We start from the raw sequence: 71,504 nt of genomic DNA, 5'->3' as shown, positions 1-71,504 counted from the left end.
CTATCATCACATCTCCACTTATGTGTCTCCTTCAAAGTGAAGCATAGGATCCTCTCTATGCTTCCTATTCTGCCTCAGCTTCTCAGGAATCTCATCTTCTGCCTCGACAACTTTGTCATGATCTTTCTATCTGTACTCAGACCACTTCAAATAAAAAAAACTCCATCATCAAAGGGTCCATACTAATATTCCTCTACTTTCTCTTTGTCCCTTGCCTTTTGCAAATTCATGCTCTCCTGTGTGTTAATATAAGTAACATCTTCACCTAGTTGTGCACTAGCAATAGGCACATCATATAACTCCTCATTACTAGGTTAGACAAAGGGGAACAATACTCTAGCTTGATCTATAGTAATAATGTTGGATTCCCCAACCTAGCCTATTGTTACTTGTTCCTCCACAATGTTTGCCCTATTAAAATATCTAGGATTAGGCTCGGTAGACTTAATTATAGTTGTGTTCAACACCTTCTACTCAACATACTGGTCAAACATTTCCTCTACCCTCTCTTCACTATCAATAACTGAAAGTGCGTTATATCGACTAGAGGGGGTGAATAGGAGATTTTTAGAATTTCATCACTGAGGAAATTCCTCACTGATGACTAACTTACTGCGGAAACAGTAAAGGATCGGAAGTGCAAAGTTTCACAACAGCAGTTTTTCAGAGTGAAGAATGTGAAAACAGATTGCACTGTGAGCAGGCACGCAGAATACATATGAGGATTAACTGACGTGAAGAATTTGGGGTTGAGGAAATTCAGAGAAAGTCTTCAGCAAATTCTTCAAACAGTCGCAGTGAAAGTCATCAACACATAATACGAGGAAAGTAAGGAGTTGAGGAATTAGAACCCGTTTCTCAGTGAAGACAGTCGTTGATGACCCAGTTCCAACTGTTGTGACAGTTGTACATCTGGTTTGGAGCGGCTTGGTATTGAAACCGAAGGACACACAGTCCCGGGACACACAGTCCCTACCGTATTCTCCTTGAGCTAAGGACACACAGTCCTTGCCCAACACTCGTGGTAAGTCTTCGGGGTAGACTTCCAAACCCTCACAAACTTGGTCACCCGGTGATCCACAATTGACTACTGGAAAGCTCTAGACCATGACGCCTAACCGTCTGGAGGATGCACAGTCCTCAAAGGTAAAAGGCTTCGGTCCCACACAGGAACAACTTCTTGAGTGATGCTCAATCACTAGGTTTGGTTTGTGGTTTCGGTGTATGGGGTATTTCCTCACTGATGAATTACTCTCGAAGACTCTGAGGAATTGGGTTGCTCTTATGACAAGTGTCAGTTTCTAACGGAGCAGCCAACCAGCTAATGGTTGTGGGGTTGCTATTTATAGCCTGGGAGCATCCCGACATGATTTGACACTAATGCCCTTAAATAATATGACCGTTGGAGTGGATAAGACCAATGACTTGGCGTGGCTATCGAAACGGTCGGAACCTTCAACTGTGAGAGTCCTCATGTCACTCGTATTCCTCACTTGAGGCTTTTGATAGGATTAGGCTTGGGTTGAGCATCATGAGGAAATTCATTCCAAAGTGTAACTTCGACCCCCTTTAACAGTACGGTGTTCCTATTACTCAAATGCGAAGAAAATAAAACAGAAAGTGTAAATCTTCATGCTTCAAATTCTTCAGAGTGATTTTCTTCACGACACACCGGATTCCTCAATATCAGTATCTTCATGAGGAATATCAATTTCATCGCAGATTCCTCGCGATTCATTTCTTTAGCTTCAGACCAATTTCTCCAACTGAAGACATATATTTTTAGGGGTCGATATTCTTCAAATATCTCAAACTCCTCAATGACTTATAGACCATGTGTACACTCACAAACACATTAGATACTTAACCTATAAGTCTTCAAACCACCAAAATCACTAAGGGGCACTAGATGCACTTACAATCTCCCCCTTTTTGGTGGTTGATGACAATTAGGTTAAGTCTTCAACAGGGATCAAAAATATGAAGTGTAAATACTCATTTGAGGAATTTGAAATCAAGATTCAGAGAGACTCCCCCTGAAGATGTGCATATCTTGAGGATTTTGCTTTTCACAGCAAATGCACATTGATGATTTATATCATGGAGATCTCCCCCTGAGTCTTGTAAATCATGCATACATGTAACATATCATGTGAACAAAATGAAAATGCATGATGACAAATGGTATCTGACGAATTCCAGCATGCGTGCATTAAAACTTGAGGAATAAGCATGCGAAGAAAAACGTTCAAAAGCGTTAGAGTACCATCGGGCTTAAGTTACAACTCATTACATAAAAACTTGAGAAGAGCCAGGAGTTTGTACCTTAAATATAGTTCATAAGCCCCAAAAATATCCCGCTTGAAGACTAACTCTCAAGTTTCTCCCCCTTTGTCATCAAGTGACAAAAAGGGACAAACTGAGGACTAACGTCCGTGAAGACTTCACTTCGTGGCAGTTGAGGAAGAGCCGTGATGCTTCTTGGGAGTAGTCTTCTTCCGTGGACCGATAGCAGTGTCGAGCTGTTCTTCATCAGTTTCAGCAGTGCGGAATGAAGAAAAGGAGCTGTCTTCAAGGTCTGGCACTAGAAGAGGCCTGAACTTCTTCTTGGGAGGCCACGACCATTCAAAGTCTCGCTCAAAGTCCATTTCTTCAAGCTCAGTCTGAGTCTTCAGATCTGCAAGTGTAGCCCAGGTGCGATCAAAAACCTCATGTAGATAATGATGGTTGAGCTTCACAGAGTTCTGTGTGTCAGTGAGGGTTTTCACAATGGCGCCAAACTGGCGTTTGACCCACTTGTGATTGCGATCCACCTTCTGGTGAAGACTGAGGAGGAGCTCTCTTGTATTCATCACGCGAGGAGGAACAGGGCTTTCCGGACGAGTCTCAGTATCATCCCATGAAGAATAAGCTTCTGTCTCTCTGAACTGGCCATCAAGGGGCCTACTGCCTTCTTCAATCACAGATTTGCCTTTTCCTTCAATCGACTCGAAAGTCTTCTTGTTGACCCGGATGGGAGGCATATAATCAACATGGTTTTGGAAATCAGCGTGGAAGTTGATGCCTGTCCTTGTCCTGATGAATCTCATGATCCATGGGGCATATATCTTGTGATCAAAAGGATACATAGCATTGTCGGCCAAAGTCCTCAAGAAGAAATCATGGATGTTGATAGGAATACCATGAATGATGTTGAAGAGGATATTCTTCATGAGGCCTACAACATCTTCTTCATCATCATGGCCTTTGATCGGCGCGAGCACACTGTAGAGGATTCTGTAAACAGGTCTGGGTGTGTACTTGAGCTCGTGGAGGAGGAAGGTTGTTCTCGGAGGTTTTCCTTCAGCCAAAGGCTTCATGAGGACTTCCATCATCCCATTTGGCAGCTCACGCTCACCATAAAGCTTCACAGCCTCATCTGAGGGAATTGGTACATGCAGTTCTCGGAGGAGTTCAGTAGCAGGAGCCTTGTAGTGAGTGTTTTGTGACATCCAGTCAAACACCCAAGTGTTAATGTCTTCAGGGTTGCCGGATATGTGAAGAGTGGCATAGAACTGAAGAATTAGCTCGCTGTTCCAGTCAGAGATGTTGGAGCACATAGGTAGTAAACCAGCATCATGGAGTACACTGAGGACTGGCTCCAGGCACGGTATTGCTTCAAGTTCAACATGAGGAATACGCCTGTGCTGGAATATCTTGTTTCGTCCACATAGCACAGAGGCATAGTAATTCATCTGAGTCCTAGTCCAAAACTTCAGATGCCTCATTTGAGGCTTGTCATAGGGGTTCTCTCCAATGAAGTACATGCGTTCTTCAAAGAAATTTTCCTTTTGAAACTTAGGACGCTTGGAGAATGGCTGGCGCTGAACTGGCTTAAGATTTTGCTGAGGAACAGGAGGGGAGACAACAATGGCAGTCTCTGGGTTGAGCACGACGAATGCATTGTCTTGGTCAAGTGCATTCTCCTCAGCATTTTCCTCAGGGTGAGGAATTTCAGCAGCTGGTACTTCAGGCTGAGGGGATGGAGTTGGCTGGGCTTCAGGCTGAGGGCTTGCTCTGGCTGTGCATCAGGCTGAGGAATAGCTTCTTCTTGCTCAGTTGGAGGAGTTGGGTCAGCCTGTTCCTCATCTTGAGGATTTTGCTCAGAGCGTTCAATATCATCAGTTTGAGGATTTTTAGTTTGTTCTTCCTCAGCTGGCTTGGTGGCAGATGCAGTTTCATTAGCTGGCGCAGCTGATTCTTGAGTAGTGTCTTTCTGAGGAATGAAAGGCTGAGGACTGTCGTCTATATGAATTTCCTCGTCAGTGTGTTCCTCAGAGGCGTCATCCTTCATTTCAACATCTGCCTTTTTCGCTGGATCATCAATGATGACCATTTCATAAGAAGGAGCGACATTCAGGGGCACAGGGTCCAGAGGAGCAGTTTCTTCAAGTGCTTTGAGGCGCTTGGCCTCTGTTTCTTCTTCTGCTGAGGAGGCCTTTCTCTTTTTGGCTTCCTTCTCAGCAGCCCTGGTTTTCTTCACGTTTGATGCAGACGGAGTCATCTTCTTCACCGTTGAAGCTTTTGGTGAAGGGGTTCTCTTGACAGATTCTTCAGCTGGTATTGAGGAACCAGCTGGAACAGAGTCATCAGCTTGCCTTGGCGAAGCAGCTGGGTCAGGGGCAGTCTCATCAGCTGCAGCAAATTCATCAGCTGGAGTTTCCATGATGATTTCTTCAATAGCCGGTTCATCCACACGGCGTTCTTGGTGTACTTCCTCAGCTTGAGGAGTTTCCTCATCATGAGGAGATTCATCTGATGGCTCCTCAATCAAGGACTGAGAAGTTGGTGATGTGGTTGCAGCCTTCTTATTGTAGTCATCAACAGCACTAGTGGCCAGCTTGATGAAATTGCTCTTGAGACTCTTACAATCTGACAGCTTGGAGTACTTGTCAGTCAATTTCTTCAGCTCTGCCTGTGTTGATACCAGTGCATCAGGAGTCAATTTGAGAAGATTCTGCTTGAGGAATTTCTCCTTTTTAAGCTTTGCAACTTTGGCCTGCTTGGCCTGCTATTCTTTCCACTTGGCTTCATTGATGAAAGTAGTCACCATGTGGCTGATGCCAGGGGGAAGTTTCAAATCATCAAGCGGAATGTTTGGGTCCTCATACCAGATGTTGATGTAGTCAAGGAGGACCTTGGGGTCCATTGCCAGAGGAATAGTACTGTCTGATGCTTGAGCTACTCTTTCCTACTTGTTTCTGATGATTGCTTGCAGGGTTTGATCATCAAATTCATCACTGCCCTCTGATGCAGACGGGACGGTGATGATTTTGCTGGGGCTTGGCAGAGTTGCACGTTCAGAAGATACCTGAGTCTTCGCAGGAGTTGTTGAAGACTTTGTCTCCGAGCTGGTTGCGGCTGGGAGTGAGGAGCTGGAGCTGGCGGTCATAGGCTTCATGACTTGCTTCTGTACTGGTTTCTCTTGAGGCTTTGGTGGTGGTGCTGAGGATTTTGGAGCTGAGGAGATTGGTACTGAGGGCTTTGGCGCTGATGGTTTTGGTGTTGAAGGTTTTGGTGCTGAGGGTTTTGTGACTGAAGCCTGAGCAGACTTCTCTTGAGGCTTTGGAGCCCTTGGTTTTGATGATACAGACTGCATTTGAGGAATTTCTGAGCCAGAGGTCTCAGCGGCAGAGGAAGTAGCAGCAGCTGAGGCAGCAGCTGAGGATTCATTCAATTTCCTCACTGCAGTTTCCGCCTGCTTCTTGAGCTTAGCCAAATGCTTTTCCTTCTCATCTGGATAGTCATCAATGGTCATGAGGCTTGAGGGATGTGCTACTTGATGATCCTCAAGTGGGGCCCATCTGCCAGGGGGCTTTAGAGCAAATTTCTTCGCATACTTGGGAGTCACAAATCTGTATTCCTTCCATTCCTTCGCCCATCGGCATTCTATCTTCTGCAGCCGTATCTTTCTCTTGGCCATTGTCTCATTTTCATCAGGCGTGCAATAGTCCATGTAAATATCCTCAGGGATATCCACAGCTGTGTTTTGCTCAAGTTTCTTTCCTCCCTTCTTTTTTCTGTCATCCTCCTTTCTTCAGCTGAGGATTTTGCTGATGAGATTGAACTCTTGAGGATTCTGATGAGACTTGAAGATTTTCTTCCAGAAATGCTGCAAATGAGTTAATGTGATGAGAACCGAGAGATTCATCAACTGACATGTGTGTACCTGTGAACAGAGTATAGTTGCAAGGAATTTGGAGAGGTCATATGCGTTCTCAGATTTGAAGAAAATGAAAAAGTTTGACAGTTTGAGGAATATAACCAGTGGTTGAGGAATTTGCCTAAGCATAGTGTTCTTGGGTTCCAGAGTTGTACAGATCCGAAAATTCGCACAATTGAGGAATCTCGTGAAAATCTTAGATGCTTAGCATAGTTCATCAATGATGTGGTGATAGGTAGTGTTTGAGGAATCAAGTGCTTATCGATTCTTGAGGAAAAACAGATTTCACATAGAAGATGTAAAATTTTAGATCTAACTTACTGTAAAAATGGGATTTATTTACCCTGGAAGGTGCGCACGAAGAACATGGAAAGGTGTGTAGAGAAGCTCTTCGGTCGTGTGTCCAATGCACCCTAACCCGGCGACAGAGGACGTCTACGGCGGCGGCGTACGAAGATGGTCCGACTCCGGCGTGGTTCCGGCGACGGAGAAGTCGAGGCAGTGAAGCTCTTCCTCACCGGCGACGAGACTACCAGCGATGGCGCTAGGGTTCGGTGGTGTTTGCTGTGGCAGAAGAGCGATGGAGCGAAGAAGAGTATGCCGAGGGGGATAAGGACATATTTATAGCCAAAAGTTACTGTTGGCGCGAAAATTTCGGACCAAACAGCCCCTGCCTCTACGTCTCCGCAGGACACATGTAGCTCCCGAACAGTGCGGTGGAGATAGTGGAGATCGTGGTTATCCGATCGTGGTAAGTGGGGTTCAGTTACTGTGTATTAAAGAAGCAATTTTTGAAGATTTGAGGATTTTCGTTACAAAATCATCAGCTGACAAGGACGCAGTGAGGATTTTGAACAAAGTTTCAAGTAGAACGCATATGAAGAATTGAATAGACTGGATGAGTATAGCATAGAGGGAAAGTAGGGTCCGATCACATTCACTTAGCAGAAATAGCAATTTGAAGAAATAGCAATAAGTGAATGATGTTGAGGACTTGAAATCACAGTCTATCTAGTCAAATGAAAGTCATCAAGTGTTTTGAAAATTTGTGATAAATCGTCACACTGAAGAACAGCTGTTTTGAAGAAAAACACATTTTGAGGAAATAGAACATTTTAAGAAAATCAACTTGAGGAATTTCACATTGGGCGGTGGCGTGTCCCACCATATAAGAATGTTGACTACAGACGCCACGTACAATTGTCGTAGGGCCCTGAGAATCAATTTCTTCGTTGATTTCTTCACATTCAGAGTGACATTCTTCATTAGTTGAAGAAAATTGATTCATCATGTGTTGCACATCTAAGTCATCAATTTTGCATAAGTGTTAGGATATGTGCATGTTTTTACAAAACATTTGAAGATTCTAAGATATTTAGCTCACACCGCAACTTGCAAAACCTTTTCTCATCCAAGGGATTAGTGAAGATATCTACCCGTTGATCATCAGTCTTCACATGGTCGATGAGGATATTGCCCTTGAGGACATGGTCCCGAAGAAAAGGATGATGAATCTGGATGTGCTTGGTCTTCGACTGCTATACTGGGTTGTATGCAATCTTGATAGCACTCTCATTGTCACAGTAGAGAGGCACATTCTTCATGTTGATGTCGTAGTCCTTGAGGGTTTGCTTCATCCATAGTAATTGAGCACACCATGAACCAGCAGCAATGTACTCAGCTTCGGCAGTGGAGAGTGATATGCAGTTCTGCTTCTTTCAGGACCAGCAAACTAGTGATCTTCCGAGGAAATGGCATGTGCCAGAGGTTGACTTGCGATCCACACGGTCACCAGCATAGTCAGAATCAGAATACCCTACCAGATGAAGGTTTGAGCCCTTGGTATACCATAATCCTAGTGTTGGTGTCTGAGCTAAGTATCGAAGAATATGTTTCACAGCCTTATGGTGTGATTCCTTCAGTTTTGCTTGAAAACGTGCACACATGCAAACACTAAACATTATATCTGGCCTAGATGCACATAGATACAATAAAGAACCAATCATAGAATGATATACCTGCTGATCGAAATCTTTACCATTTTCATCAGTGCCGAGGTGGCCGTTGGTAGGCATTGGAGTCTTGGCTCCTTTGCATTCATGCATGTCGAATTTCCTCAGAACATCCTTGAGGTATTTCTCCTGTGATATGAATATTCCATTGCTTTGTTGACGAATTTGAAGACCTAAGAAGAATTTCAGCTCCCCCATCATGGACATCTGATATTCTTCACTCATCATGTAGGAAAATTCATCACTGTATCGTTTGTCAGTATAGCCAAATATGATATCATCGACATATATTTGACACACAAATAGCTCATTATCATAGGATTTAGTGAAAAGAGTTGGATCAAGTGAACCAGGTTTGAAGCCTTTCTTCATGAGGAATTCCTTCAATGTATCATACCATGCCCGAGGGGCTTGCTTGAGACCATAAAGAGCCTTTTTGAGTCTGAAGACTTTGTCTGGATTCTTTGGATCCTCAAAACCTGGGGGTTGAGCAACATATACTTCTTCCTCAAGCTTACCATTGAGGAATGGACTTTTCACATCCATTTGATATAAGATGATGTTATGATGATTAGCATAAGCAAGTAGTATTCGAATAGCTTCAAGTCTAGCAACAGGTGCAAAAGTTTCATCGAAATCTATTCCTTCAACCTGGGTGTAGCCTTGGGCTACAAGTCGTGCCTTGTTCCTCACCACTTGACCGACCTCATCTTGCTTGTTTCGGAAAATCCACTTGGTGTCGATGATGTTGTGCTTGCGAGGATCTGGTCGTTTGACGAGCTCCCATACGTCATTCAGCTTGAATTGAAGAAGTTCTTCCTGCATAGCTTGGATCCACTCCGGTTCCAGAAAAGCCTCAGCAACTTTTGAGGGCTCTGTGATGGATACAAAAGAAAAATGCCCACAAAAGTTAACTAAGTGTGAAGCTTTTGAGCGAGTGAGAGGACCTGGCGCGTTGATGTCGTTGAGGATTTTGTCAAGTTCTACTTCATTTGCAATCCTCGGATGAGCTGGTTGAGGATTTTGTCTGGGCTGAGGAAGTGGTTCTGGTGCAATTTCCTCAGGAGCATCTTCTTGATTTTCATCAGTGATGGGGATCGTTTCTTCACCAATTTCCTCAGTGGGGACAATGTCTTCAGTAGGCTTGAGCTTTATTGCTTCCTCAGGAGACAGCTTATCTGGATCAGAAGGCAATTGCTCTCTTTGCGAGCCATTAGTTTCATCAAACCGCACATCTACAGTCTCAACAACTTTGTTGTGATAGTTGTTGAAGACTCTGTAAGTGTGCGAGTCCTTTCCATAACCAAGCATAAAACCTTCATGTGCCTTAGGTGCAAATTTTGAGCTATGGTGAGGATCTCTAATCCAGCATTTTGCACCGAAGACTTTGAAATAACTTACATTGGGTTTCTTGTCAGTGAGAAGTTCATATGAGGTTTTCTTGAGGAATTTGTGAAGATATACCCTGTTGATGATATGGCATGCAGTGTTGATTCCTTCAGGCCAAAAGCTACGAGGAGTCTGATATTCTTCAAGCATAGTTCTTGCCATTTCAACCAGAGTCATGTTCTTCCTTTCGACGACACCATTCTGCTGAGGAGTATAAGGAGCAGATAATTCGTGAGTAATACCAAGTTCATCAAGATAATCATCAAGACCAGTGTTTTTCAACTCGGTTCCATTATCACTCCTGATATGTTTGATCTTGATGCCAAAGTTCGTCGAGGCCCTTGAAGAAAATCGTTTGAAGATTTCCTGCACTTCAGTTTTATACACTATGATATGCACCCAAGTATATCTGGAATAATCATCAACTATGACGAAGCCATATAAAGATGCTGCATTGGTTAGTGTGGCATAGTGAGTAGGTCCAAATAGATCCATATGAAGCAATTCAAATGGACGTGTAGTGGTCATGATAGTCTTCGAGTGATGCTTGGATCTGGTCATTTTCCTAGATTCACAAGCACCGCAGAGATGATCCTTGAGGAATTTGACTGATTCGATGCCGATGACATGCTTCTTCTTCGCGAGCGTGTGCAAATTCCTCATGCCTGCATGACCTAGTCTTCGGTGCCACAACCATCCTTCTGAGGTTTTTGCTAGTAAGCAAGTGGCTGGTCGAGGTCCTGTAGAGAAATCAACAATGTACAAATCCCCTCTTCTTACACCTTCGAAGACTTTGGATCTGTCAGATTCCATGATGACTACACATCTATATCAATCATATCAAGATCACAAAGCATCGAGACAGACATTAGGTTAAAACCAAGGGATTCAACAAGCATCACTTTGTCCATATGCCTATCCTTGGAAATAGCCACTTTGCCAAGTCCCAATACCTTGCTTTTACCTTTGTCAGCATATGTGATTTGCTTTAGAGGTGATGGAGTTAGTGGCATATTCATCAGTAAGCTTTTATCACTAGTCATGTGATGTGTGCAGCCACTATCGAGAACCCACTCAGTATTCTTGGGTTTGTCATCCTGCAGATGAATTAGTACAGCTTACCATCTCATATGCTTCAGATTTGAAGAATATGATATTGATTTCGTCAGATAATAATTTCATCATAGCAAAAATATAAGGATGTGTGAAATATTTCTATTTCATCAATCATTAGCTTGTGTCCTATCAAGCATTTCCTCAGGTCTCCAGCAAATTCTTCAGATGATGATTTTCATCTGGAGACCTGACTTGCAGTAGTGATTAGTTCGATTTCTTCACCACCCACATCTGAAGGGGTGGCAAAGCATTCATCATCCTGTGAGCACCATATGAGAAAGGTGGCATTGAAGCCAATGCACTTCTCTTAACAGTAGGGGGGGGTTAAAGTACTCATATGAATATGCAGAGAACTAGTTTGAGGATTTATGAACATAATGATTTGAGGAGTAACACTCATATTCATATTCCTTGTAGTTTCCCTGCATGTTAGATGCATTAGCACGGGTACGAGCATAGTTTTGACCAGTTGAGGACTTTGATCCTCTTGAAGACTTTGGTCCTCCTGAGGAATTTGATCTGGGGTTCAGATTCTTCAGTGGTGGTGTCATGAGGACATTCACCTGAAGATTTTCAAGACAGCTTTTGGGAACCCAGATTTACCTCAGGGGAGGGCCATTCCTGCAGTTAGTTCCAACATATCGAGCAAATACTTCACCAGATTGATTTTTGAACAGTTTATAGTTGGAGTCAAATGACTCATCTGAGGAATAGGATAATTCACATGAAAAGCCATTTAGATTAGATGGATCAAAAGGAGGCCCAGTAGCAGCAACCCATGAGGTTTTGGGATACTTCTTAGGTTTCCAATAAGATCCATCAGCATTTAATTTCCTCTCAAAGGCAATTCCTTCTTTCCTCGGGTTCCTGTTCAAGATCTGCTTTTTGAGCACATCACAAAGGGTTTGATGTCCTTTGAGGCTTTTGTATATGCCTGTCGCGTACAACTCCTTCAACCCTGCATTTTCATCAGTAACATTTGTGTTTTCCTCAAGTGAGGAAATAGACACAACAGGTGCAGTTGAAGAATTTGTAGCAATAGTAGCATTTGATGATTCAGGTGAGGAATTAGCAGTTTCGCGTTCAATGCATTTAAGACATGGAGGAATGATTTCAACTTGACCAGCGCTGATCTGTTGAGCTAGTAATGAATCATTTTCCATATTAAGATCATCATGAGACATCCTCAGCTTCTCAAGATCAAGCTTCCTTTGAAGAAATTCATAGGAAAGCTTCTCATGATCAGTGAGGAGTGTATCATAACGATCCTGAAGATTATCAAATCTAGACTGAAGACTTTTCACATCTTTAGTGAGGATTTGGGTAAGGTTCATTTCATCATTCAACAGATCATCACTTTTATCTAGAAGTTTCTGAAGCTTTTCCAGAGCAGTTTGTTGTTTAGTGGCAATGATAGCAAGTTTACTGTAACTGGGTTTCTTATAATCATCAGGTTCATAGTCACTCGAATCAGAGGAGGAGGCATTATTTGGTACCTTTGAACCTTTTGCCATGAAGCAATAGGTTGGAGCGAAGTCATCAGCATAGTCATCAGTATGGATGGTGCAATCATTTTCTTCAAGATTGAAGATTGACTTGCTGACGAAAGTGGTTGCCAGTGCAAGACTAGCATGTCCGGATTTTGAGTCTTCATCAGAACCTTCTTCTTCATCACATTCCTCTGATTCTGCCTCGGAGTCCATTTCCTTGCCAATAAGTGCCCGAGCCTTTCTGAAACTAGTCTTCTTGTGTGATGAGGGCTTTGAAGATGAGGATTTTGAAGATTTCTTCTTCTTCGAGTCATCAGAACTGTCATCCTTGTATTTCTTCTTCTTTGATTCCTTTCCCCAACGGGGACAATCAGCAATGTAATGACCTGATTTCTTGCACTTGTGGCAGGTTCGTTTCTTGTAGTCCTCAGATGAAGATTCTGATTTCCTCATGTCTCTTCTTGAAGATTTACCGAAACGGCCACGTCGTGTAAATCTCTGGAATTTCCACAAGAGCATTGCAAGCTCCTGTCCAAATTCTTCAGGGTCACCAATGATGTCATCTGTGTCTTCTTCTTCAGATGAGGAAATTGCTCTAGCCTTCAGTGCACGTGGTCTGGAATAGCTTGGTCCATATAGATCTTTCTTTTCTTCTAGCTGGAATTCATGAGTATTTAGCCTTTCAAGTATATCAGCTGGATCAAGAATCTTGTAGTCTAGTCTTTCTTGAATCATCAGAACTAAAGTATCAAATGACGAATCCAAAGATCTGAGCAGTTTCTTCACGACTTCGTGATCAGTGATGTCTCGAGCTCCCAGTGCTTGCAGTTCATTTGATATGTCAGTGAGGCGATCAAAGGTGTCTTGGCAGCTTTCATTGTCATGTCTCTTGAAGCGATTGAAGAGATTGCGAAGAATATCAACACGAGAGTCACGCTGGGTTGATACTCCTTCATTTACTTTGCAAAGTCTCTCCCAGATCAGTGTTGTAGAGCCCAAAGCACTTACTCTTCCAAACTGGCCTGGGCTCAGATGGCCACAGATGATATTCTTTGCTTGAGAATCGAGTTGCTTGAATTTCTTCACATCAGCAGCAGAGACACTAGCAGAGATGATGGGGACGCCATGTTCCACAATATACCAGAGATCATTATCAATAGCTTGTAGATGCATTTGCATTTTGTTCTTCCAGAAGGGAAAGTTCTTTCCTTCGAAGGTAGGACATGATGTAGTCACCTTAAACATGCATGCAGTCGACATAACTAAAACTCCAGGTGGTTAAACCAAAATCACACAGAACAAGGGAGTACCTTGCTCTAATACCAATTGAAAGTGCGTTATATCGACTAGAGGGGGTGAATAGGAGATTTTTAGAATTTCATCACTGAGGAAATTCCTCACTGATGACTAACTTACAGCGGAAACAGTAAAGGATCAGAAGTGCAAAGTTTCACAACAGCAGTTTTTTAGAGTGAAGAATGTGAAAACAGATTGCACTGTGAGCAGGCATGCAGAATACAGATGAGGATTAACTGACGTGAACAATTTGGGGTTGAGGAAATTCAGAGAAAGTCTTCAGCAAATTCTTCAAACAGTCGCAGTGAAAGTCATCAACACATAATACGAGAAAAGTAAGGAGTTGAGGAATTAGAACCCGTTTCTCAGTGAAGACAGTCGTTGATGACCCAGTTCCAACTGCTGTGACAGTCGTACATCTGGTTTGGAGCGGCTTGGTATTGAAACCGAAGGACACACAGTCCCTACCGTATTCTCCTTGAGCTAAGGACACGCAGTCCTCGCCCAACACTCATGGTAATTCTTCAGGGCAGACTTCCAAACCCTCACAAACTTGGTCACCCCGCGATCCACAATTGACTGTTGGAAAGCTCTAGACCATGACGCCTAAACGTCTGGAGGATGCACAGTCCTCAAAGGTAAAAGGCTTCAGTCCCACACAAGAACAACTTCTTCAGTGATGCTCAATCACTAGGTTTGGTTTGTGGTTTCGGTGTATGGGGTATTTCCTCACTGATGAATTACTCTCGGAGATTCTGAGGAATTGGGTTGCTCTTATGACAAGTGTCAGTTTCTAACGGAGCAGCCAACCAGCTAATGGTTGTGGGGGTGGCTATTTTTAGCCTGGGAGCATCCCGACATGATTTGACACTAATGCCCTTAAATAATATGACTGTTGGAGTGGATAAGACCAATGACCTGGCGTGGCTATCGAAACGGTCGGAACCCTCAACTGTGAGAGTCCTCATGTCACTCGTATTCCTCACTTCAGGCTTTTGGTAGGATTAGGCTTGGGTTGAGCATCATGAGGAAATTCATTCCAAAGTGTAACTTCGACCCCCTTTAACAGTACGGTGTTCCTATTACTCAAATGCGAAGAAAATAAAACAGAAAGTGTAAATCTTCATGCTTCAAATTCTTCAGAGTGATTTTCTTCACGACACACCGGATTCCTCAATATCAGTATCTTCATGAGGAATATCAATTTCATCGCAGATTCCTCGCGATTCATTTCTTTAGCTTCAGACCAATTTCTCCAACTGAAGACATATATTTTTAGGGGTCGATATTCTTCAAATATCTCAAACTCCTCAATGACTTATAGACCATGTGTACACTCACAAACACATTAGATACTTAACCTATAAGTCTTCAAACCACCAAAATCACTAAGGGGCACTAGATGCACTTACAATAACCTGCATAATTGATGTCCTCTTTCCCTCTTCTTTCACAAAGAACATGTAGTCAGCTTTAGTATATCCCTCTTTAGTCTCCATCAGTGCTAACATGTTAATGGAAGTGATTTCTGAGAGTGAAATTGTCCTTTCCAAGATGTCTTTCCCTTGAAAATGGTATCTTATTTCCCATATCTCATCATCCAAACTACAAAACATTTAGGAGATTTAATGTTTGATTGATTCAATTTTAAATTATGTTATAGATGTTAACTATTTCACATAGAATACAAGAGTCAACAAACACTCATATGCACGATGAAAGCAAGCACACAGCTAATTTATATGCTAATAGTGTAGTGGAACAAACGAGGAGTAAACAAGCAATCATTGATATTCACCAAGTGCAAGGAATCATCATAGAACTTTCCAAAGACGGAAGTGGTAAATATGGAGTGTCGAACCCACGAGGAGCTAAAGGTAAGGTCAATATTCTCCCAAGTCATATCTGCCACCGATACGACTCTACGTACACCAAGTGTTTGCTTCTATCCAGTAACGAGAAATAAAATTGCGTTGTGGGTATATAGAGGATAGCTTTGCATGATATTGGAGAACTAAAATATGAAAATAGTTGCTGCATTAAATAGAGTTAGAATATATTACAATATATTACAAATAGCGAGTGTGGAATAATGATGGTATGGTGTGCGGAATCATCCTCGGCAATTGATGACGAGATCGGTAATCATTCTTGCAATTTTATATGAGGGAGAGGCATGAGCTAACATATGTTCCATACTTGGATCATATGAACTTATGATTTTACCTCTAGCAAGCACCCGCAACTACTAGAAATCATTAAGGTAAAACCCAACCATAGCCTTAAGTATCAAGTCCTCTTTACTCCCATACGCGCACAACTCTCTTACTCGGGTGTAAGTTTCTGTCACTCTCGCCACCCACTATAAGAGATTCATGAACATATTGCAACACCATCTAGTGTGTATTTTTCACGTGTGCGCCTCACATAAAGCACCTTAGGACAACACCAAAATAAAACATACACTCAAACCGATCAAGATCATCAATCAACCCAAAGGACAACATTGTTCTACTCAAACATCATAGGATAGCAATCAATCTTTGATTAATACTATGTGGCATGAAACACCATGTTCAAGTAGGGGATTACAATGGGGTGCGGGAGAGTGGACTGCTGAAAGTACATGAGGAAGGCGATGAAGACGGTGATGTTGGTGAAGACGATCACTGCGACGATGGTTCCCCCGGTGGCACTTCGGCGCCACCGGAACAGAGGGGAGAGAGTCTCCCCTCTTTATGACTCCTCCTTCATGGCCTCTCCCAAGATGGGGAGAGGTTCTCCCCTCTAGTCCTTGGCCTCCATGGCTCCCGGAGGGGCGAGAGATTTCTATATTTATAGGATTTTTGAGCGTTGGAATCAAGCCAAGATGGGCCACGAGGTGCCCACTAGACATCAGCCCGCTAGAGGGGGGCTCGTGCAGCCTGGTGTCTAGTGGGCACCAGGACCCCCCTCTGGTGGTTGTTTGCTCTAGCATTTCTCTTTTCCTCCAAAAAAATCATCAAAAAGTTTCATCCAATTCCGAGAACTTCTATTTTTGCACAAAAAACAACACCACGGTAGTTCTGCTGAAAACAACGTCAGTCCAGGTTAGTTCTAAATAAATCATATAAAATGCAGAAAAATCATATAAAAGTATTGTAAACATATGCAAACATGGCATGAACACTTCGTAAATTATCGATACGTTGGAGATGTATCAGCATCCCCAAGCTTAATTCCCACTCATCCTCGAGTAGGTAAATGGTAAAAGAAATAATTTATGAAGTGTGAATGCTAGCATAGTGCATAAGTTTGATCAATGATAATTTCAATCACTTTTCCTAGCATCATAACAGCAACTTTCTCGAAAAACTCATCATGATAATGTAGCAACCAATTCACATGTTATGGTTCAAACAATGAACTCTCTTGAAACTTAACAACCCATGTTCTTAGTCACCAAACAATTGCAATTCAACTTATTCGCAACAAAGTCTAAGTAAGAGTTCTACATACTCAATCATCATATAGTCTTCTATGATTTATAGTACTCAAAGCATATTTTTAGAACAAATGACATCCATCAAACACAGATAAAGATAGGGGCTTAATGTTTCGCCTCCCAACTCATTTATCATAGAGATAATTGTCAACAATAATAAGTCATGACCAAATATATATTTGACTGGCCGTATGTGCCTAGATCTTTCCCCACCACATGATGCTTGCCAACTAGAGAATAATTGAGGCTGAAATGAGAATTCATACTATTGACCCTTGCATAAAAGTAAATACTAAAAGGTAAAAGATAGGCCCTTCACACAGGGAAACAGAGGTTGTCATGCACTTTTTGATTTTGTATGCACAATCCCTTAATGCAAAAGAACCTCGTGTTATATTACCCCTTATGATAGCAACCTCTATTATGTAGTCCGTCGCTTTTATTACTATGCCATCACAAGTTCGTACAATGCTCAATTTTCTCTTACACTAAATGATCAAACACATTTAGAAGCAATTTTTATTGCCTTTTTGCACCGATGACAACTTACTTGAAGGATCTTATTCAATCCATAGGTAGGTATGGTGGACACTCATGGCAATAAACCGTCTTTAAGGATTTTTGGTTACACAAGTAGTATCTCTACTTAGTACGAATTTTTGGCTAGCGAAAGATCCTAAGCAAACACCACATGTTGGAGGATCCATAACAATATAACCTCTATCCAAATATACACAACCATAACTCATTACATTGTATTCCTTGTCCAACTTCAACCAATTTTCTCAAGTTTGAAAATAATTAATGGGTATTCACAATCATAGAAGATTTCCAAGATAATATATTTATATGTGAAAGTTCTTTTTCTTATACCAATCATTCATGAATTGCTTGTATGACCAATATTGTGATTGTCAAGCTTCAAAAGATTTCACTTTCTAAACCCAATGCGAAGCTACTACTAGGCATGATACGAACATATAATTTAAACTTCGTGATATTCAATTCATTCAACAATTTACTCATAGGGTATAAGTGAAGCACAAGAGCAAACAATCAAACTACTCTTAAAAGATATAAGTGAAGATTAATGAGTAGTTAAACAATAAAATATCTATGTGAAGACTCTCTCTCAATAAAGATTTTAATATCTGATAATTTTATTCAAACAACAAACTAAACAAAATGCATTCAAAGAATATCACATATCATATGGACAAATAAAAATTTAGGCTCAACATAAGCTAACCGATAGTTGTTGATGAAGAGAGGTGGGATGCGTAGCATCCCCAAGCTTAGATGCTTGAGACTTCTTGAAATATTTACTTGGGGTGCCTTGGGCATCCCCAAGCTTGAGATTTTGTGTCTCCTTAATTCCTCTCATATCATGGTTTCGCCTAAGTCTCAAAAATTTCATCCACACAAAACTTAAAAAGAACTCGTGAGATAGGTTAGTACACATAAAATTAAATCAACTCTTTATGTACTGCCAAGACAAGTTGAATAATAGTTTTCAAACATTAGGTACTGTATACTATCATTTCTGTAATTTATATATATCAATATAAGACATGGAAACTATAGGATAAGTAGATAACGAAACTATGACACCAATCCGAACAAACAAAACAGTTTTAGAAATCTATATAAAAAGTGTAATTCAATAAACTCAACAATTCTCAAACATTAGGACGTGATAAATAATTTGCATTACAGTACTGTGTAAAAATTTCAGAAACTTTTCACGTCCCAGTAAAATATGATAATTCAAATATCACAGCATAAGTTTCTGTTTTGTACAGCATACATCACACATGCAATTCAAGCATTCTAAAGGCAATTGTTGGAAATTTTTATTGAAAAACAAGATTATAAATAACATATAACAGAGAACAACAAAACAAAATGACACACCAAGCAAAACACATGTCATGTGATGAATAAAAATATAGCTCCAAGTAAGATATACCAATAATATTGGAGATGAAAAAAGGGATGCTTACCGGGGCATCCCCAAGCTTAGACGCTTGAGTATTTCTTGGATATTACCTTGGGGTTCCTTGGGCATCCCCAAGCTTAATTTCTTTATGCTCCTTATTCTCATCGTATTGGTATCTCACCCAAAACTTGAAAACTTCCATCACACAAAACTTAACAGAACTTCGTGAGATGGGTTAGTATGATAAATATAGATTATTCACTTAGGTACTTTCAATACAAGATTTATAATTGTTCTCACGTAATACCTAATGTATTCTATTATTCCCATAATTAATGTCACTCAGTAGAAGTCATGGAAACACTAAAACAAGCAAACTATGCACGCAAAACAAAATCTATCAAAAACTGAATAGTCTATGAAGATATGCATTAAAACCATACTTCCCTGACTCTTAAAATTCTGAAAAAATAGGAAAACACAGATAATGTGCATATATATATGGGGTAAGAATTTCAGAATCATTTTACGCTCCAGTAAAATCACATAATTCATTTACTGGACGCAAAACTTTTTGTTTTTCCACAGAATGAAACAAACAAGTATCCACACTATCCCAAAGGCTTTACTTGGCACTTCTTGAAATAAAAGTTATAAAATAATGCACTAGATTAATCATGTGAACACTAAGAAACACAACGGATAAATATTGGGTTGTCTCCCAACAAACGCTTTTCTTTAATGCCTTTTAGTTAGGCATGATGATTCCATTGATGCTCACATAAAGATTGTAGCGAAACATGCAAAAGAGCATCATGAACATTATTTTTATGGTTCATTGGTATTTACAAGGAGATGATTATTTTTATGAGAAAGTTCCATGAATTTTTTTACATTGTTTTCATGAGCATGAACACAAGTGTTCAAGGTCGACCCTCACTTCTCAAAGGCACAACTTTTCAATCGCTTCTCTTATAAAAGGAAAGTAAATTTTTGTGTGTTTTTAATTTTTCAATTTTTTTGTTTGTTTCACCCACAACTAAAGAAATAAAACAAAAATAAAATAAAATCTACTTAGTGATAGAAGCAAACAAGCATACACGAAAATATTAACCCCGCGCTATTGCTCTGCGGCAAGGGTGCCACAAAAGAGCTTGATATTCCCCAAGTGCAAGGAATCATCGTAGCACTTCCCAAAGATAAAAGTGGTAAGTATGGAGTGTCGAACCCACAAGGATATAAAGGTAAGGTCATTATTCTCTCAAGTCATATCTGCCACCGATACAACTCTACGTACACCAAGTGTTTGCTTTTATGTAGTAACGAGAAATAAAATTGCGTTCTGGGTATATAGAAGATAGCTTTGCATGATATTGGAGAACTAAAATATTAAAATAGTTGATGCATTAAATAGAGTTAGAATATATTAAAATATATTACAAATAGCGAGTGTGGAATAATGATGGTATGGTGTGCAGAATCATCCTGGGCAATTGATGACGAGATCGGTAATCATTTTTGCAATTATATATGAGGGAGAGGCATGAGCTAACATATTTTTCGTACTTGGATCATACGAACTTATGATTGGACCTCTAGCAAACATCCGCAACTAATATAAATCATTAAGGTAAAACCCAACCATAACCTTAAGTATCAAGTCCTCTTTACTCCCATACGCGCATAACTCTCTTACTCGGGTGTAAGTTTCTGTCACTCTCTCCACCCACTATAAGAGATTCATGAATATATTGCAACACCCTCCAGTGTGAATCTTTCGCGTGTGCACCTCACGGAAAGAACCTTAGGACATCACCAAAATAAAACATACACTCAAACCGATCAAGATCATCAATCAACCCAAAGGACAACATCGATCTACTCAAACATCGATAGCAATCAATCATTGATTAATACTATGTGACATGAAACACCATGTTCAAGTAGGGGATTACAGCAGGGTGCGGGAGAGTGGACCACTAAAAGTACATGAGGAAGGCGATGAAGACGGTGATGTTGATGAAGACGATCACCACGACGATGGTTCCCCCAATGGCACTCTGGCGCCATCAGAAGAGAGGGGGAGAGAGTCTCCCCCTTTAGGCCTCCTCCATGGCCTCTCCCAAGATGGGGAGAGGTTCTCTCCTCTGGTCCTTGGCCTCCATGGATCCCGGAGGGGCTATCGCCCCTCCGGGATTGGATCCCTCTCTCTGTTTCTCTCCTGTTTTCACTATTGTTTTCTCTCCAAATTGGTTTTTTTGTCGATACAAAGAGTTGCGGCGGAGGAACTTCTGAGGGTAATTTCTAGAGGTTTCTATATTTATAGGATTTTTAGGCGTTGGAATCATGCTAAGATAGGCCATGAGGTGCCCACTAGACATCAACCCACCAGAGGGGGGCTCGCGCGACCTTGTGTCTAGTGGGTACCAGGGGGAGACGACCGCCAGGGGAGAGAGGGGGTGTGGGGGTGGGGGCGACGGACGTTAGGGCGCCATCCTCTTTGCCTTCTGCCCCCATCGGCAAAGAGGTACAAGGCAGACGACAAGAGATGGTGGAGGTGGTATGTGCCATCACGCGCTCTTTGCCATCTGCCTGCTGCCTCTTTACCGTCAGCTGGCAGACGACAAATTTTTGGCTGATGGCAAATAATATCTTTGCCATCAGTCTGCTCTTTGCTGTCTGGTCTGTGGCAACGGACGACAAAGGGGGCCGCCCTCTGGTGGTTCTTTGCTCCAGCACTTCTCTTTTCCTCCAAAAAAATCGTCAAAAAGTTTCGTCCAATTTCGAGAACTTTTATTTCTGCACAAAAACAAGACCACGTTAGTTTTGCTGAAAATAGCGCCAATCCGGGTTAGTTCTAAATAAATTATATAAAATGCAGAAAAATCATATAAAAGTATTGTAAACATAAGCAAACATGGCATGAATACTTCATAAATTATCGATACGTTGGAGACGTATCAATCATGCATATAAATGATAAACCTAAACTCTAAATCCATGAAAAAAAACTATGAGGAGGCACACATACTCTATAACTCTAAGCTCCCTAGTTTTAAAGAGCTTGTATTCAACTAAGGACTTCAATTAGAATTGGGTCATCCGATTTTGACCGGGTCAACAAAAACTCAAAGCTCTCTTGTTTAATTCTTTTATATTATACAATATGCTTACTAATTTTGAAGGACTCACAATTAATTGAGGTATTTAATTTAGAATTGGCTCATCCAATTTTGACCGGGCCAACAATTTATCAAGCTCTCCTATTTAATTCTTTTAATTCATTATGTTCCCCAATTTTGAAGCTCTTTCATTCAATGTCGGTTTTGAATTGCAATATTACACGGGCCAATAAATTTCAAATCAATCAACAGCAAACACCTATGAAAATATATCAATTCCGCACACCCTCCCACCGCCTAGGAAATAGAAGCGTCACCATGTGACACTGTAGCATCAATATAGTACATGCAACCACAGACACATAAATCTCTCCACATAAATATAGGTTGGTTAGAGGATAACACACAATCACACCACAAAGGGTCCATCAATCACCGCATATAAATAAAAATAAAACACAGTCTATCATCTCCCACATCCGTCAAACTAAAATATTCCATCAGTTCCAAAATATAAGGGGTGTTAGTTTTTTTAGAAAGTCAAATTTCTTTAACATTGACCAAGTTTAGAGCAAAAATATCGAGATCCATAATATTGAACAAAAAAAGTATGGAAACTCATTTCATGATGAATCTAAAAGTACTGATTTGATATTATGGATTCGTATATGTTTCTCTATAGATTTGATCGAACTTAAAAGGTTTGAATTTTCAAAAAAGTACTATAAGAGTACCTTATATTTTAAATTAGAGTGATTATTTTTTTTAAGAAACCCAACAACACCATCGACGCATCAAAGCGCGCCCAACGCTTCTAGTATGCACTAAATGTAGCCCTAAACTCTAATTACAAAAGATGCACTAACCCTAATAATTCCTACCATGTCACAAGCATAACCCTAAATCCTAAGATTCGTTTGAACCCACTTACTCTAGGAGGCATATACCTAAAAAGCACTCGGAGAGGGAGGTAGAGGAGGAAGAACACTTACTACACGATGCCCGAACACTAAAGCCCATTGATGGCTGCCCCCATGCCAGAAGCCCATATGTTGCATGCCATGGTCGTCGCCACCCGCAGCCCAATATCCCACTACGGCTACGAATGGGTGAAGGGGAACGCTTCAGTGAAGGGCTCGCTGTGTCGGCAAACTATGACTACTGATCCAACTGTCCACCTCCGAGAATCCATCATCCTCGCCTCTCGTCCCTGTGCCAAGCCAGTTGTCCACCTTTGAGAATCCATCACCCTCACCTCCCACCCCTTCGCCGCCACCTGACTCATCGCCGTCGCCGCTAGGTTTAGCAACCACCGCCATCGCTCGATAGAGAGAGAACGAAAGGGGAAAGAGGAAAGGGACAAGCAGAAAGGTGGGAGGACGGTCTGACCTAGCACAAGGCCTTACGATCGTCAACCCCGTGTCCATCTCGCTTGTCTGACGTGGCAAAAGACTCGCGGGACAACCGTGTGAGAAATCGTGTTAAGTGCCTCAAAACGATCATTTGTTTTTATTAAGAAATTTACAATTAGGGCACCCTAGATTTGTGATAGTAATTTCGTGTCAAACATCGAATCCGATGGGTTTTTTTGCAGTTCACTCGCCATAAGAGGGAGAGAAAAAACTCCTTGCTACCATGCTAACCGTCGGCGTCCCCGATTGGCATCCTATCTATTAGTATACCTGGGCATACTTCAGACCGAGCCGGGCTTCGGGTCGGACCAAAAAAGCCCGATGCTGAAAACTCAGGTTCGAATCGGGCCTGACCAGATTATTAGGCCTAAATATTGGGCCCAAGCCCAACCTGAACCGAAAAAAGCCTGACCCGGCTCGACCAGCCCTGTCCGACCGTGACTTCAAATCAGTATTCTTTAAGCCCGAACCAGGTCCAATCTAACCGTCGGGTTCAAATTTCAGACCCGAGCCCAGCCTAAAGGCAAATTTAGGCCCGGCCCGGCCCGGGATTTGTGGGCCGTCCGGGCCGGGCTGCGCGTGGCCAGGTAGAGCAAAGATGCTTTCTGCCATGTGAAGTGCATGCCCATACTTCGATGGCAAACTGGCGACATCATCGCGCGCACCCAAAAGCAGGGGACAAAACTCTGATTTCTCAAGCAAACCCAACAGCTTTCCCCACTCCCCGCTCCCCACTCCTCACTCCACCCAGCAATGACAGACGATCCCGCCGCCGCGGGTCCCGGCCGAGAAGCGCCGCCGCCGCCGGCCCGGCCGCCGAGGCCGCTCTCCGTCGTCTCCGCCCTCCCCTTCTGGTTCTACCTCACCGCCGCGGTCTCCCTCCTCGCGCTCCTCCTCCCCCACCTCCTCTCTCCCCACGCCCCCCCTCCCCTCCCTCCTCTCCTCCGCCGCCACCTCTCCGACGGCCGCCTCCTCAAGCTCCACCCAGGCCCCGACCTCTTCGCTGTCACCTCCCGCCCCGCCGCCCACTCCGCCGCGCACCACCACCCCGTGCTCGTCCTCCCGGGCCTCGCCGCCGGATCCTTCTCCTTTCGCCGCCTCCTCTCCTCCCTCTCGTCCCGGGGCCTCGTCGCCGCGTCCGTCGACCTCCCTGGCCAGGGCCTCTCGCCGCCCCCGGCCGCCCCTCCTCCCCGGACGAACCCGCTCCGGGAGATCATGGACCGCGGCATCTTCCACGCCTTCGAGCACCTCGTCGAGACCGGCGAGGTCCCGTTCCAGGAAGCGGCCCCCGAGCCGTCCCACTCCTTTTACGCGGCCAGCGAGGCGGCCGCGGCCGTGGCCCGTGCCGTGGACGCGCTCGGCCTCGCGCCTGTCCACCTCGTGCTCCACGACTCCGCCCTCGCCGCCGGCGCCGCCTTCGTGTCCGCCAACCCGACGGCCGTGCAGAGTGTCACCCTGATCGACGCCACTGCCACTTTGCCGGCTTTCCCGGCGGCGGTTCTCGGCGTGCCGGTGCTGGGGAGGCTGGTGCTGCGGGTGCCGGCATTGTTCAAGGGGCTGATGCGTCTGTCCTGCGCCCGGGGGATGGATGCAGAAGAGGCTGACGCGCACAGGGCGGCGATGCGTGGGCAGGGGAAGAGCGATGCAGTGTTTGAGGCCTGGAAGGCCATGAATCAGAGCTTTGATCTGGCAGAGTGGAGGAGTTCTTCAGAGGAGGTGAAGAGGCTGCCGATGATGGTTCTGTGGTCGGGTTCTTGGTCGGATCAGTGGATCGATGAGGGGAAGAAGGTGACCAAGGCGTTGCCGGACGCCAAATTCATCTACCATTATGGCGGTCGATGGCCTCAGGTTAGTCTGTTTGTCTACACATGTTTATCAATTTCATTTTTGGGGAGTATGCCTAGTAGTCATGGATGGACTGGTTTCTTTTGTGTTAGCTTAGTTGATGTAGAGATACATACATGGTCATGGTTGGTCTTCTGCCTTTATGTGCATCATTGCTACAAAAGAGTCGAGTTAGAATTGAATCAAATTAGTACTTGCTCAAAGTGGGACTTCTAGAGATTTCATAATGAGATGATGTCGATCAAACTGCCAAATAGTAGGACGGTTTCAGAATGAATTGATCATGAAATTTCTTGACGAAATTGTTCTACTAGCACTGTTATCATGTTCTCCATTGGCAAAGGATGCACACATTTCGAGAAACGAGTTGGTGCTCACAATCTCATCCCTGTATCTTATAAGGGGGCAACTAAAGAACTCCTCTTATAACTGACTGATATATGACCGTCTGTAGTCTTCTCTTTTCCCTTGCAAGCATGGCTGCTTAACTATAGTCATCTTGCCGTCATTGCGGTTCTATTTTTAGTAGGACTGATGTAAGACGTTTTAGATCACTACTGTAGTGACCTAAAACGTCTTATATTTGTTTACGGAGGGAGTACTGTATAGCAAACAAGCAAGCTGAGATTATGATTGGTTTTTTTCCCTTAATTTGAAATTCTCTTATATTTGTTTACGGAGGGGGTACTATATAGCAAAGAAGCAAGCTGAGATTATGATTGGTTTTTTCCCGTTAATTTGAAATTTCAGGTGGATGCATCTGAGGAAATCTCAAAATTGATAGCAGAGTTTGTGACCATGTTACCAACACCTGCGACAGAGCACCAGTCTCAGAATATGGACCAATCATCCGACAAACCAGCAGATGCTCACAGCGATCATCCAGCTTTATGAAAACCATAACTATCAGATTCATGGTTAAGAAATGCCTCACAAGCATCCATATGGCTCGACCAAGCGATGTTTTTCTGCCTTGGACAATTCTTAGCTTCTGCTGAAGGGGACGATGGTCTCTTCTTTACAGTCATCATATTGCTATCTGTTTCCCCTTTCATGTATGATATCATCCCGTAAAAGTTTGAAGAAGAAAGATCGCCTGTAGGGCCTCTTCTATTCATCTTTCGGGTGATGCTGTCAAAATGTAACTTGAGACAGTTTTTGCCTGAGGGAAGTTCCTGTTAGGGTATTCTGTAATGAGGTTGAGCTCGCATAACCTGATTTAGCGTAATGAGGTGGTTTTGTTGTTTCGTATAGGTGAAATGTACTCCCGTACTAACCACTGCATTGTACACCCTGATAAGTTTACTTTACACCAGAGTACACTGCATTCTCTAGCTGACTACCAGGCAGTTTGAAATTGTAGCTGAGTATCAAAATAGTTAATTTTGATAACTTGGAGAAAATTGTTGTGTACGGACCATCACTAAGAATTCTCGAGGCTATGCTCGATTATAGTGCAAAAAGGGCTGATACGCCACTGCCAAACTTACCAAGCCCCCCCCCCCCCCCCCCCCCACACACACACACACACAAAAGAATCTTCCATGCTCGCCCGGCTGACGCTCCTTCGTGGCGACAGATCAAGGCATTCCAGGCCAATGCCGTCCGGTTCCCATTGACAAGCAACCCCAAGACCCGCCATTGATGCAATGCTCACCTCCCATGAGTCCGCCTCACCTCACATGTTGGCCCGAAAATGAGCTGCCTCTGCATGCCCAAGACACCCAAACATGCCACAACCCTTCCAGCTAGGCTGCAACGCTGGGAGGAGCTGGAATCGGAGCCGAACAAAATTGGAATTGCTCGCTGGAACAAGAAGCCATGATGAGAAGCTGGTTTTCTTGAGTGTTGAGAAGCCCGGGAGCCTCCGAACACGCCATTAGTTAATATGTACTCCCACATCCCTAAATAAATGGTCTACAAATTCAGTTTAAAAGTCAACAATTTTTAAGTTTGATCAAACTAATAGAAGAAACTACTATTAACAAGTACTTTTTCTTCGAACCGGGTTTTCTCCCCTTTCCATTACTTTCATAACGGAAATACAATGTCTTAGGGCCAGAAAAAGAGAGGGAAAGGGAAAAAAGCGAGTTCGAAGCAATATCAGGAAACCCGCCATTCACGCCTGTCATCAGGAACATGAACTGCGGGACGAAAACCTGATATCACCCTAAACTACACTGCGAGGAATACAAGTATCAATACCACAACATCTATCACCAGACCAGGCTCACCAAAAGAGCACAAAGGCCAAACTGAAAAAAAAGTTTTACGTCCAACAGAACATAAAACCTCGAGCACCACCATGGACAACAGGTCACCATCACCGCAAATCAGCATCACCATTCATCCCAGATTTCTTCATCCTCAGCCTGCTCGTTTGCTTCTGCCCTCGGCGGTTCACATAGACGTAGCATTTGAGCTGCACTCTTCTTCAGCAGCTGGGCTCCCTTCTTGATATTATCTGCCATCTCTGGTTTCTGCATACCTACCCAGTAATCCATAAATGCACTTGTTGTGAAAGCAATCTCAAAAGGAGTTTTGATCAATTTCTTCTCAAAGGTAGCCCTATTCCGAGTCAACCAAATGGACCAACAAACTGCAGCTAAGCCAACAGTGTATATTTTGCAAAGGCCTGGCAAAAAAAGCATATAACCAAGAAAAGACATGCCAGATTGTTTTCGGAATATAACTAGTACCAACAACAACACCTACTGTTCTCCATACAATCTTGGCCACAGAACACCCAAAGAAAAGATGATGTGCCGACTCAAGTTCATTACAAAAAGAACATTTGGGATCTCCCTGCCACTGTCTTTTTTTTCATATTATCTCTAGTAAGAATAGAATTTTGGAAAAGCTGCCACAGGAAAATTTGTATTTTCAGAGAAATTTTAGCCCCCCAAATCCACTTATAATGCACCCCAGCAAGATTTCTCTCCAGCCATCTATACATAGACTTAGTGGAATAATCTCTCGAGTTATCCAACCTCCAGTAAACCTCATCATTTTGATCTGCACAAATTTTATCCAACACCCATTGCTTCATATCTTCCCATTTTCGAAGCATAGCTGGAGATAACCTCCTCTTGAAGGAAGTAAGATGATTCATACTTTCTAATTTATCTACAGTACAATCCTTATCTAAGAAAATTTCAAAAAGATCAGGATATTTATCTTTCAGCAGAAAATTCTCACCCAGATCATCTAGCCAGAGACTAGCAATGTTACCTTTCTTAAGCACCACCCCTCTACCAGCCATATAATATTCTTTAACTTTCAGAATATTTTTCCAACAAGGGGAATCAGAAACTTTCTGTTTAACTTTAGCTACAGATGTCCTTTTGAGGTACTTAGCTTTCACAATATCTTGCCATAATCCTTCCTTCTTCTGCAACTTCCACCACCATTTGGCTAACAAGCTAATATTCTGCTTCCTCAGATCTTTAACCCCCAGGCCCCCTTTGCTTTAGACCTACAAACACGGGTCCATTTCACCATATTATAACCTCTTCTCCCTTTGCGATGCCAAAATAAAATTTTTCTCGGCTTGTCCCATTTTTTCAGTGTAGATTTTTTAAGCAACACCATGGACATATAGTATGAGGGGATGTGAGACAGTACCGCATTAACCTTAATAAGTCTACCCCACTGGATAGAGACTCACTAATCCAGGATTCCCCATGACTAATGAATTTGTCATCAACAAAAAGCCAATCACTGCATTTAAGTCCAGCATAACTGAGAGGCATACCTAAGTATTTAATAGGAAAAGCCCCAATCTCACAGTTGAACATATCAACATATTTTCTCATAATATCATCATCAGCACCAACCGAGAAAATCTCACTTTTCACAAAATTAATCTTCAAACCAGACATGATCTCAAAGAGATAAAGCAGCAGTTTAATATTCAAGGCGTTCTTAATATTGTCTTCAAAACACAAGATAGTATCATCTGCGTACTGGAGGATAGCCACTCCGTTTTCAACTAAGTCCGCTGCTAACCGAGTAAACAAGCCATTATCATGTGCTTTCAGGACCATCTTAGTAAGGCAATCAGCAGCACGATTAAAAAGGAAAGGTGATAAGGGATCCCCCTGTCTCACTCCCTTAGCACTCTGGAAATATTCTCCCACCTCATCATTTAGTTTCACACTGACAGTACCACCCACCAGAATTCTCCTGATCCATTCAATCCAGCGTGAGTTAAAATTTCTTTTACTATGACATTCCAACAGGAATTCCCAGTTAACTTTATCATACGCTTTCTCAAAGTCAAGTTTAAGGACAATCCCTTTTTTCTTCTGAGCATAAGTATGGTGCAGGATCTCATGTAGTGACATGATCCCGTCCATAATATCTCTATTTTTAATAAAGGCATTCTGGTGTCGACTAAACAAGATGTCTGCATGGGGTTCTAATATGATAGTTAACACCTTAGTAATCAGCTTGTAAATACATCTAAGCAAGCAGATTGGTCTGAACTGCTGCATTTTATCAGCTCCAGCAACTTTAGGTAACAGTGTTATTATACCATAATTGAGTCTCTCCACATCGAGCTTATTTTCACGAAACCAATGGAAAAGGGACATTACATCACCCTTAACAATATCCCAGCAAGATTGAAAAAATTCTATAGGAATATTATCAGGCCCATGAGCCTTGTTATATTTCATAGAAAACAGAGCATTTTTCACTTCTGTATCAGAAAAGGGTCTAAGTAAGAGAAAGTTTTCAATATCACCCAATTTCTCTTTATCACACCACATATTCCCATCAATCTTGCACAAGTTCCCAGGGGCAGGCCCAAAAAGTTCTTTATAAAAATCAGTAGCATGTTTAAGCATGTTCTTATTCCCTTCTATAATCATATCTCCACAGCTAAGAGACACAATAGTGTTTCTTCTTCTCCTCCCATTCACAATCCTATGAAAATACTCAGTGTTGCTATCACCTTTTAGCAACCAGTTGTCATGTGATTTCTGCAGCCAAGCTACCTCCTCTTCTAGTAGCAAGCCGTTTAGCTCAACCTGCATTTCCACTTTCTTGCAATAGAGCTGAGGACTCAAAACATCATTTTCTTGCAACTCCTCAATACGTCCTAATTCCTCTCTCAGCCACTTTCTTCTTTTCCTGGCATGACCAAAATTACTCAAGCCCCACCCTTTAAAATACTTCTTGAATCTCTTTAGTTTGATATTCATAATGTCAATAGGATTACCAGAATAAACAGGTTGCATCCAGACTTTAGCAACCACGGTATGAAAATCAGGCTTGTTTAACCAATTCAGTCCAAATCTGAACTCCCTCTTACCAAAATTAATGGGAACATTATCGTCAGTATTAAGAATCAGGGGACAGTGATCCGAAATCTCTCTAACAATCTTCCTAACAAAAGTGAAAGGAAACAGATGTTCCCAGGATTTGGACATGAATACTCTGTCCAGTTTCTCCAATGTGGGATTCTGTTGATTATTAGACCAAGTATACATGCCGCCAGTCATATCCACCTCTCGCAAGGAAAGAGCATTAATAATGGAATTAAAAAGTTCTGATGAGTGTCCTAATTTCACCTTCTTATTCTTCTCCCCCACAAATATAAGAATATTAAAATCTCCTCCCACAATGTAGGGACAGGTAATGTGACTGCAAGTAGCCGCCAACTCTGTCAAGAAACCAGTTTTAAATTCTTCATGAGCTGATCCATACACCACCATAATACAACATTTCATCTTAAGAAACTTGTTCCATAATTCGAAATTCATAAGGTATTTGCCCTCCACACAACTCACAAGATCAAAAACATTGTTTCTAAAGCCTCCTAATATCCCACCTGACTTCCCTTCCGAAGGGATCCACCTCCAACTAAAAGCTTCACCAGGATCAATCTTTCTCAAGAATTTAGGTGAAAAATCCTTCTTCATAGTTTCCTGAATCCCAATAAAGTCAAGCTTAAAATCCCTGACCAAGTCAGAGATATATGTCCCCATGCCTCTTTTTCCAATCCCTCTACAATTCCAAAAGCTACCAATCATTTTTTCTATTTCTAGTATTGTGGGTTTTGGTGCTAGGTTTGCCAGGAGCCATAGCCTTACCTGCACCATCTCCCACTTTCTGTTTTTGACTTCTAGTCACAGGTTTAGATATAGTAACATTAACTTTTTTCCTTTCTTTTTTCCTGGATCTAACCACAGTAAAGTCATCAATATCTAAATCCTCATCTCCTCCCCACTCAGTATCTAAGAGAGATGCTTCCCGAGCAGCATTAGTAATCAACAAAACTGTATCATGTCGAATATCATTTTTATCAACTTTTTTAGCAATATTAGCTCTAGAAATCTCAAGTTCTCTAATGATATCTATGGAATCAAAATCATCATCAGGAATATTAACACCCATTTTAACAGCAACAGATATAATCTCAAGATTTGATAAAACTTCAAAAGAGTTAACATGAGATATGCTATTACCTTGCAGGTCTCTTTTTTGAGCCAGCCTCTCAGCTCTGAGCCCCATATGTTCCACATTGCCTCCTATATTCCTCTTGCTACATCTGGTTTGCATTTCCTCCCTCACAGGGGGAGTAGGGATCACTTCCACTTGCTCACCAGAGTTATCAGGGGACTACACCAGATAGGATTGTTTTTTTATCATCAGAGATGTCAGTAGGATCCATCTCAGTCACCACAGGTTCCCCCATACAGGCATAAAGATATGATAAGAATTTTTTTCTAGGAGAAGATACAGAGCTTGGCACAATCTGCAGAGAATTCACAATAATTTCATCATAGGATACCATTCCAGAATCCACATTTCCCCCTTCCTCATTTCTTTGATTTTTCTCAGCCTCTTTCACCATAGTATCAATGAGCAGCTCATTTCCCATTTCCTCACTCTCTTCCTCAGACAACATGTCCTCACTCTCATTTTGTTTTTTTCCTCTTCCATATTTTCTTCCACAGGTTTCATCACCACATTTTTTCCATAACACCCACCAGTTGTTCCCAGGGGAGCCGAAGACTCCCCCATATTAGATGATGATGCAATGTTTCTTTCCCCAGGAGTCTCAGTAGTGAATCTAGCTTTTTTAGCAGCATTACCTTCCTCATTCTCCTGCTGTACTCCAATTCTTTCCCTTGGAGGGTTTTTAATCAGGATTTTATCAACAGAATAGAAGAAATCATAAAAGTGTCCTCCCAACACCCCTTCTGCTGAAGTAGGGATATCCTCATCATCTCTACAACCCAACTTAATTCTAACAGATTCAGGTCTATTAATAGTAGCTTTATCAATCTCCAAGGTTACTCCCACAAGAGATCCCACATAAGCAATGTTCTTCTCATGTCTCTTATCCAGAGGAATATTGCTCACATTAACCCAAGCAACATTCAGCACCCCTTTAGCCCCCACAGATTCAGACCATTTTCTCAAATTAATAACAGCACCACAACTCTTAACATTCATACTTTCAGCAAAGCAAGCTTTATCCACGTCTCTAGGAGATGGAAACCTCATAACAAAGGTATTTGGGCCAATAGATCTGGCCGAGCACCTCCAGTTAGTATTGATGTAAGAGTTAAAGAATTCCTTCAACTGTCTACCAGATGCATGACCTTCTACCACAGATATCACAATAAATCTGTTTCTATCAGTAGTCTGGCTAGGAGTACTATTAACAAGTACTTCCTCTGTAAAGAAATATAAGAGCGTTTAGATCACTAAACTAGTTATCTAAACGCTCTTATATTTCTTTACGAAGGGAGTATAATAATACTATGAAATAAATACATTATGAAAACATATCTGATGGTGGATACATTGATAAGGAGTTGGTATTGATTATCATCATACTTGTATATATGTTCATGCTCGATCATACTAAAAAAAATTTGTTTTTGAATCATTTCATACCCTTCTTTAAAACTGGCCTTCCCTATAGGCCCACGACGAAAACTGGCAATCGTTTGACTGTTCGTCCAGACGACCGGGAACCGGGAACCTGGACTAGAAAATCCCATGTCCCTCTCACCGCGTGATCAGGACTAGCTTCCGTTTCCTCCACACATCCCCTGCCCTCCTATGGAAAATCCTCTCTCATTGACCATTAATTAACTACCCGTCGTTCGATCCCGGCCTTGTTTCCTTCAAACAGATTGTCGAGCTTACCTTTGGCTCGTTGCCAGCTGAGCCGATTTCTGATTGATCCAGCACGTAACACGGTCCTGAATTCTCATTAGCAGATTGCTGCTGCAGAAAACTCCAGCAGCGGTAGGAACGGTACGCAGCACTGCAAGCTGAATTTCGTTTTTGATGAAACTGGTAAGCTGACTGTTTCAACGGCCGACCACGGCGAGTCGGCAACCTTGCGGTGGTTCTTGAGGGGGATACCCGGCCGGACCATCAGCATGGTCAGCAACTTAATTTGACCCAACACCCTCCACACGTACGGAGCTCCCACGTCGCACAACTGGTCCTCAAAATGCCATGGATTGCATTTGTTTATGGCCACACTTCGGGGTATAACTATGCATCTGGTTTTCTGAAGTTCGTTTTCTTTTTGTTCATTAGGTAGCACTCTCGAAATTACCAGCGCACAAGAACGAACCAGCGGCACGCACTTAACTTGTTATACTGTAGTTAGCTTGACCACGCCATCGATCCCAAGTTCTCAGCCAATCAAAAGCACGACCAGTATGACCGGAGAATTCCATGGCCGGCAGCAACAGTGTCATCATTATCTAATCTACTATCTACCAACCTGTCACACTCACACGCAGCCAACTGAGTTTTGAGTGTGAGCTTGGGAGACTGCTAGTGCATGCGGAGCTGGTCAATGGCCGATCGAGGAAACGAATTGGCTGGCGTGGGCATGTATGTAAAGGGAGCCACAGAATCCACCGGCCACCGCTCCACCAAAAGTACTACCTAGTGACACACCAGCGCTGGCATAGCATCCATGACGACGGCGCCGACGCTTCTCCGGGCCTCCACGGCGGCCCTCCGGCGTCACGGCCTCCTGCTCGTCCTCTTGCTTCCGCTCATCGGCTCTTCCGGCGTCGCGGCGCAGGGGGGTGGCGCGGTTCCTCGGCAAAGGCGGCAGGTGGTGGACGTGGGGGTGATCTTGGACAGCAAGACGTGGGCGGGGAACATCAGCTTGGCGTGCATGGAGCAGGCCCTGGAGGACTTCTACGCCGACGCTGGCCGCGCCCGCTACCGCACCAGGCTGAAGCTCCACCTCCGGGACACCGGCCCCAGCGCCGTCGACGCCGCGTCCGCAGGTACTTGCGCCGGGAACGGCTCCCCCTCTCAGACGGAGCGGCAAGCTTTTTTTTTTTTCGAGGAGAGACGGAGAGGTAAGCTAGGAGGAAGACGGAGTGGCGTGGGCATATGGGCCGAATCCTCTGCCGTGGGCCGAGCATGGGTGTTTCTTTCAGAATCCTCTTTCTCTCTCTTCCCGAGCCCTGCGTATGTGCCTATGTGGTTTGGCCCATCGGCTCATCGGCGTTCTCTCATAAAAAAAAATCGGCTCGTCGGCGTGGCGGCGGCGCGGTTGCCATTTTCCCCGTCGGCGGCCGTGGCTGCGCTCCTAGCCACGCCCTCGGCTAGTCGGCCGGCTCTTTCCTTGCTTCTCACGACGCCGTCACTCCGCCCTCTCCGGCATAGAGAGAAGGTATCCCTTCTTCTCCGCCCCCCCATCTCGTCGCGGAAAGTAATTTGGAATGTCTTATCCCTCGAACCCCAACTAGAAATCTGCCGTGAACTCCGGTCTCCATCCATGCCAGGGAGAGATTAGATTTGGAACTGGAGCATACGAATTGGACGCATTCCCGATTTACTTGAAAAACTAGGGCCGTCAACCAAACGTGTTCTTTATTTTTCAAGCACAAATGCACTTATGAATTTGTTATTAGCTGATGTTAGGGTAGATCTGACATTGCTACTCTGAGAGGATTTTAATCAATTTATCATGTGTTATGAACGAGAACCATTAAAAAGTTTCAGTGCTGATATGTACCTACGTGCTACGGTTTCCTTGCAGTTGTTTGATAAGTAGAAAGCATTAATTCGTTGTGAAATCTCTCTCTAAGTAATATAAGAATTGCAGGTGTTGATCTACTGAAAAATGTCCGAGTGCAAGCGATTGTTGGACCACAGACGTCAACTCAGGCTAAATTCCTTGCGGAGCTTGGGAACAAATCAAGGGTTCCAATCATTTCATTCTCCGCAGATTGCCCGTCACGATCCGGACTAACTCCATACTTCATCCGGACTGCATGGAATGACTCCTCTCAAGCAAAAGCTATTGCCTCACTTGTTCAGAATTACAATTGGAGGGAAGTCGTCTCAGTTTATGAGGATGATGATACCAATATCAAATTCATTCCCGACCTTGTTGATGCCCTCAAACAAGTCGACACTCGTGTTTCATACAGGTGCAAGATTCATCCCACAGCTACAGAGGAAGATATGAAGACAGCTATCTCAAGCTTAAGACAAAATTGGACAAGTGTATTTGTTGTGCGTATGTCGCATACTTTGGCTCATAAGTTTTTCCAGCTTGCCAAACAGGAAGGGATGATGAGCCAGGGCTTTGTCTGGATTACTGCGTATGGCTTAACAGATATCTTTGATGTGGTTGGTTCGCCGGCACTTGATGTGATGCAAGGAGTTCTTGGGGTGAAACCTCATGTTCAAGATACCGTGGAACTTCAGAACTTTAGACAGAGATGGCGCAAGAAGTACCGATTGAAAAATCCAGGCACCTCATTAAGTGAGCCCACAGTATCTGGCCTCTATGCTTATGATACCATATGGGCGTTAGCATTAGCAGCAGAGAAGGCTGGATATGTGAATTCAGGCTTTGGGCTGTCCTTAACAAAGAATGGTTCCACTGATTTTGACAGAATAGATACTTCAAAAGCTGCTGAAAAACTGCGAGGTGCACTCCTAAAGGTCAAATTTTTGGGCATCAGCGGGAAATTTCACATTGAAGACATGCAGTTAGTATCATCAAACTACACAATAATCAACATTGTTGGTCAGGAGAGAAGAGAAATCGGTTTTTGGACTCCAGGGTTTGGCATCTCTGGTAATCCAAAAATGAAGTCTGATCTTAACACCATCATATGGCCAGGATGTAATCACTCCTCTGGATGTAATGAAACTTCACCTAGAGGTTGGATACTTCCAACGAATAAAACTCTCATAATAGGCATGCCTGTGAAACCTGGGTTTGAAGGATTTGTAAGATTTGAAAATGGTACCGCCACAGGGTTCTGCGTCGATGTATTTGAGGCAGTAGTTAAAGAATTACCCTATCATGTACCCCGTGTCTATGAGCAGTTTGGAGACGGGGAAGGATCGAGTAACGGAACTTATGATGAGCTTGTCTACGAAGTTTATCTTAAGGTATGCATTGTTTTTTTCTGTTCCATTCTGCTTCATTGATCATTGGTCTTTAGTATTCAAACATGTAAGACCATTGTTAGGAAGTATTAGTATTAGTCTAGGAGTCCTTATTAGTCTATGTTTATTTTCCTTGCACCTCAAGTCATGTGTAATATATATATGCCCCTTGGGCCTTTAATAAAGATAAGTTGCTTTCCTAACATGGTATTAGAGCTTAGGTTATTTTTTTCCGGACGCCGCAACTCGCACTCGTCCCGCTCGCAGCCTCGGCCTCGCTCTCCAGCCGGCCCGATCTGATCGCTAGCTCCTGCTCGAGCTCGCGAGATCCGCTGGACCCACTCGAAGCAGGGGCTCAACTCCCGATCTCCTCCTGCTGCTGTTGTGCCGGCCGGATTCCGTTCCCGCTGCAGCCGCTGCTGGTTCCCGTCTCCAGATTGAAGCGCTGAAGCCACTGCTGGTTCCCGTCCAGATCTATCTCTTCTGGATCGATTGTTTCCGCCACGATGTCTGCCTCCTTCGACCCTGGTGGAACTGAGCCTAGCCGTCCCCTGCATCAACTTGGCCCTGCTGGACCGATGCGCCGCTGGGCTTCTACACGCTCGCTGTTCGAGCCACGGGCCGCCTCCTGGGACTCTCGACGGCCGTCCGTGTTCATCCCTCCCAGATCGACGATCGCCGCCTCCATCTACGAGGTCACCGCCCTCCATGCGGCCGTCGGGATGCTGCCTGCCCCAAGCAAGGACATGGCGCCCTTCTCCAGGATGTTGTCCCAATCCATGCTCCAAGGTCATGGTCCAGATCCGTGCACGCACAATGTTGAGATCGCGGCCCTCGCAGTTGCCCTGTCCAGATCGAGGCTGCAACTGTTGCCGTTCCGCCTCCAGTTGCGTCCCGAGCGTATGTCTCTTCCCCGTGGACATGCACGAGTCTCTTCTTGAAGCAGCTGTTAGCGTGCGTGCTGCTCTGCGTGCTTCCGCTTACATGATGCTGCTTTGCCACTCCTCTTTGCTAGCTTGTGTGCTGCATCTCATGCTCCCCATGGCCATTTACCATCGCTTGGCCTGCTGCTACTCTGCTGTTTTGGTCTCTGATTTTTTTTTCCGCTGCTATCGCATCTAGTCTCAAGTTTAGTCTATGCTTCTAGCTTTCTTTTTTTTTTGCTGCGTCCACCAAATTCGTTGATATTGTGTGTTTTTCATGCCATGCGAGTCCACCATACCTTAGTCTGTCAGCCTTTCTCCGGTTCTGATCCTTCCGATGCAACTTTTGTGGCCTATTTGCCCTTGTTGTTTTCTATAGGATTTCGTGGACTTCTTTTGCATTGTCAATCTATGTTCATCGTGCCTTAACCGCCGAGCTTCTTTTGCCGTCGGTTGTCGTGGACTACGATTTTCCGCGCAATGCTTTATTCTCTTGATGTGCCATCTTCTTTTGACAACCCATATTCTCTTGATACTTATGTTGTATCTTCAAGTGATGCGGTGTCTTCCTCTAATGTGCCATCTCTTCGGTGTCTTCCTCTGATGTGCTATCTTCTTTTGACAACTCATCTTCTCTCGATACTTATCTTGTATCTTCAAGTGATGCGGTGTCTACCTCTGATGTGCCATCTCTTCGTTATCTCCTTCGGCGACTCGACAAGTTTTGAAGACTCTTCATGCTACGACGACACTCTCAGGACGCGGATTTGGATTATCATTTTTTTTTAGTATTACACTTCTTCAAATGCAATGCTATTGCATACGCTTTGCATCTGAGGGGGGGTGTTAGGAAGTATTAGTATTAGTCTAGGAGTCCTTATTAGTCTATTAGTATTAGTCTAGGAGTCCTTATTAGTCTATGTTTATTTTCCTTGCGCCTCAAGTCATGTGTAATATATATATGCCCCTTGGGCCTTTAATAAAGATAAGTTGCTTTCCTAACAACCATATCTCTGCACCCGTTCACAGTTAAACAAAATTAAAGGCACAACCATCTCCTCTTCCCCTATTTTTTCATTTTATTCATCACTGTTTGGCCCACCTAATGAAAATTGATAGGCCTATTGATTCGAAGTAACTACAAGAGGGTCGGTCAATAACATAACTTTTATTAACCACTCCCAAAGGTAAAGAAGCAGCATTGTGGTTGCTATCGAGCCGTGTTCCTATTCAACGAACCCGTCTCTCTAGTCAACCAGGAAGATCGAGACAAATTAACCTGTAGGATATCAAGACAAACAGTGTACCTTGATAAGCTTAACTCTCAAGTACTAAGTTACCAGCTCCACAGCAAAATCTACAATTCCCCCTTGTATTGTGTTCTAAAAGAATCATTACCCCCCTCTGAATCTGTAGTATACTTCTGTATGACTTGCATTCTCAGGTGATTGATAGTTTAGCCTGTCTGTAGAATTTTATTTTATACTCTTGTAAAGCCTTATAGCCTGTACTACAAAGTTTCCCGACTTACTTTTATATTTGTTGCTGGCAGAGATATGATGCAGTTGTAGGTGATATAACAATCTTGGCCAACCGTTCTTCCTATGTGGACTTTACTCTTCCCTACACAGAATCAGGGGTACGCATGCTGGTTCCAGTTCAGGACCGGAGACAGAAGACTGCATGGACATTCCTAAGGCCTTTCACAGCTGACCTATGGTTAGGAACTGGGGCCTTCTTTGTCTTCACAGGTTTTGTAGTCTGGAGTATTGAGCATAGAATAAATCAAGACTTCCGAGGTTCCCCAGCCAGTCAAATTGGATCAGTCTTCTACTTCTCCTTCTCAACACTAGTATTTGCTCACAGGGAGCAGATCCTGCACAACTTATCAAGAATTGCAATAGTTGTTTGGCTTTTTGTCGCGCTAATAGTGCAGCAGAGCTATACTGCAAGCTTAAGCTCGATCCTTACAGTGGAGCAACTTCAGCCAACAGTCACAAATTTAGAAGAAGTTATCAGAAATGGGGGCAATGTTGGCTACCTCAATGATTCTTTCTTGCCTGGGCTTTTGAAAAGGTTGAAAATTGATGAATCAAAGATGATTGCCTTTGACTCCCCAGTGGAATACAATGAAGCGTTATCAACTGGAAAAGTTGCCGTCATTGTTGATGAGATACCATACCTTAAGGTGTTCCTTTCAAAGTATTGCCAGAACTACACTATGGTTGGACCAACCTACAAGTTTGATGGATTTGGTTATGTGAGTAACATTTTTCCAGTCGTTGAACAGTAGCTCGTTTTTGACATGGTTAAATTCTAGATGCCGAATCAATTTTCGCTGCTTATTTGTTGCAGGATCCTGCTAGTAGCTCAAATTTATATATTAATGTACCATCAGTTTAAACTTCTGATTAAGATTATAGTTTTAGCTCATGTCTGAGTTGTACTTCGAAATTCCTAAATTTGTCATATGCCAACATGCTAAAGGACAACTGCAAGATTAGATTTGTTTTGTCAAAAACCTAAAATGCACGATCATGTTCTGCGGAAAGTGGTGCCGATTTTATTGGTTTTCTGTTGGGAACTACTTCCTCTGTACCGAAATACTTGTAGTTGGGGAGAACTAGTCTACAAGTATTTAGGTAGAGAGGGAATACAAGACTTGCTTGCTTATTGAAGTATTCCGTAACGTGATGAATCTATCTACTTGATCAGGTTTTCATCTAGTTTACTACCTTGTCTTTATGTTAGACTTTCTGAAGTTCATTCAAGAACGATGGAATATCATGATCAATATGATTGCCTCGAACCTTACCAAGGGCTTGCATGAGTGATTAATATAACTGGCTCAACGTTATTTTGGGCTGGCATGAAATAATGATAATATAACTGGCTCAGCGCTAAGCCAGACTTGTGTATCACCACTGAAGCCCTTTCTGATCTCCATCGTGTGCTAACTCTGCAGGCATTCCCTCGAGGCTCTCCACTCACACCTGATATTTCTAGGGGAATACTGAAATTCGCATCGGATGACAGAATGGTTAAGATGCAGAATGAATTGTATGGCTATACTTCATGCCCCGACAAAGATGACTCCCAAACTTCAAGCAGCCTTACATTGCACAGCTTTCAGGGGCTGTTCATCATCAGCGGAGTATCTTCAGTGCTGGCATTAGTCCTGCACGCTGTCATAACCATTTATAACAACCGACATGAATTCAGCAGTGACAGCAGTCAGAGTTCATGGCGCAGATGGCCTGTCGTTCTCTCCAAGCTCTTCCACGGGGACGATAGTCCTTCCAACACTCCAGTTGAAGATGAAGCCGCAACGGAAAATGTTGGTAGTGCAGTTGAGACCCCACTGAGCATACGCATACCTGGTCACATTGTCGAGCACCTGTCAAACACGGAGACAGGAAGCCCACAGGAAGGAGAAGGAACACCAGGCAGGGAGATCTCGGTTCAGGACACGGAACCGCTGTCGTTTGCTTACATGCATTCTGAGAGGGGGCAAAACAGAGTAGCTTCCTTGTCTCGCAGTGGGAGCTCAATCCGCAGGAGACAGATAAGCATGGAATGAACTACTGCTTGATGAGCGCGTAAATTACTGATCGCTGTAAGCCTGTAATTTAGTACTAGTAGTTCATTTAGCTGTCTGTATGTACATGTTTAGAGTTTATCTCTTGTGGAACGCAATGCTTGATGTGCATTGCCACATTGGCGGTTGGTGATAGATGTGAGGAGCAAGCGATTCTGATGTTTTTTTTTTTTTGCCATGGATGCTTGTGGTTCATGAAAAACCTGTAAATTGCTAGCCTGTATGCTGATTTCCTCACCCCCTCAAAATTCGAAGCAATTACCAAATGACGCCGTCTTTTAAGGTGCCACCTGATGCTGTTTCTCACCACTGGTTTTACTCAGCACTGGTTTTTTACTTGTTTTGCTTTTACCAAATGCAAACTATACAAAAATCTGCAACGAGTTGTCTGGTTTTACTTGTTTGGTCTTGAACTTCTGTCTAGCATACTGATGAGATGCCTGGGATAGGATCCAAATTCAACGTCACATTTGTCTCTGATTCACACACACATACAGCATATATCTTCAGAAAAGAAACTACTGGAACAAATGCAAAACCCGCACATTGGCTCTGATTCTACAAAAGGAGGTCAAACCCACGCGCGCAACCAATCAAATTCGTTAAAAACAGAGAGGAAGGATGATGCGACCGAACTCTGGTGGTACTAGTAGTTGTCTCGCCCAAGCAATTGACTGCCCTGCTCTCTCCTGCCATGGCCGGGGACTCGTTCGCTCGTCCCTACCTTCTATTCATCCTGGCCGGCCTCGCCGCCTCCTTCACCGTGACCTCGCGGGCGCAGCCGACCACGCCGGCGGAGGTCAGGGTGGGGCTCATCATCGACGCCGCCTCGCCCGTCGGCAAGGTCGCCAACACCACCATCCCCATGGCCCTCGACGACTTCTACGCCGCCTTCCCCAACTCCTCCTTCCGGGTTCGGATCCTGCAGCACGACTCCGGCGGGGACGTCGTCGCCGCCGCGTCCGCCGGTACGTATGGCCAACAGACAGACGCTTCTGTTCCTTTCTGCCGCTCGTTTGGCTTGACGTCACGTCCATCGGTGCATGCAGCGTTGCAGCTGATGACGACCCAGGGAGCGCGCGCCATCCTCGGCCCGCAGTCGTCCGTCGAGGCGGCCTTCGTCGCCGACCTCGCCACGCGGGCCGAGGTCCCCGTCGTGTCCTTCTCGGCCACCAGCCCGTCGGTGTCGCCCGCCTCGCCGAGCTTCTTCGTCCGCGCCGCGGTGAGCGACGCGGCGCAGGCCGGCGCTGTCGCCGCGCTCGCCGCGCACTTCGGGTGGCGCCGCGTCGTGCCCATCTACCAGGACGACGACTACGGCGCCGCCTTCGTGCCCTTCCTCGTCGACGCCCTCACCGCCGCGCGCGCCGAGGTCCCCTACCGCTGCGCGCTTCCGGAGGACGCGACCCCCGACGCCATCGCCGCGGAGCTGTACCGCATGGAGTCCGAGCAGACGCGCGTCTTTGTGCTGCACACGCGCGCCGAGGTCGCCAGGAGCGTGTTCGCCGCCGCCGCGGAGGCCGGCATGACGGGCGCCGGCTACGCGTGGATCATCACCGACGGGCTCACGGGGCTCATCGGCTTCGTCGACCCGCCGCAGGGCGTCATCGGGCTCGCGCCCTACGTGCCGACAACGCCGCGGCTGCGCGATGTCAAGAAGCGGTGGGCGCACCGGTACATGAGCGACCACCGGGAAGCTGACCATGCGCAAGCCGTGATGGGCTGCTACGCTCTGTGGGCGTACGACGCCGCGTGGGCCGTCGCGTCCGCGGCAGAGCGACTCAGCCCCAGCGACTTATCATCGCCGCCGGGGCTGGCAGGCGGCAAGGGCGGCCCCACCGACATCTCCGGGCTCGGCAAGTCAAGATCGGGCGACAAGCTCCTCCGAGCCATCAGCGACGCGACATTCGAGGGCCTCGGCGGCGGGTTCGAGCTCATCGGCGGCGAGCTCGCGGTGCCGGCCTTCCGCGTGGTAAGCATCGTGCACGATGGAACGGGGAGGGGCATCGGGTTCTGGACGCCGAAGTACGGGCTGAGCCGACATGTCGATTGCGGTTCCAGCAAAGCGGATGGCGAGCTCTCGCCGTTCATCTGGCCGGGAGAGTCGACCGTCCGGCCAAGAGGGTGGGTGCAGCCGACGAGCGCCGCGAAGCTACGGGTGGCGGTGCCGGGGATGATCCCGCCCGGCTACCGGGCGATCTTGTACCTTGACGTGGACCCGGAGACGAACCGGACGACGGCCGGCGGGTTTGTGATCGAGGCGTTCGAGGCGGCGGTGCGGCTGCTTCCGTACGCTCTGCCGTTCGAGTACGTGAAGGCGGACCGCATGCCCTACGACCAGTTGGCCGAGGCAGTTAACAACGGGGTAAGTCCTTTTTTCTTTTATTTAACTTTGCCTAGTATTTATTCAAAGTCTAAGTTTTTTTTAGAGAAACCATATATTTATTCATAAAAATAGCAACATACAGCATATATCGTTTTTCTCTGAAATAGTCCGAAAAAACAGCATACAAGAAAATTTACATCACCATCGTCAAAGAATCTAGCCGCCGTCAACACTGAAGCGTTCGTCGAAGGAGAGAAACATAGGCCTCCAACTTACCAAGATCCAAGATAGTGTCATAACATCCAAGCTGCGTTATGAACCTCTAAACAAACGTTGTCACAAGTGGCAACGCACATGCTGATGTGGATCGTCGGCCGAAGAAATACTTTACACAACTTGGATCGTGGTATTAAAGGTCTCGACTGATGGAACCGTCGAAAAACTTCAAAACCGGCAACCATCTTCCACCGCCAATCTTGGTGTGGACTATCCCTTGGACAAGACCGGCATTGCAACGCCGGCCAACTCCAAGACACAAACTTCTGGCTCCACGGCGATGTTGGAAACGCAGCCGACGTAACGCGGACGAAGCCAAAGAAACAAGAACCTAAGCAAGATCTACAACAACATCTTGAGGAACTCGCTCAAACACAAATCCATGGCTCCTCGACGTCGCAGAAGAACTCGTCTAGTCGGTGGCCTGAAAAACTTTATTCGCGGTGATGACGTCGGCACCGACCAAGCGCAAACACCCGACATACCTATCCTAAACCTATCTACAGACCAGACGGAAGGAACCGGGCTCCCCCACCCTCCCGCTGCCATCGGAGCGACGAGCGAAGGGAAGGCGAGCCCACGCCCTCGTCGACGAGAAGGCAGGAATTGTCCGCGCGATCGCCTCTCCTGGTAGTTAGAGAAGACGAGTGTGCGGCAACGACTGTACTCAAAGTACGAGTTAACACACTCTAAAGAAGCATGGAGCCTAACTTTTACAAAAAAGACTTAGAACAAACTTTCTTATATTCTATTAGAGCATCTTAACCACCTCATCCGCAGATTGACCAAAATTAACACCACTACATCAGGACATCTCATACTAGATTTTTATATCCATAAAAACATGCAAAATAAAAAATCTACATACTAGGTAGCTACTCCTTGTCGAGGATGTCGACTATCTATGTCCCCTTCGACGGATACATGCACGACAGCTGCAGCTCCGCCCGCTCTCGTGCCTCTGACTGCCCCGCTTCGGCCTCCTTCTCCTCCTACATATACGCCTCGACTTTGATGAAGAGCACGCCGGCCTCCGCCTACTTATGTCGGAGGAGCTTCTGGTTGGCCTTCACTTCGGCCTCATCCTGGATGGACTCCAGGATGGCCTACTGCTCCACCATATCCTCGGCTTGGGCGAGGCGAACTCCGTCTCCGTCATGTTGAACCCCCAAAGCAGGTTGCTCTGCCTCCTCCTTCTCCAGATCCGCCACATCCATCGGCTCCGGCAGTTGCTCTCCCTTCTCCTCCTTCGGCTCCTCCTCCTCCTCCTTCGACTTCGATGAGTTCGGAGGCAGCCCTGCAGCGACGCGGGTGGTGCGCCTAGCCTGGATCTCCGCCTTGATCTGCATCCGACGCTTCAATGTGAGCATCAATTAGATGGTGATCTTATGTCAGACCTTGTCGACGTCGGAGAGCGTGAGAGAGTGGAGGAGAGGAGGCGGACGGGCTCGAGTGGTGGCGCGGAGAGGAAGGAGGTGGATGTGTTAGGGCTGGAGGACGTCGGTGGGCTTAAATAGTCGAATTTGGTCTTGGGCAGCAAGCCGAAACGGCGTCACACGGTGTTCATACCGCGGCGACGGACAAGGCGTACGTTGAACCGTCGGCTTTCCGCACGAGTCCGTGTGGGACTACATCATCAGGCCCGCGTGGTGGACATGTCCGGCTGGGCGTCCCCATATTCGCCCCATATTTAAGCACGATATGAGGGGTGTGCCCGTCAGCCCGGACATTTAAGGCCCGTTTGAGACGTCAGGCTGGGTTAAAATTTCGTGACAATTCAATGATCGGACGGCTTGTGTGAGCGTATAAGGCGGGTTTGGGACGCCCATCTATAGATGTTTTTAGAGACTACATACAAATGTATATAGACATATTTTAAAGGGACCGTAACTTTTATAACCTGGATGTATATACACCCTATATGCAAAACAAAAATAACAATTCAATAAAAAAGTCCAAAAATTCTGAAAATATATTTGAAATAAACTTTTCACTGTACATGTGGAAAAAAATCCACAAAAATAAAAATACAAATTGATGTTTTTTTTTCAAAAAAGACAATTTTTTTATCAAAATAGTGTGAATAGTGATTTATAATAGCAATAGATTTTGTCTTTTTTTGCCCAGTATCTAAAAGTTTATATACTAGTGCAAACCAAAGTCAAGTTTAATCTAAAAATACTTCGGAGCTATTTTGAATTTTTAATTAATTGTTAAAAAAATTCCATAACGAAGATTCAAAGTGTATTTCTCTGTTTTAGAGTATATATTCATTCGTTTTGCTCCGTATGTAATCTGTAATGAAATTTATTTCCTAACAAAAGTGGTTCCGCGGCACGCCACGTGGTTCCGCTGCACGCCACGTGGGACTAATGGTCTTTCATTTTTAAATGACTGTTTTAATCAAAAACAGATCTATTACAAAAGGGATTTTATTTTTTGAACTTATTTGAACTGAAGACTTTTTGTATATATATGTGATCGAAATGCATGAAACCATGAAGTTAGAAAGGGCTAAACCATTCAAAAGTAGCAAATGAAGTTATAAAGGGCTAAAGCATTCAAATTTGGAAACTATAATGGCACAAACAGAAACTAGACATATATAAATTGGTCCAAGCAGTACATGATACTAGTCCAAACAGTACATAATAATAGCTATCATAGATATATAGCTGGCCATAGTTGATACTAGTCCAATCAGAATGTCCACCTTATTCGAGGTGACGCTGGCCATAGTTGACGACTCGAATCTTGCGGTACAACTCGTATGAAACGTATGCATCTTTTGCTGCATACTCAATGTTGATACGATCAAGTGGGGCCTTCTCCCAAAGTTTGTGCTGAGACTTTGGGAAATTGGTCTTCATATCACCATATTCCTCGTCGATCAAGGCAACTGCCATATGAGCCATCGAAGTCCTGACATGTCGAAGCCTGAATACCGTTTGGAGATCAATGAGGCAACCAGTTGGTATCTCAATACCGAAGCTGTACCTCATCTTCAGCTTGTCGTTCGTTATGTCAACGGTAGCAAAAGTGATGCCACTGCGAAGGAAGTCCATGAGTTCTGGACAATGCTTGTCACTACTGCAACAGAAACAAATCAAAATGGAACAAATGTTACATACTGCTGCAATAAGGAAACATGTTTCACTACAACTAAAGAGAAAATTATCTTTAGGATTCAAATAGAACATATGCAATGGAACCTAGAGAGTTCACTATAGCTATCCAATGGAACCTAGAGAGATCACTAGCTATATGCAATTTTCATGACTATGATATATCATATTGCTATCCAATGGAACCTAGAGAGATCACTAGCTATATGCAATTTTCATAACCTTGGATCAAAAAACACCGCATAAAATTGTATCACTACAACTATGTTTTCAATGGAACATATTGAACCAATCAGATTTTTCAGACTGTGGAACACTATTCCAATCAGATTGTGTTCCCTTCAACTAATCAAAATTGTTTCACTACAACTATTTGAAGCGAACTAACTATGATTCCAATGAAACATATTAAACACTAGTTGATTCTAATACGATTTTTCAGGTTATGAAACACTATTCCAATCAGATTGTGTTCCCCTTCAACTAATCAAAATTGTTTCACTACAACTATTTGAAGCGAACTAACTATGATTCCAATGAAACATATTAAACACTAGTTGATTCTAATACGATTTTTCAGGTTATGAAACACTATTCCAATCAGATTGTGTTCCCCTTCAACTAATCAAAATTGTTTCACTACAACTATTTGAAGGGAACCAACTATGATTGAAACAAATAAACTTACAATGTCATTACCTTGGATCAAAGAACTCAAAACTTACCTCGCCCATTGGAAGATCAAGACATGGTGTGCGAAGCATAGTTGGATGACGGCAACACCGCGTTGATCGGCCGTGTACTCCAGATCAAGCCCCAAGAACTTCTCATGATCCATTGCGGCGTCAAGCCATCGTTCCTTCAACTGTTTAAGAAAATACGGCATCTCCCTGCTCTCGTTCGTGTACACGACATCGAGCATGATCGTGCCATGTGCATTTTCCCCTCTGGTGGATTTATCTGCAAGACAGCCCAGTCCGATATCCATTTGCACATTACAATGATGACATCCATATGATCACACATTTTCTTTCTTTGAAATATCACATCATTCTTGCATTTCCAGATTGCCCGGAAAAGAGCAGAGACGCCAACAAGCACCAACTTTTTTATCAAATTTAGGGAACACTTTTATCCATCTATCAAAACATTCACCTAGCAAAGTAGGCCAGAGCGTACGTAGATCAATTGCACATTTCAATATATTCCAAATCAACCTAGCTACTGAGTAGGAGAAGAAGAATACGTGATCAATGGTTTCATCCTGTCCACAAAACACACAGTTCTTTTATCCTTTCCATCCTCTTCTTAGCAGGTTATCTCTAGTAAGAATACTTTTTCTACTGCGTAACCACAAAAAGAAGTTAATCTTGACAGGTACCTTGACTTTCCACAAGAATTTTTCTGGAAAGCCTCTATCACTTTTAATCAAGTGTAGGTATAGAGATCTCACAGTGAATTTTTTGTCAGGAGTGAACATCCACAAGGGTGTATCTCTCCTCCCATACATCCTAACCTCTTCACATCTGCTTTTCAGAGAATTCCACCACAGATCAGTGGCATCTCCAAATATACATTACTTATGTGTTTCTGCATGCTTGGTTATATATACATTACTCATGTGCTTATACATACCAAAGGATTTGAGTTGAGAGCAAAACTTGGATAAATAAACCTTTGCCGCCTCGCCCTTTGCTGCAGAAATTCGACGCGGTGGTGGCGGACATGACCATCACGGCTAAGCGATCAAACCACGTGGACTTCACGATGCCTTTCGTGGCCACGTCAATCACCATGATCGTACAGCTGCGCGACCAACGGGGCAGCAACAAGTGGACGTGGGTCTTCCTCAAACCACTCAGCTCTGGCCTCTGGATCGTCAGCGCCTTCTTCTTCCTCTTCACCGGCTTCGTGGTGTGGGCCATCGAGCGCCGCGACAACGAGAGATTCGGCGGGACGCCGTCTAACCAGGCGGGCATCATGTTCTACTTCGGCTTCTCCACCCTCGTCTTCACCCACAACGAGAGGCTCAAGAGCAACCTGTCGAGGATGGTGGTGGTGGTGTGGGTCTTCGTGGTGCTCATCCTGCAGTCCAGCTACACCGCCAGCCTCACCTCCTTGCTCACGGTGCCGCGGATCGGGCCGGCCATCGCGGACTACCGCACACTGCTGGAGGGCACGGCGGAGAAGGTCGGGGTCCTCAACAACTCCTTCCTCGCCCGGCAGGCCATAGACCAGTTCGGGCTCCCAGAGGCGAGGGTGGCGCGGCTCCAGGACGTGCAGAGCTTCCAGGAGGCGCTGCTGAACGGCAGCATCGGCGCCATCATCACCGAGACGCCGTACCTCAGCATCTTCCTCGAGGCCTACCGGGAGAACTTCACCGCCACCGGCCAGCCCAACATGACCAGCGGCTTCGCGTTCGCGTTCCCCAAGGGGTCGCCGTACGTGACGGACCTGTCGCACGCGATGCTCAACCTCACCGAGAGCGACGAGATGAATAGGATCGAGCGCAAGTGGCTCGGTGACTACAGGTCACAGGGGCAGGGCGGCGGGCCGTTCACCGCGAACCCGCTCAGGTTCAGCAGCTTCGGAAGCCTGTTCGTCATCACCGGCGCCACCTCGCTCGTTTGCCTCACTATCCACCTCGCTTTCTTCCGTAGGAAGGAGGACTACTGGCTGCCCCTCCCGGAGATCATGTCACGCCCATCGTCGATGGTCAGGCTCCGGATGTTGGCCAAGCTCTTTGACAGAAAGGTCTACAGCGAAACTATGCCCGACCGGAACCAGAACGATGTGGGAGCGGTTGCCTTCCCTCATCCCTCCGACGGTGTGAGCATTGTTGGCAGGCTGTCCAGTGCGCCACCCACAAACAATGGGTCGGTTGAGATGGCAACCCAGACAACCAGTGCGATTGAGCCGGTCGGCGGTGGCTAGGCGGCGGAGGAGGCAGCTCGTGCTCGTCTGTCCCTTGTAGTAAACGACAAATGACAACAATTATTTGATGCTATGTAAAGTCTTTGTACGATTTTTTTGTTGCTAACTTGTAAGAAGAAGGAATTAGTAGTGGGGAGTTTTCGTTTAGGTGGATTCGTGTTGTACTACTATCATTGTATACATACCCCCTCGGTTTCAAATTAACTGAAACTGTTTGATGTTGTAAATCTTACAAAATTAGTTCCACAACTTCCTCTATCTGAAAAAAGAGTCAAGAAATTCGGTTATTGACTAGTCCTCATCTCCGCCTTCTCGAAATCATCTATCCGTCTATGTGACCATAAAAATGGGACCTCACCGGGTCGAGCGAGGTCATGGTTGTGATCATCAAAAAATGCCGCGACGAACCAAACTTCACGGGCTTTATCCAGTTTCACCATCAAGTGCGCACCGCAATCGCAACGAGTCTCCCCCCTTAACCTGCGGGTGCGACCATCCATGGTTATGAATTTCCTCTGTCGTCTTCCTGCTCTGAAGCAAACAAACCGCCTCAACCTTATAATTCCTGCGGAACCTTTTCCTCGTTTCACCTTCTCTTTCCTGATGCCGAACCCATGCTCTTTCGCGTGATTGTTGTAGAACATGTATGCATCTCCTTGGGATTTAAATGTCATTTCCATAACCTTACAATGCATATCCAGCATCTTTTCCAGCTTCTCGGTCTCCGCAATGTCAATCTCTACTTCACCGTCATCATCGATACAATCATTTATGTCCTCCTGTAGAAATACATAAAAAACCATGAGAGTTATGCTCCATCATAATCTAGTACACACTAGTGGCTATCATACAAAAATGATTAAACATACCTGATTTACGTTATCGTAGAAAGAGTCATCCTTATTATTTTTCGCATTCTCAACATCCACATCTTCCTGTACAATAAACACACACATGAAATAAAGATTGTATTTCACAAACTTCAAGATCTAAATATATGTCACTTACGTTTTCACTGCATGTATCATCTTCATTATTTTGAAAATCCTCCGAAGGTAAATTATCATATGAAGACCATGATTCATTGGGGCTATTATAATCATCATCACTAATAGAACTGTTATCAGTTGCATCGACGGTATCTATATCATACTCATCCTTCGAATAACCAGTGCCCTCCTCCATTCAAACACACCTCAAACACTATACAACAATAAAGATATAAAAAAATTACAATTAAATTTTTGTATAAGACTCAGTTTTATTTCAACAGCTTAGCCCACAAACCTACGATGACTCTGGCGGCAGGGGATGATCCTCGACAGGGGTGGTGGCGTGGTGATCGGGAACGAGGCGGCGGAGTGGTGGTCGGAAACGGGGCGACGTCGTCGGCGGCGATTGTTAGACGTTCGGCAAAGGTGAACGTGGACGGGTCGGCGGCGTGGTGATCGGGAACGGGGCGGCAGAGTGGTTGTCGGAAACGGGGCGACGTCGTCGGTGGCGATGGGGTAGACGTGCGGCAGCGGTGAACATGGACGAGCCGACGGCGGGGTGATCGGCAATGGAGCGACGATGTGGTGGTCGGGAACGGGGATGTGTCGTCGGCGGCGATGTGGAGGAGGTGCGGCGGGCTGATCGTGACCGGCGTCGGCGGCGGCGAGGTTAATCGCGTGCGACGCTGAATTAGGTCAAGCGACGGGCTGGCCCAACATGCACGACGAGTCAACCGGGTCGGGGGCGTGGCGTGCGGCGTGACGAGGCGACGGTTTTCCACGTCCGCGGTGGCGACCTGGCGAGGCAGGGCGGGGCGGGGCGGGCCAACGTGGCGGTGTACGTATACTGCCTGCGAATACGTTTCAAGGGAAATGACCTTTCTATCCTTCTACGTTTTGTGAAGGGGAGGTGTACCGAAACGGGACTCTTAATTCTATGACACCTCATCGAAATTGCTTAGTTGATATGCATAATATTACCTATAATACTATCATTACGGACAACCTAAGAAAAATGAATTAGTGGTGGGGAGTTTTCGTCTAGGTGGATTCGTGTTGTACTACTATCATTGTATACATACCCCCTTGGTTTCAAATTAACTGAAATTGTTTGATGTTGTAAATCGAGTACAAAATTAGTTGCACAACTTTCTCTATCTGAAAAACGAGTCAAGAAATTCGGTTGTTGACTAGTCCTCCGCGGAAAAGAAAATCAACGTGCCACTCAGAGTGTACCCTACCTATAGAATTCGAGGGTTGGTCCCCTGCCCCTGCACTGAAATTCTCGACAAGTAACCATCAACTGGTCGGCATGTTTGTCCCTTGCTTTCTCCTTCAAAGTTTGTGCGTTGCAAAAAAAGCTGGAAATTTATAAATACACTCCGTGAAAGGAGTTCCCACTTCCCACGAGTTCACCTAAATAAAAAGATAATACACAAAGGTCTTCTGGATCGTGTGCTCGATTGTTGATGTTGTTGCTGCAGAAAAGGCTGACTATTAATTCACGGCCAAAAATATTAGTCCACGGCCAACCATGGCAAGTTGACAATCATCCGGTGTTGGAGGAGAGGTGGTGGAATACTGGTCCGGCCAGCAACTTAATTAGTTTGAATGATGGCATGGATTGGTTACTAGCGTGTTTGTACTGGATGATTGTCGATTGAGAAAATTGCAACTTCAATTCTTTTTATATTTTAAAAAAGGCAAAATTTATATAATAAAAAATACGTACAATTTGCACTTTTTTAAAAAAAATCATGAGTTTTTCATCATCAAAGTAAAAGCTTTTCTAAACTGATTGAGACTTTTCAAAACCTTGACTCGGGCTTAGACGGACGACCCTGGTTGCTTAACCCGAGCACGCCGATCGAATTCCACGATTCATGGCCGGCGGGAATAGTGCCATTGTCTTGTCGCACACAACAGACAACCGATTGACAGCGATGGAGCTTGGAGGGAGGAAGATGCATATGAGTAGCAGGTCAACAGCACGCGGCCGATCAAGGAAACGTATTGCCTCGCACCGTGCCGCGCACGTACGTAACGTACGTAAGTACTATATACTATACGTACGTGCATGTAAAGGCAGCCACGAAGCAACTCTAAAAGGAAAAGTCGTTTCATTCATCAAACGTAGCAGCGAAGCCTTCTTTCTTTGGCCAGGCATCGGTCGATCGATCCATGAAGACAGCGACGACGCTTCTCCACCTCCGGGTCCTCCTCGCTCTAGCGCTTCTCGTCGGCGCTGCTTCCGGTGTCGCGGCGCAGGGGGGCGGCGCGGCTCCTCGCCGGCGGCAGCGGGTGGTGGACGTGGGGGTGATCCTGGACAGGACGACATGGGTGGGGAACATGAGCTGGACGTGCATGGAGCTCGCCGTGGAGGACTTCTACGCCGACGCCGGCCAGGCCGGCCACGGTACCAGGCTGAAGCTCCACCTCCGGGACACCGGCCCCGACGCTGTCCACGCCGCTGCCGCAGGTACGGAAGTGCGTCGCTCAAACCGAGCATTAAAATTAGCCGCTCATGCCTATAGCCGCCATGCATGCATGGCAAATACAGTACTCCAGAGAAAAGGTTTATCCCCTTGCGCCGACGATCCAGTTCTGTTTACAGCGCTGTGTTTTCCCCACCATTTTCCATTGATCTGTTGATGTCTTCTCGTTGGCTCAAGGCAAAAGCACTATACCCAGCTAGGGCCGGGTTTTTTCTAAATCAAAATTTAAAAATGACGTGAGTAGTTTCGTATCCCAAAAGATTGGATGCGGTCAACGATTTGACCTACGCTTCATACACGCAAATGTTTAGCCCCTTTGTCTAGTCTGCTGATTTCAAGTTCTCAACCGAGTCCTTTTTTCTAGGGACTGCCGGGTTCTTTTTGGGCGACTATTTTAGGGACTGCCATGCACTTTATTAACTTCAAACAACTGTTACGTCATAAACAATGCGGAACCAGCGGATTACCCTCCGAGTTAACTATATACTCCCCCGTTTTTAAATATTTGTATTTTTAAAGATTTTATTACGGACTACATACGATGTATATAAACATAACTTAAAGTGTAGATTCACTCATTTTATTTTATATGTAGTCTGTAGTTGAATCTTTAAAAGGAGAAATATATAGAAACAAAGGGAGTACAACTTTTGAATCATAAATCAGCCTTACTAGACTACCCACCGTTGGAGTAATATAGGTAACAACATAGATATCACCTAAGTAAAATAATATGATATAAAAACTAATTAATAATAATAAAAGAAATTAAGTAACATAGCTAGTTATTCATATTATGAGTAACATAACACATATTTTAAGTCTATAAACTAATAAAAATAAAAGAATCAATATTACTATTCACTGTAAAGATAATTACTTAAATTAATAACATATACATGTTACTACTTTATATTTCCTTTCATTATAGATAGTCTTAGCATTCCTGCAACTGGAACTCGAAGAGTGATTAAAACTAGCCGCACCAATCCGTCCTTCCCCCAGAAAAACTTTTGAGCCCTGGTGGTATGGGCTAGCTATGGGCCGAATCTTCTGCGCGAGCCGTAGGTTTTTGGCGCTTAGAGATTTCCCATTACAATTGGCCCACAAAGATATCCGATCCTTCTTTCTCAGGAAAAACAAAAAAACCTATCCGACTCGGCAACTGCAAGTCGGGGCGGCGGCGCTCGCCTCGCCGTTTAATTATCTTCCCATCCGGCCGGCGGTCCGAGCTCCGCTGCTAGTCTCGCCCTGAGCTCCTGCCTCCTGCTCGTCCTCACACATCCCTCCGCGGCGCACAGACAAGGTACCCCTTCTCCCGGCCCACATCTCGTTGAGCCATGTAGCCGTCGAATCCCAGTTCGAAGACCGTTTTGATGTTCCAATTTCTATTCCACCCATGCCGCCAGGGAGGGCAGACATTGGAGTTGGAGTTGGAGCCCATCGGCGAGTTCGGCCGGCGTTTCAACACTTGGAAAATCAAAGCCGTTTAGCCAACCTATAGCTTTCTCCAACTTTTGGTTATTAATATTAGTGCCCCGTTAGTGAGGGTAAATCCGACATTTCGTGTTTTATTTTCCATCGCCAACCAATTTAATCATGTACCGTACGTATTATGAGTGAGAGCCACTGCTGTGAATCACTTCCTAAGAAATGACAGCATTGCAGGTGTTGATCTACTGAAAAATGTGGGCGTGCAGGCGATCGTCGGGCCGCAGACGTCGACCCAGGCTAAATTTCTTGCGCGGCTCGGGAACAAATCATCGGTTCCAATCATTTCATTCTCCGCGGATTGCCCGTCACGATCCGGACTCACTCCGTACTTCATCCGGACTGCATGGAACGACTCCTCTCAAGCAGAAGCCATCGCCTCACTTGTTCAGAAACACAATTGGAGGGAAGTCGTCCCTGTCTTTGAGGATGATGATACCAATACCAAGTTCATTCCTGACCTTGTTGATGCCCTCAAACGAGTTGACGCGCGTGTCTCTTACAGGTGCAAGATCCATCCTTCAGCTACAGAGGATGCTATGAAGGCAGCTATCTCAAACTTAGGACACAGTTGGACAAGCGTATTTGTTGTCCGGATGTCGCATGCGCTAGCCCTCAAGTTTTTCCAGCTTGCTAAGGAAGAAGGGATGATGGGCCAGGGATTTGTCTGGATTACCGCGTATGGCTTGACAGATATCTTTGATGTGGTTGGTTCTCCGGCTCTAGATGTGATGCAAGGAGTTCTTGGGGTGAAACCTCATGTCCAAGATACCGTGAAACTTCAAAACTTTTCACAGAGATGGCACAGCAAGTACCGATTAGAAAATCCAGGCACCTCGTTAAGTGAACCCACAGTGTCTGGTCTCTATGCTTATGATACCATATGGGCGTTAGCATCAGCTGCAGAGAAGGCTGGATATGCGAGATTTTCGGCCGTCTGTAACAAAGAGTGGGTCCACTGACTTTGACAGAATAGATACTTCAAAGGCTGCTGAAAAACTGCGAGGTGCACTACTGAAGGTCAACTTTTCGGGCATGAGCGGAAATTTTCGTATTGAAAACACACAGTTAGTATCATCAATTTATACGATAATCAACATTGTTGGTCAGGAGAGAAGAGAAGTTGGTTTTTGGACTCCAGAATTTGGCATCTCTAGTAGTCTAAATATGAAGTCTAATATTAACATCATATGGCCAGGAGACAATAAAACTGTTCCTAGAGGCTGGCTATTGCCGAGGAATAAAATTCTCACAATAGGTGTACCTGCAAATCCTGGGTTTGGCCAATTTGTAAGATATAAAGATGGCCCCGAAGGCAAAAAAGGGTTCTGCATCGAAGTTTTTGATGAAGTAGTTGCTAATCTACCCTACGAAGTACCATATACCTACCGTGGATTTGATGACGGGCAAGGAAATAGTAATGGAACATATGATGAACTTATCTACAAGCTTTATCGTAAGGTACGTACTCTTCTGTCTTCTCTTCCCTCTGTTTTGCGCTTTGACATGATCTCTCCTAGACAGAGCAGCTAAAGCTTGGAAATAATGATTCAAAAGATCAGAAATAGCTATTCACATTGCGTTTTTCTTGTTGTTTTCTCAAGTATACAAAACTAATAGTTTACTCCCAATCAATTATTCGTCTTTAGTGTGCAAACATGTATGATTACATCTGTGTACTTGTTCGAAAGAGCATACCATACTATGTGTTTAGTCCATGTGCATCAAATATCAGTGTACCGAGCCGCCTCCCCCTCCCCCTCCCTTCCTGACTCTCACGCACGTCTCCCTCCCTCCCTCCCAACCCTAGCCGCCTCCCCCTCCCCCTCCCTTCCTCGCCGCCGCCTGAGGCAGCCGCCGGGCAAGCCCGGGGCGCCAAGGATGGTGGCGGCGGGGCCTAGGCCGCCCTGCCTCTGCATGCGGAGTCCCGGATCTGAAGCGGTGGCTCCATTGGCGAGGCACGTCAGGCTAGCAGCCGTGCGGGAGGTGGATCCGGCGTCTCGGCCGCGCGGGCGGCGAGATCCGGTGGCCGTTGGCGTACGGCGGCGGCTTTTGCGGTGGCCGGTGCGCACGATCTGGCGCCTCCCCTACTCCCTTGTTCGGCGTGCGGGCCAGCCTGGTCGGGCCGCGCTTCCTTGGATTGCCGGTTTTGTACAGGAGGTGTTGCTGGTGGTGGGGATCTAGTTCGGGCGAAATCCCTGGTGCCGCGTCGCCGGCGACGCCTGAGGGCGCCGTTCCCCTCCTTGGAGGCGTCGGTATGGACTGATCCCCTCACTTCCCCTTCCCCTAGGTCTCCCGGGCCGCCGGGCGAAAGCCTTAACTTTGTTGGGCGGCGGCGGCGCTCACTACGCCGTTCCCTTCTTGAAGGCGCCGCTTTGGGAACCTTGGGGCTGGGTGACGCTTGTGGGTGGTGGGCGACGGCGGTGGTGCGGCCCTATCCTAGGATGGATCTCCGTCACTTGCTTGGAGATGGACTCGCGTAGGTGGAGGTCGTCGTTTGGCGTCATGATGGCGTCGATGGCGGAGGCACCTGCCAAGGCTGGTACCTCAATCTGATCTGAAGATGGACCAGTGGAAGATGGCGGCGACGACACATGTGAGTGCGTCGGACCGGTTTGTGCCCCGGGCCCGGTATGTGGCTCGGTCAGGGTCTCCGGCTTTAGATGTTAGGCTTAGGTGAGAGGTCTGGGTATTTGGTCCAGCTTGCACCCCTTCATCATATGGATAGGAGTAGCGGCAGATGTTGCCAAGATGGCAGATTCAGGCATATTGTTGTACTGCTTTGTAAGGTCCTCGAGAATAATCAATAAAATGACCGCATGCATCTCCCAGATGCAGAGGCCGTGGGTCATCCTCCTTTTCTAAAAAAAAATTAAAAAATTAAAAAAAATATCAGTGTACCATGCCAAATTTACTGCTATCACATCGCATTGGGTCAGATTCCTTCTTTTGTACACTTATGTTACATGAGAGTTAAAAGCATTCGCCTCCTGTTCTAGGGAGCATATTGGCATAAATGCGTACATTTGAAACAGATATGCATCATTATGCTTGGTGGTTTTATTTGAATGCTCCAAGCAAAGGGCAGTTTCCTGGGTTTTTATTTAATCAACTACTCCTTCCGATCCATATTTATTGTCGCTGATTTAGTACAAAGTTGTAGTTAATCAGCGACCGTTTAGAATGAATCCGAGGGAGTACTAATTTTTTAGTTACAAGCTCCAATCAGAAAAAGCATATATTTCCTCCTTGTACGGATTATTTTTCTCTCGGACATGACACAAGTGCATGCAGTAAAGAAAACATAGCCAATAGAAGAATCAGCACCCCTCTTAATTTGTAAGACAAATGCTTTTGAATTATGATGATTAATAATTTAGCCTAACTATATAGTTTTATTGCATATACTTGTAGAGCCACATACCATGTGCTCGAAAGTTTCTCACCTCACATTATATCTGTTCCTGACAGGAATTCGATGCAGTGATAGGTGATGTAACAATCTTGGCCAACCGCTCTTTATATGTGGACTTTACTCTTCCCTATACGGAGTCAGGGGTGCGCATGCTGGTTCCGGTCCTGGACCGGAGACAGAAGACTGCATGGACATTCCTAAAGCCTTTGACAGCTGACCTTTGGTTAGGAACCGGGGCATTTGTTGTTTTCACTGGCTTTGTAGTCTGGTGTGTTGAGAATCACGAAGATTTCAATGGTACCCCAGCTAATCAAATTGGATCGGTCTTCTACTTTTCCTTTTCGACGCTCGTATTTGCTCACAGGGAGAAGATTAAGAACAACTTGTCAAGAATTGTTGTAGTTGTTTGGCTTTTTGTGGTGCTGATAGTGCAGCAGAGTTATACTGCAAGTTTAAGCTCAATTCTCACAGTGGAACAACTTCAGCCAACAGTTACCAATTTAGATGAGGTTATCAGAAAAGGGAGCCATGTCGGCTACCTCAATGATTCATTCTTGCCTGGGCTTTTGAAAAGTTTGAAAATTAATGAATCAAAGATGATTCCGCTCAACTCTGTTGAGGAATACAATGACGCCTTGTCAACTGAAAAAGTTGCTGTCATTGTTGATGAGATACCATACCTTAAGTTGTTCCTTTCAAAATATTGCCACAACTACACTATGACTGGACCGATCTACAGGTTCGATGGATTTGGTTATGTGAGTACCAACTTTCCAGCTCTTGTATAGTAGCACATTTCTGGCACTGTTAAATCCTATATGCTGAATCAATTTCCGTCGCTATTTTCTAGTAGGATCGTCCCAGTAGCTCAAATTTGTATATTTATAATTTCACATACCATCAAAATATCTCTCAAACAAACAAAAAATCAGAGTAATCTTTTATTAAGATTATAGTTTCAGCCAATATCTATGAATTATACTTTGAAATTTCTGAACTTGTCCGATGTGCACATGCTAAAGGACGAATACGAGATTAAATTTGTTCGTCAGGAACCTAAAATGCATTATCATGTTTGTGCAGAAAGTGGTGGAAATATTTATTGGTTTTCTGTTGAGAAATAGAATGCTTTCTTAAATAACATGATAAATCTACTTGATCGGGTTTTCAACTGATTTACTTGAATTTTATCTTTGTATTAGACTAAACTGTGTGAAGTTCGTTAAGTATGATACTATGTTCCATATGATTGCCTCACTTTACCAAGCTGCTTGCATGAATGATTAATATAACTGCCTTACCGTTATTCTGGTCCGTTATAAATGTTTGTGTAACTGGATATCAGTGTTATGCCAGGCTTTTATTTCACCGCTGATGCCTTTTCCGATCCTCATTTGTGCAGGCATTTCCTCGGGGCTCTCCACTCACGCCTGATATCACGAGGGGAATACTGAATCTGTCATCGAGTGGCAGAATGGCTGAACTTCAGAAAGAATTGTACGGTGATAAGTCATGCCCCGACAAAGATGACTCCCAAACTTCAAGCAACCTTACATTGCACAGCTTTCAGGGGTTGTTCGGCATCTCCGGCGCATGTTCAATCCTGGCATTGATCCTGCATGCTCTCATAACCAATAAAGGTGTATTCAGCAGATGGCTTGCCATTTGGTCCAAGCTCTCCCACAAGAGTAATACACCCCAAATAGTGATGAGACCAGTGGCAAATGTTGGTAGTACAGGAAGCCCGCCAGAAGGACAAGGATCACGAGTGTGAAGTGCAAAACCACCTTTCTTTGTAGTTGTACGCATGCAGCCTGACGACTACTGATAAGCGTGCAGTGAACTACACGGTGAGCGTATAACTACTGATGGCCGTAATTCTTTATTCGTTTGTCTGTTGATTTGTATTTATGTTTAGGCCTTTTAACGCATAGATTGATGCAAGAACATTTAATCTGGCGTCCAAATCTGTATTATAAGGTGCCACCTGATGCTGTTTTCCAGATCTGTCACATATCACATATGGAATGCAATGTGCACTTAGACATGTATGCAAGCTATGTATATGCAAGAATACTGCTGCTTAGTTGTTGGCTCTTGAACATTTTGTCGATCTTTCTACCATTGGCAGTGCACGCATGCTTGCTGATGGTAACTGATGAGGTACTTCAGTACTTAACTACCCTTTATATGCTGTTCAATGGACAATCAGATTAACCAGAGAAGCACTGGCTTTAAACTGATATCCCATATGTATACTGAATATTGGTTCTACATTTACGATACACTCATATCAATCCAGATCTTCAGAGAAAAAGCTGCTGAACTAGTACACATATTTACGTACCTATAGACTAATAGTATTAGGGCCATATTCAGGTCTGAAATGCATATAATTCTACTGCCCTTGCCCTTGTACATAGCCCTGGAACACCGAGTCCACTCCTGGAGTGGAACAGGAGCTCCAAGAACCAGCGCTGCCGTCGTCCGCCGCCTCGCCGGCAATCAGCTGGCCGCTGCCTTCCTCCTCCAAGCACCCTATCTGCTGGAGCAGCATCTCGATCTCGTCCTCCATGTCGCCGTCGAAAGTCACGGAGCTCGCTGCCGGTGTGGAGCTCGAGCTCCCTACGCCCACCGCTGTCTCGCCCGTGGGGCTCGTGGACAGCGGCATGGTGCCGCCGCTGCCCCAGGTGCGCTGATGATCTTGGATATGAGACCAGAACCCGGAGTAACCAGCGGCAGGAGAGAGTACAGATTGCTGGGCTGGCCAGAGGTTGCCGTACAAGGGGAGCCCCGGGGTGTCTTGGAGGCCGACGTGGCGTCGCTGCACGCTCAGCTGCATCCTCTCCAGCGCCGTCGATGCGCCGCCGCCGGTGGGGCTCGCGAGGAGGAGGCGCGGCTGTGGCTGCAGGTGCGGCAGCGCGTACCTGATGGGGCGGCGGCCGCCACCGAGCAGGCGCCGCTTGAGCTTGGTGTTCCAGTAGTTCTTGACGTCGTTGTCCGTCCTCCCCGGCAGCTGCGCGGCGATGGTCGACCACCTGCTCCCGACGCTGACGTAGAGGCTGCATATCAGCCGGTCCTCCTCGTCGGTGAAGCCGCCGTGCCGGATGTTGGGCCGGAGGTAGTTGAGCCACCGCAGCCGGCAGCTCTTGCCGCACCTGTTGAGCCCTGCACACAGCGTCGACGTGTTAGTATCTAATCTAACCCTTGATCGCTCCGGTGCCGGAGAGGCATGGTCCGCGACTCCGCGGCCTGGCACGTCGTAGCAGCGGCGGCGGCGGCAGGGCATGCAGTACGTACCGATCTTGCGGGGGAGCGCGATCCAGTTGCCGGGGGTGCCGTGGTCGGCGACGTAGGCCCTGAGCACGTCGTCCTCCTCCGCCGCCCACGGGCCCTTCTTCACGCTCGCCTTGTCGCAGCACGGCGCCCTGCCCATCTCGACGCCGAGCTCGAGCTCGAGCTCTCGATCGGTCTCTTAATTTCTCTTCCACTCTGGGCGCCGGCTGCTTCGGTTCAGCTCCAGCTATAGCTAGCTAGCTGGATCGCGTCGCATGCGGCATGCACGACGGTGGTCGATGCAGCAGCTGAGTGGCCGAGTCGACGGCGATGGATGGCTGTGGCTGGTGTCTGGTGAGGTTGTGCCGCGAGGACCGGGCATTTTATAGTGAGGGGCTAGGATCTAGCTAGCCCTCACGACGTGGGAGTGGGAGGAGAAAGTACCGTGCTCTTGACTTGTGTACTTCTGGCCGCTCCCTCTCAGTCTAAGTGCTTCATTTCTTTTCATACACATGTTTTCTTAGGGAATATAGTGGTATTCTAGTATTTTTACGGTCTTGTGCTAACAAAACTGTATAATTAGAAAAAAAAGCTACTCCCTCGTATCCATATTGTTTGTCGCTCAAACGGATGTATCTGCAGCCGTTTGAACGACGAGTAATATGGATCCGAGGGATTAAAAGATCTATGTATGTGTTATATTAAAAAAAATCGGTTTACCTATACATATACTTTCTTTGTACGAAAATATTTATCGTACAAATAAATAAAAATATATGTATCTAAAATTAAAATACATCATTTTTGTGACAAGTATTTTCGAACGGAGGGATATTTTCTTAGAGAAAAAGTCTATACTCTTTCAGCTATCAGCAAAGTTGCTCTCCGAACCCGGCAGAGGCGATCTCTGCCATACCACACCACCACTGCTCTACCGGCCGTTTGGTCGTAGCCCTTCTATTCGTTCCCGACTGATGCGGGGAGGCCCCGATCTACCAATGAAGATGTATTTTTTCTTGTTTTGGGACTTTTAGCTATGTTTCAACAGTTGATAGTTTTGGTTCTTTCAACCATGGTGGCACTGGCACATAGTATAATCTTCTCCGGCGGAGCGTTGTTGGAGGTGGCGGGATCCTCGAGCATCTCCATCTAGATGGAATTGTTCGTGGTAGTGTTGGTGTTTCATTTTTTTCTTCTGCTAGTTGTTCCGGGCGGTGCCGGTGTGAGACATGTGAAATATAATGTAGATTTGACTCTTGGATATGGCGTACTTCTGGAGATGACAACTTTCTTCTTCAAGGTACTAGTCCAATAAGACCGTGGCACTTGGTTATCAGAATATAATTGCTTGGTTTTTTTCTTTGAAAAGAGGGGAACACCCTTGGCACATAATCGCTTGGCTGTTGCACACTCTCCACCTATGTAACACTTGTATGATAATACTTTTATTTTTAAGCAATTTCTACAGAAAAATAGACCTTGGCATATAAAATTTTGGATTTGTAAACTATGATAATACTTCTATAATCTGATGCCATCTCTTGTTGGTACCACTTTAATACTCACTCCTTGTACTTGCATAACAATGAAATTCCTATATCACATAGGAATTATTAACTAGTGGACATCATACTATTATGGTGGTAACAACTTATAAGACTAAACATATGGTGGACGACATACTATAAGATGGTAGCTGGTGCCTGGTGGTGACGTGATAAATTTCGTCAAAACAAAATATAATGTGATCTTGCTTTAAAGCCATGTTGAGGCAAACTAGCTAAATGATGAAGGCAAATGAGGGAAAGTTACGATGGGCTAACCCTAGCCGCCGCCCCAAAGAAGCTAGGGCTCCACCGCCTCCTGCCGACGTCGTCGCTGGTCCGCCCCGTCTCCGGTGGCCTTAGGGCCATGGAGGCGGAGTGGATCTCGACCCTTGCCGGTGGATGGGCTCCGGTTTTTTATCTTTCTTCAAGTTCTATTAGAGTTTGTGTTCTGCTCAGGAAGGCGAGGCGATGGCGGCTTCCTGAAGAAGCAATAAAAGTCTCACTGCCCAGCCCTCATTTCGGTGATGCGTCTAGCATCGTTGGTGGGTGTGTGGAGGTGTGTCTCCGGCAGATCTGTCTTTGGTGGATTTTCTCGGATCTGTTCGTCGTTCGTCTTTGTTCGTGTGTTTTTAGGTTGGATAATTCCTATCTACACTCTTCATTTGATTTGCGACGGTTGTTGTTCTGTTGTGTTGGTCCTATGGGGCCTTAACACGACGACTTTTCGACTATCTACTACAACAACGTTTGCCCGGCTTCAACGAGGGAGGGGCGATGACAGCGGTGCGCCTTCAGCTCGTTTCAGTGTTTGTAGTTGCCGTTAGGTGGTCTTCGAATCTGAATGTAATTTTTATAATTTCTAGTTTTTGTTGTACTATCATGATTGAAGATGAATGGATTGGAAGTTTTTCTCAAAAAAATAGTAAATTTGATTAAAGGTCAAGCTAGGAGATAAATCATACCAAAGACTTTCTACATGCATGCATACCTCTCTACCCCTATAGGGTGTGGCCCCATTGGGGGCGGCAGGCAAAAATACAAATCTTGGTATGTGGGCAGATTAGATTTACAAAGATCAAACCCCCTGAACTGTTTATTCGGATAAGAATTATGGTTGTACATAAAGGGATTTGTAAGATAGTAAACCACAATCCCTAACTTCAGTGAGTTGTAATTGATGAGAACCATCCAGACCAGAAAGAAATTCACAGATAAGAATTATGGTTGTACATAAAGGGATTTGTAAGATAGTAAACCACAACCCCTAACTTCAGTGAGTTGTAATTGATGAGAACCATCCAGACCAGAAAGAAATTCACAACGACAATGAACCATCTGTGCCACTAGGGTTGCATCGAATGAATCCTACTTGAGATTTTTGTAGCAACTTGAGGCACCCGAGTTATCCAGGATCCGAGAACGATGAACGCACTATGGCCGTGACGAGAAGGTCCTTCGATCAACGAGAGTTCCATCAACACTGAAGTAAATCACCACCTGACGCTTGTACCGTCGGTATGGAAGAAGACCAATCTGTACCTTGCAGATGAACCAATGCATGGCGCTGCCAAAATGAATTTCATCGACGAACACCATTCTCCATTTGAACCAAAAGTTCAAATTAAGTTTCATTTGCATATTTGTGTTTCTTGTGACAAGGATGATTAGACGGCCGACACAGCTAAGCAGGTGCATGTCGTCGCACATGCGTGTCCCTGCAAGTTTTCGCACTAAAACCTATCAACCTACACTACCATAGCCTAGATCGAGCAAGGGGGAACGACGTCTCGACCAACAAAAGAGCGGAGGAACTGAAAACCTAACCTAGCCTTCATCTCTCAGGCGCACCTCTCATCGTCAAACCCTTACCCACCCAGCGACCTACAGACATGTGTTTTTGGTCCTAGCGACCAAAAGGGCCCTTCCTCATGTGGTCAGTAGTTTTGAAAAAAACAATACCCCACCCTTACAACTGGTACGAACGACCACGTCTGGAAACAGTTTGAATTAGGGCATGTACAATGGTGTTATCTTAGGAGTGCCACATAGAATAAATGATGAGGTGGAAGAGAGAGAACTCGAAAAAAAGGCTTTGCCTTCTCTTATTTAAGAGAAGACAAGAGGTGATCTCTTAGCATAATATGTCTCACCATGTTTTTAGGAATAACTAATTATAGAAGATAAAGCTAAGAGATGATCCATTGTAGACTCTCTTTTTTATCATCTCTAAATTACATGCAAGATTTAAGATAAGACTATCCTATCAACCAATGTACATGCCCTTACATTAACACAGTCTACCATCATTTTTCTAAACGAGAAAAAAAGCATAGGGCCGGTGTTGCGTGAGAAAACTAGGAGTACAGTAATAGAGCAGCATTAATTTCCCATGCCAAACAGCGTACGCACGTAGAGATGCCGAACAAAAGTCAGCCGCGTCCGTACTCCAATAACGCATCGACAACAGTACAAAATTACATTATCGACGACGCATCTATAACTAAAAATTAATCCTTATCATTGGGAAGCACATCATGATGCGGTGGTGCATACGTACATGCGCTGACTGTGACAGCCGCGGCGGTTTAAGCTACTACTAATCATACATTTCCGTATCATCGGGAGAGCGTCCGTCACGCAAAAGGTACCGCGGAGAGTAACACGTACGTACGTACACCGATTGATGCGTCCATCGACTGTAGCATGTGCTCATTTGGGAAGGATAATCTATTGGAGAAGGCATATTTCTTTTGGAAAAGGAGCACCTGCTTTAAGCACACAACCATTTTATTATACTCCCTTCACCCGAAAATATTTGTCATAAAAATGAATGCATCTAGATGTATTTTAATTTTAGATACATTCATTTTTATATATTTATGCGATAAATAATTCCAAGCGGAGGAAGTATTATTTAACATAACTCAACAAGATAAATATATAAATTAACTCAAAGTCATCTGCCTGACAATTACTGTCGCTGTATCTACGAGTTTGATGGTGTGCTTTGACCTCGCATCAACACACAATATCTAATCTAACAGCCTCATCAAACCGTGCAACGGTAAACAAAGAGCATCAACCGGTCTAGCAGACCTTCTATGTAAGATGCATGCATACGTTCTAGAATCAGCCACCGTCATCTTCCTCCATCCCACCTCTAAAAGCAATCAGCACAATCACCTTCCCATGCCATTCTTCCATCGACTCAATCATCAACGCACGTATGTCCTCGAGACCCCGCTGCACCATGTTATCGAGACTCGTTGTCGTTGATAGAGCAGATGTAACACCGTTGCATCTCTTAGCCCTCCAGCCATCAGTTGCTTCAAAACAATACCCCTGAAAAGAAGAAAGGCACCAAGAGGGCCATCAATGTTCGACACAGAAGGCCTGGATCTAGTTTTTTTTTACATGAAAGATTTTATGGTACATTATAATACACGACAACACGTGTATTATATAAGTGATCCAACGGATGATATTAATTGGGCCTTATTAAAGTCCAAGGGCATTTTCGACCTAAAAATATTAAAGTTTAGGATGGCCCTCTAGCTCGAGCTGGCCACTGGCAACCTCTTCCTCCTCGTCGGCAACGTACAGGTACGGATTCCTCTTCACCGGCTGGAAGTTGTAGAAGACGAAGACGTAGAACACGAGGCTGGCGAACTCGACGGAGACGGCAGGGCCTTGAACAGCAGCAGCGCGCCCATGACAGCGTGGATCCGCTCAACCGTGGCGGGCCGTGTACATCTCCGTGTGCACGTCCATAGTGACCTCGACGCCGTCCTGGCAGCTGCTGAACAGCACCGTGTACTGGTCGGCGTCGCCGATGGTCACGTTGCCCCCGCCGTCGTCGAACCAAAAATAACCCTGAAATTCATACCGAAAATATCCTTGGAATATCTGGGAGAAAACATCTGATCAGTTCGAAATATTTTTTCTTCCGAAAATGCCCCTCGGTGTCTGATATAATACACGTGACATCAGCGTATTGCATCGGATCTAGATCGTTGAATTCGCTCCGACGAACGGTTCATATTAACCAGATGCACTGTAAAATGACTCTTTTACATTGCTATGGCGAACTCAAAGAGAGGATATTTTACAATATCTCAAGTGTATAAGCAAGAATACTTTGTCATGCACGCCAAGTTTCAACAAGTTGATGCCGGTAAATTGCGAGACCCTGCCTGGAATCACTTTCTTCTTTCTCCCCTTGTGCTAAACAAAAGTCCGGCGAAACTCGCGGCAGAAGGTGCAGTGAGAAAACGCCGTCCAGGGCGTAAAGTTGCTGCGGCGTCGACGGCCTCTTTTCTCCGTTAGATTTTTTTGACCATTTCGCCGACGACGACGAAGGCGACGACGGGACGTCCGGGAGGATATAGTCGCAAAGTACGCACTTAGTGGAGCCGGCGGCCATTACCGGCCAGGCTCTGGATAGAGCTCGATCTGCGCTCTAAGTCTGATGGCCATGGCGTGATGATATATATTCCGTTGAGCTGAGGTTTCACACCCATTCTTCTTGGTCAGTACGTACGGTTGCGGTACGGCCGACCCAGTTTGAAGCACACAGTTTAGAAATAGCAGTACTGCTAGTAAATCAGTGACAATTAATACAGATAGAAAAAAAGTACTTTCTCTGTATCGAAATATATGTCGCCAGAGTAGCTGCTCCAGCTACATATATTTCAACATATAGAGGGACTAATAGATACCGCTTCTTGGGGGGAGGGGGGGGGGCGTTGGCCCTCCCTTCCTCCCTGCTTCCCCGTTGTCATCGCGATGGCTTCGCTGGCTGACATGACAAGGTATATGTGTTAGTATCTGCTCTGAAGATGGATCGACGGAAGACGATCGATTCTACAACGTGCGCATGCAGTGCCCGTTATAAGTTTGCTAGACCGGTGTGTGACCCAGATCCGGCAATTCGGTTGGATTTGGGCCTCCGGCTCTGGATGTTAGACTTTGCTGTGAGATTCAGGTATTCGGCTCAGACAATCTGCATCCCTTCATTAATTGGATAGGAGTAGCGACAGATGTTGCAATGACGACGTCTTCATGTTTTTAATGTATTACTTTGTAAGGTCTTTGTGAATAACAAATAAAATAACTGTATGCATCATCCAGATGCAGAGGTCGGGGATCATCCTCATTTTCAAAAAAATAAATCATATATCATGTTCTTACTTCCTATCTATGATGTTTACTTTTCCGTATTTTCCTGAAAAGGCAAGTGGTTACGAAAATGAAAATATGCCAGACATGTTGTTAGTATAGACTGATATTTACACGTATATCAGCAATACAATTAAACAAAGGAAAAAAGTTGGCTGAATTGTTAATGGGCTTCACAGTTGGTACTTCACATGTTGTGCAGACCTGATTATTTACCCTGCATGTGACATTTTTCCCTTTTAGAAATGAGAGGGATCGTGTCCTGAAAAGAAAAGGAAAAAAAGAAATGAGAGGATCGGACAAGATCACCATCACTTTCTCCTCTTTTCTTTTATAGAACACTAGCTAGTATCACTTTCTTCGACGAGACTACCCCAAGTAATACGCCGTGACAAATGTGTCACCAAAGTGCTGTAATCGCTGTCATTGACAGCTTTGCACAATTTCCACTATGCATGCACAATCAAATCCAAGTCAACATGCATGCATGAAAGTTGCTACAGCATATTGTGGTAAACCATCCAGCAATCCGATGCTCTGATTATTGCAGTCGTAAGCATGCATGTTACAGTATGATGTTTGCTTCTTTATATACTTCCTCCGTCCGAAAATATTTGTCATAAAGATGAATGTATATAGATGTATCTTAGTTTTAAATACATTTTTTTAATTCATTTGTACGACAAGTAGTTCCGGACGAAGAAAGTATAGTCCATCCCATGTTGTGGTAGAAGTAAACCCTCAGTTCAACTCACAACGGGGTAAATTCACAACATGCATCCTATATATATCGTGGGACACAAGTGGTGAAATCTCTCGAAGACGCAATGGTAATCAAGTTTGGAGGCCAAAAAGGAGGATCTAGAATGCAGGTGGCGGCACCGGTACTTCCACACCGGAGGAAGAAAGGCCACAACAAACACCGGAGATGAGAACACCCTGCGCTTTTCCCCGATGCCTGCACAAAAAAGAGACACGCCCACATTGACCTGCTTCCCGGGCTTGAAAGTAAAAGTGGCGCCGGAGAAAGGCGGGGATCATTGCCAATCTTCTTTCCACGACAGAATGTGGCGACCGATCCGCCTCCCGTCGTGCTGTTTACTCCAAAGCGATCCAGCAAAGCAGCAACGACTTGGTCACGGGTAGCTGCCTAAGGTGGCTGCAGATGTGGGTGTTTTTCTCTCCCAGCTTGTCTCCGCATGGATGGATCGATTGGATAATCATGGTTTTAAGTACAGTGCGCTATTGTTTCGTTATAGTCGCGTTTAGAAGAGGTCCTGCGTTAAGGGACTTGGATCCAAACACATGAACAAACATTTTAATTGGCATTATATATAGCGTATAAAAGAGGTCCAGGGATAGCCGGCTATTTAAAACTATATATGGAAAGAATCGATCCCATGTGTTTGGACTTTGCTATTTCATTAAGTTTCTTTCCTCTCATCAGCATCAGCATGCCGTCATGGCTTGATTGGCGTGCGGACAAGAAGTTAAGGTGCTTGGATGCAGACAGAGGCTGATGCTTCATGGCATGTATAGGGCCATGTCATGTCAGCACCTCTTGCCAAGTGAATATGACAGTGAAGTCAAAAGCTCTTGATCCACTTGCTAGCCTCTTGTCGAATACATTACTGCTGGCTGCTCAGTGTTCATGCACGTATCTTAATCAGGATAAATTTCTTAAGAGGTTTTACCATGAGGGTCTACGTCTTTTAACTCATTCCGACGTGACGCTTGCGGTTAAACCATCCGATCTTTTTTTTTTTCTTTCCTTCTGACCTCGCAAACAAACAAGATCATGACATGGCTCCTTTTGTTTTGTGCTCCCAAATCATGACGTGATTAGTGAGCTTATTTTAACGCGTTGGTGAAAATCAACTCTGCAAGTTTCCTGCAGAGGCTACTCAAACAATTATACTACCTTATATAGGACACGTAAGGTGCCATATTATTAGTGTCTTAAATGATATCATTGCGCCGGCCATCTTTTTTAAATCTCCTCCGTATCATCAGCGGCAGAAATATCAAGAATTTAAGTCAAGAGTTTATCTTCTTTTTTTAAGTATATGCACAGGCAAGTGATACCATTGATCGGCTTGATGAAGTGGAAATGGTAAAATAGGAAGCTGAGTGTAACCAGAATATAATTATATAGGATTGCAATACCTGATAGTTGGTTGGTGGCCTAATTATGATATTAGGGCTGGTCGCTTTCAGAAATCCAGCTGCACTGAAAATATCTTAGTGGCTTTTTTTTCCTGAAGATATGAATAAGAAATTTTCCTTGTTGAAGCAGTGAGTAAGAAATATGCTTCCTCTTTGGCGACTTAACAATTCGAGGTCAAGCATGCATGTAGTGCGATTGATATAATCATAGAAGCATGAGGCGACCTTTGAAGTCTTGGAAGTGCTGTTGTGTGGACAAACTGACAAACCGAGGGTACATCCAATAGGCATGACAAGTACCACACACTAATCAATCATTCAATGATTGATGAATAAGAACTATATAAACTTAGAAACCCTCCAAAAGGGACCCGTGCTTGGATTGCATCCTTGCAACGATAATTTTCATTTAAACGCGCGCAATTTGTTTTACAATCGGACAGTCTTTGTCATGGCAATATGGAGGAGGTGATAGTTGATGCAATAGTTGCTTCTGGATAACAGGTCAACGACAGAATATGCCTTGTTCCTTTCAGTTTGCTGCATATTTTATCGATGCGTTTCATTGAGTGTTGTATCTCGAAGTTCAGACGGCATCCAATGTATGACCTTATATTTTTACGGAACGCAGTATGCAATTTTGACTTATGTTCCTGCAAACTGATGCTGAAGATAAGCTAGGTCTATCAGCTCTCCAGCTTCCATTGGTGCCATGCTAGCCAACCATCAGAAATCAGACTTACATGCTACTAGGCAAAATCAATTTATGTGATCGACAGTTTCAAGATGCAATTAATCCAAGATAGGGGTAACGGGGAGAACTTAATCAGCAATACTATACATAAGCATCGGAATATGGTGGCAACCACATACTACTAGTCCATAATACATAAAGAACAGCTATTGCGCACATGCTTATAATGTTTTGTTTTACTACAACGTTACATAAAGTTGGAAGGATGTTGCTACAATGTTGCATAAAGTTGGAAGGATGCGGACATGACCGTTCGCTTGGTATGGGCTAGAATCAATGGATTCTAGCCGTCTCT

At 44.7% G+C, this 71,504-nt stretch overlaps 5 protein-coding genes and 1 pseudogene across 6 annotated transcripts in view; 4 read left to right on the top strand and 2 right to left on the bottom strand.

Annotated features, from left to right (window-relative positions):
• The first annotated feature begins 23,072 nt into the window (after positions 1-23,072).
• LOC123396838 (protein AUXIN RESPONSE 4) lies at positions 23,073-26,558 on the top strand. The gene is made up of 3 exons (XM_045091639.1): positions 23,073-23,273; positions 24,162-25,310; positions 26,058-26,558. Exons 1-3 carry the CDS (start codon positions 23,073-23,075, stop codon positions 26,199-26,201), a joined length of 1,494 nt encoding a protein of 497 aa, XP_044947574.1. The 3' UTR covers positions 26,202-26,558.
• Positions 26,559-34,051: 7,493 nt separating this feature from the next.
• LOC123397834 (glutamate receptor 2.9-like) lies at positions 34,052-41,526 on the top strand. The gene is made up of 4 exons (XM_045092365.1): positions 34,052-34,588; positions 35,416-36,719; positions 39,192-39,899; positions 40,605-41,526. The coding sequence occupies exons 1-4, from the start codon at positions 34,267-34,269 to the stop codon at positions 41,217-41,219; spliced, it is 2,949 nt and encodes a 982-aa protein (XP_044948300.1). The 5' UTR covers positions 34,052-34,266; the 3' UTR covers positions 41,220-41,526.
• Positions 41,527-41,860: 334 nt separating this feature from the next.
• On the top strand, positions 41,861-50,127 carry LOC123397833 (glutamate receptor 2.8-like). Its single transcript, XM_045092364.1, has 3 exons — positions 41,861-42,205; positions 42,287-43,599; positions 48,663-50,127. The coding sequence occupies exons 1-3, from the start codon at positions 41,932-41,934 to the stop codon at positions 49,893-49,895; spliced, it is 2,820 nt and encodes a 939-aa protein (XP_044948299.1). The 5' UTR covers positions 41,861-41,931; the 3' UTR covers positions 49,896-50,127.
• A 2,941-nt stretch (positions 50,128-53,068) lies between these two features.
• On the top strand, positions 53,069-60,374 carry LOC123396837 (annotated as a pseudogene).
• Positions 60,375-60,479: 105 nt separating this feature from the next.
• LOC123397831 (transcription factor MYB36-like) lies at positions 60,480-61,929 on the bottom strand. The gene is made up of 2 exons (XM_045092363.1): positions 61,589-61,929; positions 60,480-61,456 (listed from the first exon to the last, which is right to left on the bottom strand). Exons 1-2 carry the CDS (start codon positions 61,722-61,724, stop codon positions 60,687-60,689), a joined length of 906 nt encoding a protein of 301 aa, XP_044948298.1. The 5' UTR covers positions 61,725-61,929; the 3' UTR covers positions 60,480-60,686.
• A 9,329-nt stretch (positions 61,930-71,258) lies between these two features.
• The window catches only part of LOC123397827 (transcription initiation factor TFIID subunit 10-like), a 4,366-nt gene continuing 4,120 nt past the window's right edge, over positions 71,259-71,504 (bottom strand). For both annotated transcript variants that reach the window (XM_045092360.1, XM_045092359.1), the window contains one exon: positions 71,259-71,504. This exon is cut by the window's right edge and continues 101 nt beyond it. The gene's annotated coding sequence lies outside the window, so the exon portion shown is untranslated.

The sequence above is a fragment of the Hordeum vulgare genome, chromosome 5H, assembly GCF_904849725.1.
Source record: "Hordeum vulgare subsp. vulgare chromosome 5H, MorexV3_pseudomolecules_assembly, whole genome shotgun sequence".
Lineage (NCBI taxonomy): Eukaryota > Viridiplantae > Streptophyta > Magnoliopsida > Poales > Poaceae > Hordeum > Hordeum vulgare.
The sequence above is the reverse complement of the archived record's forward strand: the minus strand, read 5'-3'. Positions and strand labels throughout refer to the sequence as shown.

Bases quoted from the DNA above. Each gene is read 5' to 3' on its own strand.
- LOC123396838 (XM_045091639.1), top strand. From the start codon at position 23,073: ATGGCTGCCCCCATGCCAGAAGCCCATATGTTGCATGCCATGGTCGTC. The intron at 23,274-24,161 runs GTTGTCCACCTT...TGATTTCTCAAG, and splicing joins CTCGTCCCTGTGCCAAGCCA to CAAACCCAACAGCTTTCCCC. The intron at 25,311-26,057 runs GTTAGTCTGTTT...TTGAAATTTCAG, and splicing joins ATGGCGGTCGATGGCCTCAG to GTGGATGCATCTGAGGAAAT.
- LOC123397834 (XM_045092365.1), top strand. From the start codon at position 34,267: ATGACGACGGCGCCGACGCTTCTCCGGGCCTCCACGGCGGCCCTCCGG. The intron at 34,589-35,415 runs GTACTTGCGCCG...TAAGAATTGCAG, and splicing joins CGTCGACGCCGCGTCCGCAG to GTGTTGATCTACTGAAAAAT. The intron at 36,720-39,191 runs GTATGCATTGTT...TGTTGCTGGCAG, and splicing joins TCTACGAAGTTTATCTTAAG to AGATATGATGCAGTTGTAGG.
- LOC123397833 (XM_045092364.1), top strand. From the start codon at position 41,932: ATGGCCGGGGACTCGTTCGCTCGTCCCTACCTTCTATTCATCCTGGCC. The intron at 42,206-42,286 runs GTACGTATGGCC...CGGTGCATGCAG, and splicing joins CGTCGCCGCCGCGTCCGCCG to CGTTGCAGCTGATGACGACC. The intron at 43,600-48,662 runs GTAAGTCCTTTT...CCTTTGCTGCAG, and splicing joins CCGAGGCAGTTAACAACGGG to AAATTCGACGCGGTGGTGGC.
- LOC123397831 (XM_045092363.1), bottom strand. From the start codon at position 61,724: ATGGGCAGGGCGCCGTGCTGCGACAAGGCGAGCGTGAAGAAGGGCCCG. The intron at 61,457-61,588 runs GTACGTACTGCA...CGCTGTGTGCAG, and splicing joins CGCGCTCCCCCGCAAGATCG to GGCTCAACAGGTGCGGCAAG.